General features: G+C 38.0%; 1 protein-coding gene across 3 annotated transcripts; it reads left to right on the forward strand.

Annotated features, from left to right (window-relative positions):
- Positions 1-40,614: 40,614 nt before the first annotated feature.
- Positions 40,615-60,094, forward strand: DEPDC1 (DEP domain containing 1). 3 transcript variants are annotated; one of them, XM_023641873.2, is made up of 12 exons: positions 40,615-40,796; positions 42,573-42,838; positions 45,720-45,876; positions 46,311-46,429; positions 46,830-46,960; positions 48,377-48,424; positions 51,472-51,612; positions 52,920-53,771; positions 54,210-54,382; positions 56,120-56,296; positions 57,420-57,605; positions 58,297-60,094. In XM_023641873.2, the coding sequence occupies exons 1-12, from the start codon at positions 40,749-40,751 to the stop codon at positions 58,435-58,437; spliced, it is 2,439 nt and encodes an 812-aa protein (XP_023497641.2). In that variant the 5' UTR covers positions 40,615-40,748; the 3' UTR covers positions 58,438-60,094. The 3 variants fall into 3 exon arrangements, 2 of the variants coding, with proteins under 2 accessions (XP_023497641.2, XP_023497643.2); XR_011439366.1 differs by having other exon boundaries at positions 40,623-40,796; positions 57,194-57,605; XM_023641875.2 differs by lacking the exon at positions 52,920-53,771 and having other exon boundaries at positions 40,623-40,796.
- The last annotated feature ends 7,492 nt before the right edge of the window (positions 60,095-67,586 follow it).

Below are 67,586 nucleotides of genomic sequence, written 5' to 3' on the forward strand. Positions count from 1 at the left end.
CACAACATGAATGTTTTAAGTTTCTGTCATTTGGTTTTAATTTTTGAAACTTTGTGTCTTTTTCAAAATGGAGTGTTTTTTTAATTTTGTATAGCTGATAGTCCCCAGCTCATAAGTTTTATTATGATAGAGCAATACAAAATACATTTTGTATTTTTTAATACCTGCATTTGCTGTGAGTGTTTTATTATAATTACCAGAGAAATTTAGAGGTTTCCTTTTACAGGACATAAGCAATTCAGTCTGTAGTTAGCTCTCCTAGCCAGGACACTTGACTAACTTTTGTCATTTTGGAACATCAAATTGAACTTTATAATAGTGTCCTCAACCCATGAACATGGTATATCTTTTTATATATTTAGGTCTTAATTAATAATGTCTTTCAATAAGGTGTCCTGTTTTTCTCCAGAGTAATCCTAAACTTCTTTGTTACATTCAAAAACCATTGTGTTGCTATTGCAAATGACATCTTCTTAAATTGCATTTTCTAATTCGTTGTGATATGAAAAGAAAATGACTTAAATATCAATATTATATATTACAACCTTGAAAATTTCTCATTAATTTTAATAATTTCTCTGTAGATTCCTTTTGGTTTGTCAAGTAGACAATTATATTGGCTGAAAATTATAATTGAGTTTTTTCTATGTATTCCAAATGTTATTCTTTTAATTGACTTATTGAAAAAGCTGGTAACTAGAAAATGTCGAATTAAAGTAGCGATATCCAGCATCCAAGTCTTGTTTCTGATTTTTACGGAAATTTTCTTGAGAGTGATCGTCTTGGAGTGAATTTTTGTGCATACTTTTATAGGCTAAGAAAGTTCTCTTCTATAATTTGCCTTCTAAGAGGCTTCTTTTTTAATATTAAATTAATGTTACATGTTTTCAATTATATTTTATTGAGATTATTTCATTCTTGTCCTTCAAATTGTTATGAGAGTGAAATACATTGATTTTCTAATCCTGAACCAGTGCTATATTCCTAGAATAAATCCAATTTCATAATCATGCATTGGCCTTTAATGAATTCTATTCACTAATATTTTCTTATTTGTGGTTTGTGCATTTCTATGTGAAATAGGCCTATAATTTTTTCTCTTATCTTTTTCTCATTTGGTTTTGGAGTCAAAGCCTTACTAGCCCAATAAAATGAATTAGGAAGTATTAAAATTTCCCAGTAGGATGGTATATTTGTCAGTTCTCCTGTAGATGTGCCAATCATTTTAAAACATATTTAAAACTAGATATTAGGTACATGCAAGTTTAGAATTTTATATTTTCACAGTGATGAGAAATTTTTATCAAGCTGTACTGACTATTTTTCCCTAGTGGTGCTTTGTCTTAAATTTTATCTTGTCTGATATTTGAGGAACAGGCAGTTTATATGAAAGCTTTTTGGTGTGGCACTAACATACAATAGATGTGAAATTCCAAAATAAATGACATACTAAGACAGGATTTTTCAAATGATAGGTCTGAGAACTGGTTTCACATATTTAAAAATTATTTGCTCACAAGGAAGATCAAAACAGATCAAAAGCACAAATAGGAAGGATTTAGTAAGGATGGTTTTGAAGTTATTCACTGTACTGACAGGAGTCAACTCTCCACTATCACCAGAGGCAGAAAAGGATATGTTAGAAACCATTCTCTATGTATCTTTCATGTTTCTACATGTCTAAACATTAACAGCCCATTTGCTCCATGACTATTTTTTCACAAATGTTTGCAGAGGGTCCTGGCAGGATAGAAACAGAAACTCACTCTGAAGCAAATTTATTTATATTCATGTATCATAAAGGTGAGACATCTCTCCTGGAGACATTACAAGGTAATAAAGATAGAGAGGTCTCCCTCTTCTCCCTGGAGAGATTTATTTACAGTCCAGGTAATAAAGATAAGGTCTCTCTCCAGAGGGGAGGATGGGTGGCTTTGCCAGCAATCCCTTATAAGATGGGAGGTTTCCTAAGATCGGTGCCTCTCAGCTTTGACATAGACCCACTGTGGGTGCAGAATCCAGCTGGATCCACTTCCAGATCACTTCCTGGGCTCTCGGAGGAAAAGGGAAACTGATGTGAACATGGAGCTCATGGCTGCCTGCTGTGCCGTAAATAATAAATTCTGAATCTTATTTGGGCTCATTGCCTCCTGATCAGCCAAAAAGAGAGAAAACAAGCTAGCATCTATCACCGTGCTACTGTTCAGAACTGCTTGTGAAGAACTTCGTTTGATAAAGCTAAAGGAATTTGCAGAAGCTATAGTAACTTGTCTCATCCAAAGGTACTTCAATTCCAAGGATCAGGTGTGAAATTCATGGTTGGGATGTCAGTATGGGATGATTTTTAAAGGTCCCTAGTCAAAAGAGCTTATTGCTGCAATAAGATGACCCCGACAGAAAGATGGTTAGGGGCACAGGTGAAAGGGCACCATCTGAAGAAGAACCACTGTCTGCTGAGAATGCTGTATTTCGATGGACAAAGCAAGCAAGTTTCCAGAAAAGCCAGGAGAGGGCGGGATGGGAGAAATACTCTGGTCTGAATATTAATCAGGACTTAAGAACCAATTTATGAGAAAAGCAGTCAAACAAAAACGTGGATATCCCCTTTACTTCTTTTCCCACTCCAATACCGCTTCTTTCCCAAAGACTATCCAATTACAGTGAAATCATTAAATGAATGTGGAAGTGCTCATTAATGTTTGGAAGGGAATCTGCTTTGCAGCTTAATGTAACTTTGGAATTATTTCCTAAGAGTAAACATACAAGTCAAAGGGCCTAGAATTTTCATCGAATAGCAGGAAAATGACCAACCCACTTTAAATCACTGAGCACATTTAAAAAAATAGAGGGTGACAAAAGAAAAGTTGGTGTCATGATTATACTCCATAAATTATTATACTCCATAAATCCTGATTGTTCAACATAGCCATTATGTTGAGTGAAAAGAACTTTCTTTCAGTTTGCATTTGCCCACTATAACTTTTCTAATCTTCTTTTTACTCTAATTTGAAAATTTTTGTCTTTTAGCAAGATAATTGAGTCCATTTACATTTACTGTTTTATAATTTTTTTTCACTTTTTACATGTGATTTTTTTCTTCTTTCTTGCCTTTCTTTGGATTGATTGAATTAATTTCTTTAATTTTTGTTTTCTTACTCATTTCATTTTTCCCCTGTACTAGTTTTGAAGTTAATAATTCTACTTTATTTACTTTAATCGTAACATTAAAAATTTTAACATCCAAATCTAGAATTTAAGGGAGATAAAGCATAGAAAACCTAAAATACTTTAACTAAAATCATTATCTTTTACAAGAAACAACAAGTGTTGTAAAGGATATGGAGAAAAGGGAACCCTCATACACTGCTGGTGGGAATGCAAACTAGTGCAGACACTATGGAAAACAGTATAGACATTTCTCAAAAAATTAAAAATAGAAATACCATATTATCCAGCTGCTTCCACTTCTGGATATTTATCTAAAGAACATGAAAACACTAATTCAAAAAGATATCTGTACCCTACGTGCATTGCAGCATTATTCACAACAGCCAAGACTTGGAAGCAACACAACTGCCAATCAATGGATGAATGGATAGAGAAGATGTGGAATATGTATACAATGGAATACTGCTCAGCCATAAAAAAAGACACAATCATGTAATTTGCAACATGGACAATGCGAATTGCAACAATGGATGGACCTTAGGGGTATTATGCTAAGTGAGATAAGACAGAAAAAGACAAATGCTGTAAGATTTCACCCAAATGTGGAAGGTAAACAAACACAGAGAACTGACTGGTGGTTACCAGAGTGGAAGGAGGTGGGGGGAGGGTGAAAGGGCTAAAGGGGCACATGTGTATGGTGATGGATGAAAACTAGACTATTAGTGAACACGATGCAATGTATACAGAAACTGAAACATAATAATGTACACCTGAAATTTACACAATGTTATAAACCAGTATGACTGCAATAAAATAATTTTTAAAAAATCATCTTTTGACTTCCATTCTATTGTCCAGAAGTTAAATCCTTTTCTTTAAACTTTCTAGTAGTTTCATCTTTTTATAACCTCACAAGTTAGACATGAATATATTTACTCACGTTTACCATTTTCTTCTCTCACAATTTCAGACCTTCTGTCATTATTTTTCTTATCACTAAAACATATCTTTTAAAAGTTCTTTAGTGAGAGCTTGATAACAGTAAGTTTTCTCTTTTTTTGTATACCTGAAAATTCCATGAGGACAATTATGATCTCTCCAGTCTTGGAAGATTTTACTCCACTGCCTTACGGCTTCCCTTGCTGCAATTCGAAAGTCAGCTGTCAGGCCAGTTATAGTTTCTTGGTACCTAATCATTCTTTCTCTCTCTGGCGACTTTAAAGCTTTCTCTTTTGTTTTAAAAAATTCGAATTCTGATTAGATATAGCTAGACCTTTTCATTTTATTCACCATATCTCTTAAATTCTCTTTACTATTTTCTGTTCCTTAGTCTTTTTTTTATTTTACAATGTTTGATTTCCTCAGATTTATCTTCCAGTCCTCTAAGCTGTGTAACTCATCCACTTTATTTCTAATATCAAATATCCAATTCTGCATCTAAAAAAGTTTCTCTAGCTTTTTTCCAATATGACATAATTTTTGTAGTTTGTCGTTTTTGTAAGTTCAAAAATATTTGTTCCATTTATATTTGAAGAATAGTTGGGCTGATGTATAAATCTAGGATCACAATCTTCCAGTATTGTATGTTACTCTTAAGTCTGTGTCCAGTTTGATATATTTGTCCTTGGATAACAATCTCTTTGCTTGTATGCACAAAATATTTTGTCTTCATAACATACAGTAAATGTGAGAGAAAATATAAAAGACTTTTTTCTTCATTAAAAAATTGTAAGATAATTGAATATTGTAAGCAAAAACTATATCAAAATATTGTGGAGATTATGACCTATAAAAAAGCAAAATATATGACAAAAATTGCACAAAGGATGAAAGAGGGGAATGGAAGTATACTGTCGTAAAGTTTTTACACTATTTATTAAGCGGTCTAATATTACTTGAAGATGAACTGTAATAAATTAAAGATGCATATTTTAAACTCTAGAGCAGCTACAAAAAAAAGTATAGCCAATAAGGCAATAATGGAGATAAAATGAACTATTAAAATGAACAATCTAAATAAAGGCATAAAATGAGGGAAAATAACAAAGAGCAGATGCCATAGATATGAAATAAACAGCAGATAGTAGACTAAATCCAAATATATTGAAAATTACATTAACTATAAGGAGCCTAAACATGTGAGTTAAAATGCAGAGACTGTCAGAATGCTTAAAATCCTGTTACGGATTTTTCTGTGACAATTTCTCTTAGGATATAGTATGACTTTTTAATTTATTGATTCAAATCTTCTAGTTCTAAAAACATTTCTTGAACTATATTTTTCAATCTTTTCAGTTCTGTTCTTCAGCCAAAATAATTGTGGGTAATTGAAATCTCCTTTGTCTCTCTTCCATACTTATAAATTTCTCTCCAATCCTGTGTTATTTTCCTATGGCTATTGTAATAAATCACCACAAACTTAGTGGCTTAAAACATTAAACACTTATTCTTTTATTGTCCTAGAGGTCAGATGTTTGAAGTGGGTTTCACTGGGCAAAACCAAAGTGTGGGGGGTACAATGTCCCTTCTGGAAGATCTAAGGGACAACTTGTTTTCTTGCCTTTCCAGCTTCTAGACCTGCATTCCTTACATTCTTTGGGCCATGGCCCTCTCCTCCATCTTCAAAGTCATGATATATCATCTTTAAATCTATTTCTGTTTTGTTATTACATCATCTTCTCTTTTTCTGTCTCTATAGTCAAATCTCCTTCTGCCTTCCTCCCCTAAGGACAATTGTGATTTCATTTAGGAACCACCAGGATAGTCTCTGCATCTCAAGATATTTAATCACATCTGCAAAGTCATCTTTGCCATAAAGGTAAAATTCAGTTTCCAGAGATCAGGATCTGGATATCTTTGGGGCTGTTATTCAATTTACCACAAATCTTTTTTAATTACCCATTCATTTCACTGACCTCTCCTACTTTTACCATGTTTTCAACAATTTTTATTCTTTTTTGTTATTATTCACATGATCTTCATTTCAGGGATCATTTTATTTTTCTCATTAATTTCTTCCTAAAATCCGAGCTCATGGATTTTTCTTTTTTAAAGACTGACATCTGCACTAACATCTGTTGCCAATCTTTTTTTCCTTCTTCTCCCCAAAGCCCCCCAGTATATAGCTGTATATTCTAGTTGTGAGTGCCTCTGGTTGTGCCACATGGAATGCCACCTCTACATGGCCTGATAAGCGATGCCATGTCTGCACCTAGGATCCAAACCAGCGAAACCCTGGGCTGCCAAAGAGGAGTAGGCAAACATAGCCACTTGGCCACAGAGCCGGCCCCAGATTTTTAAATTTTCAAAATATTTAAAACCTTCAAAAAACATTATGATGATTTTAAAATACGTTTGAAAATTCTTTGGTCATCCCACCAAAAGTTAGAGCCTAATTTCCCTTTTTTGAATGTGGATTGGACCTGTTGACTCACTCCTAACAAATAGATTACAGCAGAAGTGATAATATGTGGCTTTTGAGCCTAGGTCATAAAAGGAAGGGCATTGTTGCTTTTGTCTGTGGTCTTTGAACCACTCACCACGGGTGAAGCCAACCACCATCTTGTGAGGACACTCAAGCAGTCTGTGAGGGGGTTCACAAGGGGAGAAACTGAGAACTCCCACCAACAACCAGTTTTCCAGACATTTGAGTGGGTTACCTTGAAAACAGATTTTCCAGCTCCATCTAAGCCTTAAGATGACGACAACCCTGGCCAAAATCTTGACTGCAACTTCATAAAAGGCTTCAAGCTAGCTAAACTGTTCATGAATTCCTGAGCCACAGAAACTGTGAGGATAATAAATATTTATTGTTTGGAAATAATTTGTTATGCAGTAATAGATACCTAATACATACATGTAACATTTTATAAATTAAGAAATATAACAATAAAATGAACAGCCATGAAGTAAACCACCAACTTAAAATCAGAATATTGCCAATACCATTGCACCAGAGGTATTGATGATCCGTCTCTTTCACTGTGCTTATCTATTGATTGTTTTCTTAAAATATGGCACATCTACGATTCCTCTTTCATCTCTACCTCATGTGCCTAAATCCATCAGCTCAACCATCCCACTCCTCTCATTTAAAACAAGGGGTTCTTGATATTTCCCTTCAGGTTATGGCACCAGTTTTGGAAAACAGTATTCTATTGATTTATTTTTCTCATTTTTTTCCCTTGCCCTTCAAAAGTGCAGCTTTCAGAGCTATTACATAAGAGAGATGCTCTAAGGAATATGTTAGTTTCTCATTTTTTTAAGATTCCTAAAATTTTCTCCATATATTAAAGCAAAGCATTAAAACAGCATTCCTGAGCCACTACACTCTCTAGTTTCCCTTTGCCCCATGCATTCACCAGCTACTAGCCATTTCTTCACAGACCTGTGCTTTCTCATTATTTCATTGACTTTCACTGAAGGCGATTATAAGGAGTAATAAGCAGAGAAATACCATTGAACTTCTTTTAAAGTTGCTGTCAATTTCATTTTGTACTAAGCCACTAATGCTTCTTATCATCAAAGACTTTTAATGATAAATTTATCTTAGGATTCAAGGCCATGGAGGAAAATAATGGTTTTACAATGAAGTAGCATACAATTTCTTACTGGTCAATGAGAATTATATAGTTCAGAGTTTCTAACAATGGGACCCATGTGCATAAATTTAGAGTCAGCATTACCTTAGTGCCAAGTAGAAAGGAAGGTCTAATGGTAGGTGTCATAGAAAAAAAATGATGGATGAATTGAGTCTTCACGGGAAAGAAATTAGTAAAATATTCCTTCTGTTAACTAAAATTTTGTTTCCAGAATAGCCCTTTTCTCCCTTAACATTTTTTGTAATAAGGACAATATGCAACTATTTTTGTAATAAGGACGATATGAAACACATATATGTATCATACTTCTTGCTTCTCCTATCCATTTTGAGATTCTCAGACAGGAAAGCACAACAGTAGTCCTAGCTTTAGGCATCAACTATATAACACTTGAGTAAGTCATTTCATTTAATATCTTTCCATCTCACACCCTATTTTGGATAAGGCGGGGGATGAAAGGAGAAAAAGCATAGATCTTACAAAGACGCATACTCAGAAGAACCAGTACATTAGTGGTCAGTAACATTTCCATGTAGTAAACAGCCATTTTATGTCAGGAAATATCCAAATAAGCTTTTTTATTGTTTGCATTGTATTTAACTTATACATTTATTTTCCTGGTTTTATAGAAGTTCTGCAAACACAAAGATTACATACTTTGTACGTTTTATTTCAGTTCCGTTTAAGTAACATTACAAAGCGTATAATTTAAATCTACCTTATGAATCTATGAAAATGTTTTTCCTTTCCTCTAAAATGTTGATATTGTTCATTGGTTTTCCCTCTCTGCCCTGGCTGCTAAGATACCCAGAGCTAAGTTTTGTGATCAATTGCTCCTCCATCATCAATAATTCTGTGTGCAGTTTTCTTCCTCTTTCCTTATTTGTGTCTCCATTTCTTTGTCTTTGGTAAATTGTTTTGACCTTAAGCATATTTGTTTTTTTATAAGATTCCGAAAATGAATTTTTACATACACAAAGTAAAAGTAATCAATAAAATACATACCAAAATTGCTACCTTTTATTTCTATAACAGTACCATCAAATAAAGCTTTCTGCAATGATGGAAATGTTCTATATCTGCACTGTCCAGTATGGTAGCTACTAGCCACAAATGACTACTGAGTACTTGAAATGTGGCTAGTGTGACTCAAGAACTGAATTTTTTATTGCATTTTATTTTAATTAACTTAAATAGCCTTACATACCCAGTGGCTACAATATTGGACTGCACAGCTATAACTTATATTTATGTGTTCTCCCCTTAAAATGTAAACTTCTTGTGGAATTTTATATATTTTACACAATGCCTCAAGTACTCCAAGGCAATTTCATAAAAATTGAAATAAAAAGTAAGATAATATCTTTTCGGCAATGGGCTGAATGTTTATGTCCCCCGGAAAATTCATATCTTGAAATCCTAACCCCCAATGTGATGATATTAGTAGGAGGAGCCTTTGAGAGGTGATTAGGTCATGAAGGCAGAGCCCTCATGAATGGGATTAGCGACCTTATAAGAGACCCTAGAGAGCTCCTTTGTCCCTTCTGCCATATGAGGACACAGTGAAAAGAAGGCTGTCTGTGAGCCAGGAAGCAGGCTCTACCAGACGTCGAATCTGCCAGCACCTTGATCTTGGATTCCCATTCTCCAGAACCATGAGACCCACATGCTTATTGTCTCAGCCGCCTAGGTTATGGTATTCTGTCACAGCAGCCCAAACAGACTCAGACATTCTTGTTCTGTGAAAGGCCATTGAACCATGAAATACTTTTGAGTTATTTTTGTACTTAATGCAAACCAATATACCATTATGAGTTCGGATATAATGTGGTAGCTACTACATCTCACACAGGTATGTTAAAAGTTGATACAACTTTCTATTACTCTGTTGGAGACTTAGGAGGAGAACAGATGGATTCAGATGCTAACATTATTATTGTGTTATGACCTCCCTTAATGATTTGAGTAATGAGTTATTTAACTCCCATAATATTAAACAATTTAAATAAAACTTTTGGAGATGGCTAAATTAAACGGTTTGACGGTATAATGTTTAGAGTTAAGCAATTGAATAAAACTGTAGGGAGCATCTGTAATCAAGCTAGATTTAAGTAACATCTGATGCACATTTATGGAATAATAGTCTTGATGATAAGCTAATTTGAGAAAAGTAGGTCCAGCTGTATACTCATTGGGAAAAAGGAAAATGTTCTCCCTAAAACATAAAGCAACACACAAGAGGCAATCTAGTAAAATACCCATTAGCTTAAGGGTATGTATAATTCCAACAGCAGTCTTAACTCCATTATTGACTAAGCAAGTTCATTTCAGTTCCTTCCTTTATGTTTTAGTGCCTCAGAAAAATAGAGGGGAACAATAGCCCCACATTTGTCTTGCATATTTCATGAATATGTTGTGATTACAAGTGTACTGATACGGAGACAGGGAAGAAGTTGTATTGAACACTTTAGGCAATGCACTACCTTCAATTCATAGGACAAGAAATTTGGAACTTTTCAAACCATATGTATTGTAAAAGGACAATACGTTATCACTAAAGATAATGCTATTTCTAAGCAATTCAAATTTATTTGCACTTATTGATTTTAATAAGTATGTGTAAAATCCTTTTAATACCTTAACAATTTCATAAGATGCTTTCAGAATTTTTTTTAAGTTTTTTAAATGTTTACAAATCCATGTTGAGGTGTGTGGTATTCTTCACTATTCTACGAAAGGTGACAGTGTGGTATATCACAAAGAAGATGGGCTTTATGCACCATACAGACTTGAGATTGAAACTCAGCAAACACTTTAAGCTAATTAGTAATGTTACCTCTTCATGTCTGTTTTCTCATCTATAAAGCGGGCATCATAAAACCTACCAATATGGTTTGAAGGATTACATGGAAAACATACTTAGTACCAGATTTAGTATCTGGCATGACATAGATGCTCATAAATATCTTCTTTATTACTAATTCTGAAGTCATTTATCAATTTGTTCTCCCTTACTTCCCTGATCTGCATGGTTCACCTTCTTTCTACACCACAATCTGATCATATGATTCAATCACAAAAGGATGTTTGAAAATTCACAAAGAGTTTGAGGAGAAAAAATTCAACCACTTTCAAGGTTTTTTTTGGATTATAATCACGGGTTGGAAAACTACAGCTCATGAACCAAACTCAGCTTACAGCCTGTTTTTGTATGGCCCATGAGCTAAGAATAGGTTACAAGGAAGAAGGAGGAAGACAACAAGGAGCAAAAGAAGGAGGAAAAGGAAGAGGAGGAGGAAATTGGGGAGGAGGAGGAGGAGAGTAAGCGACTGACTATACGTGGCCCGTAATGCCTACAATATATGCTGGCCCTTAAATGCAAACGTTTGCCAACTTCTGGACTATCTCATGAAGTCTTTACAGTTGAAGGCCTCCTCTTATTGTATGACATTGAGAATTCATCATAATTAGCCGTAAGGAAATAATAAATAAAAACCTAGACTTGGAAATAACCATGTTTGTTAACAATAAGGAAACCAAAGGAAGATTAAAGGTGCAACAAATCTGTGATTATTTTTAGATATTAGTAAAAATAATTCTTAGTTACCTAGAGTCTAAGTTAAAATTAAATTCATTTGAAATTTTCCTTAAATTACTGGAAGGCTTCCAGTTTTGCAACCAAAAAGGCTGATTGCATCATACATTATTTGAATATTACAGTAGTGAAAGTTAAAGATGTTTAATTAAAATGCCTGAACTGCAATTTTAGTAGTTATTTATTGAGCCATTATTCAGAGCTTTGGAGGTAACACAATTTATATCTTAAGCAGGCAATAAAAACCCAGGCATGAAAGTCAAACTTCCATCTACCTCTTACTCCAGCAGAAATTTAACTTCCTTGCCAAATCCAATTTATTTTCATATATCCAGGCATACAGAAATGAGGACAGGACTTAGTCAAAGTACAAAAGAATCAAACTGTGGGCAAGAAATTTAATAAAAATTAGAAATGTAACCCATAATACTGAACTCTATCCTGAAGTGGTCGTCAGCCTTCTGAGTGCTGATGTTCACTGTGTAGACAGATACGTGAGCCCCTTTTCTGGGAAGTGACTCACCACACACCAGCATGAGGCCCCTGCAGCCTTTTTGTCCTATATGAGCCTGTCAGCCTGGCTGTACCTCATCCAAATTGAGTCAATCAAATCCTTCTCCTAAAATTGGGTTTCAGATTCATTAATCAACCTCTATTAACTGCTTGAGCTCTTGAGAAGCTAAGGGAGGGTCACTTTTCAGCCATATGTATAAAGAAGCAGAAAAAAAATCTTTAAACAAGGAATCATCCGGAAGATTCATGGAGCAAAGCCAGGACAGACCATGCCATCCTGTATCTAGAAAGGGTCTGTGTCATTGCCTTGTCTCCTGATGGCTTTTCTGTTTCTGCTTCCCATCCCTCAACAGGCCCAGCTGATCTTCTTGTTCCCCACTTGTGTGAAATACTGAGGATTAATACATAGCACACATGAATTTGCTTCATGGCACTACTCCTTAGAGTTTCTGACTAGTAGGCCTGAGAATTGTATTTCTAAAATGCTGACAGGTGATTCTGATACGTGGAAAGTGGATTGCGCTTTGAGAATTACTGCCCTAAGCTCATACACACACGAGTCTTGGGGTGGAGTGATGGGATGGTTACATAGTTCAGACTATGGTCTTCAGTTCTAGATGATTCCCCCGTGATAGGAATGGTCCAATCATCCCAGCACCCCTTTATAGACTAGTGTTTCTACTCACCCTACGATAACTTGGGACTCCAGGAACTATTAACACGTGTCTCAAGACATGACTTCTACTGCCAAAATCCATCAGCCTTATGGAAGAACCATTGCTTCCAAGAACTATGGGTACGGGGGAAACAAGATCCCTGTCACTCCCTATCACCTGTGACAACCAGACTCAAGGACTCTAACATTGTATATCCCAGGGTGCACCACTTCTATTGGAATCCTTCTCAGTCCAAAACAATCAATTTCCATCACCTTGATGAGCCTAGGTTTTCAAAAACAAAGGTTCTTTTTTTTTATTAGTCTCTAATTTTATTTTTTTAATTTTTTTATTGAGGTAATGTTGGTTTATAACATTATATAAATTTCAGGTCTACTTCATTATATTTTGATTTCTGTGTAGATTACATCATGTTCACCACCCAAAGACTAATTACTATCCATCACCATACACATGTGACTAATCACCTCTTTTGCCCTCCTCCCTCCCCATTTCCAGCCTGGTAACCAGCAATCCAATCTCTGTCTCTATGTGTTTGTTTCTCATTGTTTTTATCTTCTATTTATGAGTATTTGACTTTCTCCCTCTGACTTATTCCACTTAAGTATAATATCCTCAAGGTCCACCCATCTTGTCACAAATGGCAAGATTTCGTCTTTTTAATGGCTAAGTAGTATTCCATTGTATATATATGTTACATCTTCTTTATCCATTCATCCCTTGATGGGCACCTAGGTTGCTTCCACATCTTGGCTATTGTGAATAATGCTACAATGAACATAGTGGTGGATATGTCTTTATGCATCCATGTTTTCATGTTCTTTGGATAAATGCCTAGCAGTGAAACAGCTGGATTGTATGGTAGTTCCACTCTTAATTTTTTGAAGAATCTCAATACTGTTTTCCATAGTGGCTGCACCCAGTTTGCACACCCACCAGCAGTGTATGAGAGTTCCCTTCTCTCCACATCCTCTCCAAGACTTGTTATTTCTTGTCTTGTTAATTATAGCCATTCTGATGGGCATGAGTTGATATCTCATTGCAGTTTTGATTTGCATTTCCCTAATAATTCATGATGTTGAACATCTTTTCATGTGCCTGTTGGCCATCGGTATATCTTCTTTGGAAAAACGTCTGTTCAGATCTTTTGCCCATTTTTTAACTGGGTGGTTAGTTTTTTTGTTGTTGAGATGGACGAATTCCTTATAGATTTTGGATGTTAACCCCTTATCAGATGCATGGTTTGCAAATATCTTCTCCCAATCAAAAACGAGGGTTTTCCTGATACCTTGTGAAAGCAAGAGGCTAAGCTGCTGGAGAAGAAGGGAAACTCTTTGAATGCAGAATTCAGGTAGTTAGGTTTGGGCAAACAATGGAGTGGAAATATAATAAATCCATACAGAGCACAAGCCTCATGAAGTACAGGGTCTATCTCCCCGTCTTGGAGAGAAAATCTACCCACAATTCCTTAAGGTCAGAACTTCATGGTATCAAGTTACTGTGGCATCAAAACCAATTAGTGAAGATGCTTATTCATTCAACAAATATTTGTTAGACATCCAGACTTTAGCAGAGGATCCAGGGTTTATGAGGTCTTACTCTTACACAATTTGGGAGAAAAGAGGCCTCTTTAAGAAAAATAATATAAAATTATAAATACAAAATCATGTAGGAAAGTATTTATTTGAAATGAGAACATAAACCACAGCAAATCACAAATTTTATTCAGTTGCAATACCAAAAACATAAAGTCAGAAAGTGGCATATATCTATTAATTAACTTCCTTTACTAAATTAACTTTCAGCTTCACAATTTGTCATCTGTAACAATATGCAAAATTTTAGGATTATTGTCATATTTGAGAAAACCTCTAACAAGAAGAGGACTGTTTTGACTAGGTGTTGATGAGCATCCATTTCTCTCCCTACTTTTTACTCATCTGATATTTGGAAGAACTTTCCACAAATTAACTACTGGCTCTGAACATTTCTAACATTGTTCTCCTCTTCCAGCATATGTTAGGTGCTGAGGCTGTAGGATGAATTGATATTATAAACAACTGCTTATGATGGCCTTTTATGGTTCAACTTTGATTGAATCAACATAGTGGGCTATGATAATATTCCTAGAAAACATCTCTACATCATCATGGATAGTGATGACTTAACTACATGGGAGAGCAACTGCAAATCACATAAATAAATCTCATTAAATCAAGTGCATTGCCAAAGTAATTTCCTCTAAGCCAGATCCCCAACTGCCCATAGCGCCTTGAATGCAAAGTCAATACCAAAGGAAATAAGACAGAGGTGAAGACGAAGTGGGAAGAGTGATTTTAGGTTGCAAAAAATCTTACTTTTAAAAACTAGTGCAAAATTTTACAGAAATTATACAAACATTGTTAGGGCCTCTCCCAAGTCTTTGAAATGGGCCTATGCATCAAGGAGCCCTGAAACTATGCTTCCTTCAATTCATGCAAAACCTATCTCTGCAACCTCTCACAAGCAAGAGCAGGAGTTAGCTTTATTTTAGAAAAATAAGTTATGTATAAAGGGTAAATGCTCTGGAATCAAAGAGGCTGGGTATAAATTGGACACTCCTACTTAATTTCTAGTGGCCATGGCCATGCCTTTGACTTTAGTTTCCTCATATCTAAGACGAGGCTGATGACAGTAATGTCTCCCAAAGGACATAATTTGAGTGAGCGCAGTTTTTAAACTATAGAGTGCTTTACGAATGCATACAATTATTTTTATTAATAGTATCAGTACTGGGGCCGTCCCGGTGGCACAGCAGTTAAGTTTGCCTGTTCCGCTTCTCGGCGGCCCAGGGTTCACCAGTTCGGATCCCAGGTGTGGACACGGTGCCGCTTGGCACTCCATGCTGTGGTAGGTGTCCCACATATAAAATAGAGGAAGATGGGCACAGATGTTAGCTCAGGGCCAGGCTTCCTCAGCAAAAAGAGGAGGATTGGCAGTAGTTAGCTCAGGGCTAATGTTCCTCAAAAAAAAAAATATAGTATCAGTACTACTAATAGCAGTATTGTTAGTCTGAATAATAAACTTAAGGTTATAAAAATTGCTCTTGCCCTTCTGCATTCTTAGCATCTAGTCTCTACAATGTTTGGCCCTCTGTGGCTAACCTAGATGAAAAGATTACAGCCTTGCCATGCATGAAATTCTAATACACAATTATCCTTTTCCTATGAGGAAAGGTTTCCCTGGTAATTTGCCTTACTAAGCTCACTCCCGATAGATACCTAAAATAGCCAAGCAATTGTTGAGTATGCAAGTTATTTCTTTAGCAAACTCTGTAAATTCCTAGCAATTTACAAAATCTTCCTCTTTTGGCGTGAGAAAGATTGTTGCTGAGCTAACACCTGTGGCAGTCTTCCTCTATTTTGTATATGGGACGCCGTCGCAGCATGACTTGATGAGCCGTGTGTAGGTCTGTGCCAAGGATCCAAACCAGTGAACCCCAGGCCGCCAAAGCAGAGTGTGCAAACTTAACCACTACACCACTGGGCCGGCCCCAATTCCCAGCAATTTTTTGAACAGGACTTCCTAAAAAGGTTATGTCTTTTTACCTCTTCTAAACGTTGTTGCAATGTATTGAAATAGAATATTATGATTGTTTTTATTTGTGTTTTTAACAATATATGTAGGGATTTGCTCATATCAAGTGATCAAGCTAAGGTAACTCAAGATGGCTTATGGCTGATCTCTCAGGTAAATCTACTTGGGAATCCAATAATATTCCCAAAACTTCTAAGGAATTATAAAACGCTTTATTCAGTACTTTTTGTCCAATTTTATTGCTATTTATCTGACAGACTGAATTTGGATTTAAACTTTCTCTTGAATACTTTGCTTGGAAATAAAATTTTCAGAAAAGAAATCTTAAAGCTACGAAAAGAATCTTGCATTTTAAAGTGAGTATAAAACTCTTTAAAAATCACTTAAGGGCAAAGGGGACCATTTTAATGTAATTTGGAAAAGAATAAACAAAAATAAAAATATGTCTTGGACCTGCCTTTTAATAATCCTGAGCAGGTTTGAGATCATTTCATAGTCATTATATTACAGAAGAACTCTCTGTAGGAACACAGTAAAGTTTTTCCTTCATTCCCACAATCCTCACAAAGTAATTATTTGACTAATAAGTAGAAAGCGAAACCAAAGCATAAAAATATAGAACCCACACAATAAACACAAAGGTATCAAAGGGACTAATTTCAGAACTTTAGGTGTTATAAAGTATTCAGATGGTGACAGCAGTTTCTCTGGGTGCCTATCTGCAGGATTGTGTCTGCTCCATCTATTGTATGCCATAGAGTTTAGGATCAGCTTTTCTAGGTATTATGTTTGGCTTTTCATTCATTCAATAAATATTCATTGAATACCCACTATTTTGCGGATATTATGTTAGACACTGGAAATATAAAATGAAAATGGAATAATGGTCCCAGATCTCCGGTACTGACAATTTTTAGTGGAGTGTAATAGAGGTCCATATAAGATTTTGTCCTGTTTTCCAGGAACTGCTGCAGAAGTTCAAAATGATACACAAAATGTGCAAAGTTCTTGCATTCTAAGCTCAGAGATTCATCAGCAATTGGGATCAGACACTTACCCTCAAGGCCTAAGGAAAGGTGAGAATCCAAAGATCTTCTCCACCACGCCCAATGCCCGTCATCTCTGACAGTCAAAATACACAGAAGACTGGAGGGAGGAGAGTGAACTGCCTTTTCAGAAGCCCGGTGTCCGAGCAGAAAGGCTATTTTCTTCCTTTCCCAGCACAAGTCTACAGCAATGCCTCTCCTTCCAAAATCCACTGGGAATGGGTAGCTTCATTATAATCACCTATATAATAGCAGGATTTCTACAAGCAAAGGAGAAGAGCGTTTTGTTCCTGGCTGCCCAGTTATGTAACCAGCACACTCACTAATCTGCCCCTAGGTCACCATGGGCTGAGAAGAGAGGGAAGACAGGACCAAAGAGAGGAGAGCAGTGAAAATGCACTTGCACAGTTAGAGGCCAGCAAGGGAACACCCCAGAAGGTGGCTGAGCTATCTGGGGTTTGAGCTATCCTGCAGGAATTTCTCCCAAGAGAAACCTCAGCAGCAAGATGCTGTACGATAAGCTAAGGGTACAGGGGTGGAAAACAGCAAGCCAGGGCTAGATCTCCCACATCAGGGAGGCAGCAGGAAATCTGAAAGGCCCTCCTGTGTCCCACGACAGAAATGACCAAGGTGAGCCAGAGACCTCTCATCAGTTAATAAGTAACTGCTCCCACTTCCAGTTCACTAAAGAGAGGTTTGCCTTTCTTCTTCTCCTTCCTCTCCACCAGAACCCCAGAGTGAAGCTAGCACCTAGAAGAAGAAGGCAGATGGGGAAACTGTCCAAGCTGCTGAAGACACAGATAGTCCCAGCTATGCTTTGAAGAGGAGAGAAAGCTTTGAATAGAGTTTGAGATAGAAGTCTTAAAATAGATAAGACTGGATTTCAAATGCTGAAATAGGACTGTTCTAATAACTGAAAGTGCCTGGAATATTAGAGAGTCTATTCACAATTCTATTAGACAAAGTGAATGGCCTTGCTCTCGCCAGAGTTTGGCCCAAGTCATGAGCAAAGCTATCAGCAATAGGAATGGAATTAAGTAGATGGGTCATTGAAAGCTAGATGTGGGGTTTAGGCAGGTCTGAATCCCAGCAAAGATATCTGAACCAAAGGTACAGATTTGGAAGCTCTTAGCACTTAAAAATGATAGCACCAATAAATATTAACAAAAATATAATATTATTAACAATAATAATATTAACAATAACAATTAATATTTGTTGACCTCTTACTACTTGCTAGGCTCTATACTGAGAGTTTTATATAGGTTATATAATTTAAACCTTAGGACATCCTAATGTACCTAAAGGGGGCCACTTTTGTGCCCATTTTACATAGAAGGAAAATAAAAATGTAGAGAATTTAAGGAACTTGCCCTGATTTCCCAGCTGGTAAACAACAGAACAGTTATCTAAACTGAAGTGGTTCTGACTCCAGTGGCCACTTGCTTAACTGAATTCATTAAACTGCCTTCTGAACATTTTCAACAGTATGAAAGTAGATGTCATCATTTAGAAATACACAAAGTAAGAAGGAAGGAGGACTCTGAAAAACACTAAAGCAGAGAGGCTGGAAAGATGGACAAAAAAATAGCCGAGGTTAATTTATTTTGTAAGATGAGGACAGTGAGATGATTACAGAAATACAAAAGATTTGGGTTTTATTTTCCCCAACCGGTGTTGGAAAGCCAATTTAGGATGGAGAACATGAATTTATAATAGCATCTACTTTGCTGGTGGTGGATATGTCTTCACAGGTAAAATGCATGTTTTCTCTAAGGAAATAACACATGATCTACCAGTTCCATTCTCTATTCCTTGATAACAGCAGCACAGAATAAAGTACCTGATTAACAACTTTGTTACATGTATATACCTATATGGCAAAGGTACAACTAGTGGATGCGTACATAGAACAGATCTTTTTAAAAATAGAAGTCTATTTTGTGGATCACATTCTTTTAATGTGATTCATTTCATGGGTTACAGAACATTCTCTACTTCCAGGAAGACGCAGGAAACTGAGCTAAGATTGCTGAGGTTCATTCTGTAGCTAAATATCCAAAGCTGTTGCATTCACGGTCCCTCGTATTTCATAGAGCCACACCTCATTTCACTGACCCAGCTCAGGAATGAGGGGTGCAACACAAATCAATTTTCCAGGTAGCTGATGCTTACCCACTGCAGTATCAAATTGATTCTATTTTAATAAATTTGATAAAAACCTTCTAAAATACATTATATGTTTCCAGTCATTCTTACAGAAGGTACATTATATAAAATTTACCCTTTTCTTGATGGTCTAGAATCATCCCTATAACATCAGTGTTTGCGCTGCACTGTAATGTGGCAACATCCTGAAGAGCTAGCGATTCAGGTAGTTTTCCTCCAGCCTCAGATCACTTCAGAGCTAGCATAATCGTTTTGAATAAAAGCACAACAAAGAACACCATGTGTCTTATTTCCAGCCATTAAAATTATCCAAGGTTAAAATCTTGGCTCTCCCATTTAAGAGTTGCGTTACTCTTTAGGTAAGTTATTAACCTCTTACGAGTCTGTTTTCCCACTAGCAAAATGGAGGTAAAATAAGAGCTATATCGAGTATGTACTAAGTTCTGGCCACCGTGCTATGGTCTTGACTCCAGAATGAGCAGCAAAAAAGGACAGACATTAAAAAACACAGACTCTAGAACCAGACCATTCCTAGCTCTGTCACCTTAGGGAAATTACTTGGCTTCTCTATGCCTTAGTTTCCTCATTGGCGAAAATGAAATCACAAAAAATACCTTCTTCATGGAGTTATTGTGAAAGTGAATATATTCAAAACACTTAGAGAAGTGCCTGGACCCTGGTAAGCTTTGAGTAAGTGAAGATGATAGCGATGATCTCATTTAATCCTCACAGCAATCCTGAGAGTTACTTAATATTATGATTCCTTATTTTGGAGATAAGGAAACTAAGGTTAGAGACCTTAAATAACTTGTGAAGGTCACACCCCTAGTAGGGAAGAGCTGACTCCAGACACAAGGATCTAACCACATAACACAGCCACTCTGTGCACACTCCAACATGTGCTGCTCACACTGTTGGTGATGACCCCCGGGCTATGCAAGGCACAGCCTGCAGAGCTCTGTGAAGCAGCCCTGCCCCTAAGGCTGCCTCCCTATTTCCGGCAACATTTTCTGAAGGTTAAGCAAAAGTATGGAGACAACCAACACAGTTTCTTGCAAATAGCCTTTCAGTAAATAAGTGCTTGTCACCTCTCCATGCTTCAGTTTCTTTTAGTCCTGTCAGCTGCATTCCAGCTAGTACACTCTGAACCTAAAAAGAAGTGAGATAACTTGTCAATTCAACAAGTAACTCTCAGTCACTTTCTGGCCTGAAGGATATAGGCTTATCTCCTACTAGGAAAAGTACCTGGACTTTTTGACAGATATTTTATTCTGGGTGTGGTAGGCAGTTTCTAAAGTGACCCCCAACAATCCCCACCTCCTGCTATTTATGCATTTGGGTAATCTCTTTCCCCTGAGTGTGAGCTGAACCTAGTGACTCGTTTCTAACAAACAGAATAAGGCAAAAGTGATGGGGATCACTTCCGAGATGAGGTTATAAAAGACTCTGACTCCCATCTTGCTGGCACGCCCTCTCACTTGCTCACTCTGATGAAGCCAGCTGCTGTTCTATGGGCTGTCCTATGGAGAGGTGCATCTGGTGAGAAACTGAAGGTGGCCTCCAGGCAACCGCAGCAAGGAACTGAGCCCTCAGCCCAAAAACCACAGGGAACTGAATCCTGACAACAACCACTTGAGTGCATGGAAGCAGATCCACCCAGACAAACTTGTAACGACTAAAGCCTAACCTTCCCTGCAGCCTTGTGAGAGCCCCTGAGTCAGAGGACCCACTAAGCCAGGCCAGGCTTCTGACCTACAGAAACTTCCAGATAATAAATGTTGTCTTAAGCCATTAAATTCTGGGGTAGTTTGTTACATAGCAATAGAAAAGCAATACACTGGGCCTTTGACTACTTAGTCTCAAGTCCCTGCCCGTGTCTCCTATGGTTGACCAAGACCACACTACTGAACATAGACAATCTCGGACAAAACTTTTGCTGCAAAGTATTACCATTTTCTGATTCCTTTTTTGCCTATCATACTATACTGTGAGCTCCTTGAGAGCTAAAACTGTATCTTTTGCTTTATTTTCCAAAAGAAGGAGCCTTGTTATCTAGTAATTTAAACATCTGGAGCACAGTCAAAAGCCAAAGATGGAGTGGAAGCTCAGGAGAAGGCAAGACATTGGAGGGTGTGGGAAGGAGGCAAGGAGGCCGTGGTCAGAGAAGGGACTTCCTAGTTGGAAATCCTACAGCAAAAAAATTGGAATGATGACAATGCATGAAATGTGAGAGTACTCTGCTGGGCACTCAAGCCATTTTTAATTAGGCCATGAGTAGTAGCTTATGAAAGGCAACAACCACAGGAGGAAAAATTAGTGGTGGGTAAAGCTCCCTCCTTGCTTTTGAGAAAGCAATCTAGAGCCAATGCTGACAACCCAAGCCTCTCGAACATTTCTTGGCCTCAGCGATGAGAGCCCAGGACCAGAACATCACACCCACTTCCGGTTCCAGACACAGCATGGCAAAAGGATTGGGGGATAAAAACTTTGACACGTCACTTAGAGCAGGCTGCTAATCAAAAAAGAAAAAATTATTTATATGAACTCTTATGAGCAGAACTTTGAAAGGTTAATATTATATTGCATTAAGAAAAATCAATTGTTTAGTGCACTTTATCTGCCCAAATTGAACTGATCTTCAACGAGAATTCATTTTCCCTAACTTTTTGGGAAAGGGAATATTTCAGAAATGTCCGAGTTGGTTTTTGTTTAATAACTACTCTACTTTTAACAGTGTAACTACTTCCTTAGTTATTTTGTCCTTGTATTTTTGTACTCTTAATAGTCAGCAAAAATATTAGAATATCCATGTCTTTCTATTCTATTATTTGTTATTTTTATAAATGGATAAAGTAGGAAAGAGACTATATCCTGTGGAAATAACACAGATCAGAACACAGGGGATTTGGGTTCAAGTCTCAGATATTCAGCTAACAAAATATGTCCTTAGATAATACTTGACTTCTTCATGGTTTAGTTTCCTCCTTAATCCAATTGGTACGACAACCGCTACAGACTTTTTGTCTAGATAAAGTGAGATAATAATGTGAAAAGCCTCTGATAAGGTTAAATGAGCTGTTCAATGCAAATTATAACATACATGCCAATCCACATCTATGACCTCCAAAGAACTAACTTACCTTCTCTAAGAAACTTTCTCTGACTCTACCTTCATCAGCAATCTCCTTGCCCCTGGAGTTCTCCTGTCCTTCTTGTGTGGTTTATGTTAGCATGTGCTTATTTATAATTACATAATTTTCGCTCAAGTTAAAAATACAAAAGTAGAAAAGGTTTTAAAGTAAACATCAAAATGAACTTTTTCACCTTCACATTAGCACCAAACCAAACTAAATGTTTGCCCCTATGTAATTTGTTAACCTCTCCAATAACTTGATTGAATGTTATACATCTAGGATATTCCACAACATCATCTCTCACCATCAGCAAGAATAGGCCAACACTTTCAGAACCATATTTTCCATGATGCAAAACAGCATTACTTCCAGGAAGTTGGAATTTGTTTTGGGGGAATCAAAACCTCCTGGTTTCAGGAAAACCCCTGCAAGAGACAAGACCTCATGAAAAGAAGAAATAGAAAGAAATGTCTCCACTCTCGTCCTAAGAAGCCCAGATCCCTCTCTCCAACTTTGCCTGACATCTGATTGGAGCCGGCCTGTGTTACAGTCTTCCAACACACAAGTCCATCCTGCGTAAAACTCCAGCTATGAGTACATCATGCTGGATGCTTTGAGCGCCATCCCCAGACATCCCAGTGAGGTAGACTTTGCAAATTCGAGCGCCCAACATCAGCAGGTCTTGTTCCTCTGCTTCTGTGGCAGGAGCTCCTTTCACTACTATTTTCTGCAAAATTCTTCTCCCTTGTATCTAGGTCATTTCCCTACATCAGGGACAGGTAAAACTGATTACAAACATCTCATAGCTTAAGCGAAACTTAGTTGATTGAAATAGCATCTCTACTCTTTCTTAGAGTTTCTACTCCTACCACTTCATTGCTCCAGATTCACTTTCTCTTGTCTTTCAGTGACTGGCGTGGTGGCAGGGAAGGTGAAGAGGAGAAATTGATATATAGCCCACCATATCCACAAGGATACCTATCTGAGGATTCTATCTCCACAGGAACATCACAGAGATGCTAAATCACTTGCGTATTAGCACTGCAGCCCCTCAGTTGTAATCATGGTGCCCTACCCTTGAGTCACTTCTCTAACATGAAGCCATCCGCTGGGGCAGGCCCTCTTCTCCTAGGGTACACCATTCATCCCTCAGTGTTATCCCAGCTTCTAGACAATATATGGACCCCAAAACCTGTGCTCTCTTTCACAAGGCAGGAAGCTAGTTCTAGAAAAAATAGCACATTCCAGCTAAGGTTAAGGCTTTCTCATATGCACCTACAGCACACTGTGCATGCCCTTCCTTATTAAAGCACCAATCACAGCATTGAACTGAAATTATCCGAGTTTTCCCAGTTAGAGTGTAAACCCTTTGAAGACGAGTACCAGATCTCAGCATTTTTTTTTCCAGAGCTATCTATCTGTTCTGTCCTTTGAATTGAATTGAACTAAGTGAGAACAATGTTCTGGGAAGCTGTAACTCTCTTGGTTATCTTTGCTATATTTCATATGATTGAAATAAAAAAATGCTCTTGAAAGCTTTGCAATGAAAAATTTAAGCAATTTTCCAACATGAATGTTCCAGGATATTAAATTTATAAAAGTAAAAATCATTTCTTATTCTTTAGTATTGCTGTCATTAAAATTTTCAGAAATACGTACATCTTAATATTGATGTGTATTTAGATTCTAATTCTTTGAGTTAACTCAAAGTTGCTTTATTCAATTGCCATAATAAGATTCTCTCACTAAAACAGAAAATCTAATACTTCTCATTTATCAAGTAAATATGATGGTAGTACAAAATAGGATTATAAAAGATCGTGGGTGCTTGGATAAGCAATGATTAGGAAGCAGAAATGCATCATATTTTCTACATTAATTATGATTTAAAAAGATAATAAAGTCTCAAAACTAAGCAACTGAGTAATTGAATAACAGAGTCGAAATTGCTTTAAGTGAAAAGCTCGTTATCTAATTTTTGTTTTACACCATTAATCATAGGGTATGCTTACTTATTGCTTTATATTAATAACAGGTCTCATAGTAATAAAAGCAACATAAATTCAGCTCTGTGTAGTGATTCCTGATGGCTCTTTGATTCAGAGTAGGCAAATCTCCTTAGATTATAAAGGTCTATAAAATTAGCCATGATCATACAGACCAAATGCTATCCAAGTGTATTTCTCTCTCCATCATTTCTCCAAAGGACCCACCCAAACACAAATACACAGAAGAACCTCCAGAGGTACAACTTTTAATTCACATGAGAGTACAACCGAGCTCTCTCTAAAGAGAGACAAGGTGGCCTTTCGGGAAGAGCTCAGTATTAAAGTTCATGCCATGATCCTTGACTCAGTCTACAGCATTTACTGAACAGCCACAATATGTCAGCCAGCTCCTTTAGGGAATCTGCAGTCCAATAAGCACAGGCCAACACTTGAGCTCTTTGCATCCTCGAGAGTGTAGCCATCCAAACACAAGTCAAGCAACCTGTTTGTCTTCAAGCACTCATCTTCATAGAAGCCCATCTACTCATACATTTTGTAACACTCAGGTTCTCCGCCAGAGCATCTAGTCCCCATATGCTGTCACTCTCCCAGAGGTCTGGAGTTCACCTGCCAATAACCTGGAAATAAATTGTCTAGACCTCTCAAAGCCCTCTCGTCCACAAAGACAGAAATATTAACTTCCAACATCACCTTTCAGTCATGCTCTTTCTCTCCTGAAGGCTTTGGACTCTACAGCCTATTCTCTCCGTTCATTCATTCATCCATGTCATCCAGCCAAACAAGATTGTTCGTTTTTCTCTCACTATGCTATTGGAAAACACTGAGAAACTAGCTTGAAGGAATAAACTCAGAAATGTGTCTTCCCGTGACAAGAGGAGAAAAGAAAGCAAAAAGGATCTGAGAACAAGCTAGTAGAGACATTAAATTAATATGTATTATATGTATATATGTATATACTTGATAGTATATTAATATACTGAAAACAATATACTTGAAAGCCATGGTGATTTGTCTGGAAAACTGAGGATAAAATGGGTAATGAACCTAACAAAAATGGGATTGACATTTCACAAGTGACATTTCTTATCCCTTATTCACAAGGGATAAGAAAATTGGAAGGGATCTGGAAATAAAACTTCAAGACAAGCAAATATATACATGGATCCACTGTCATATTAGAGAAGAGTGAAGGAAATCTGCTGACAGATGCCATCGAGAATCATTATAATGAGCTTGGTCTATGAGGCTGTATACATATAAAATTATTAGTAATTGGTAATGATGCACGATAACAATTCTTTATTATCAATCATTGTTTTTACTGATTTGTATCTGATCAGAATCCTATATTAATTAGGTCCTTGGCATCATTCAGAATCGAGAAAAAGTGTAAACTTTTCTGGGTACTCACTCTTTAAAAGATATAAAATAACATTGCTGTGGAACAAAAAAGCATCAGCATCTACAGATACAGGTCTCAGGAGATCTGTGCAGAGTTACTCACAAGTCAAACAGGACTTCTATCATCTCTTCATTTGGATGACTGGCTCTTGGATTGAGCATTATCCTACTCCTTCTTTGAGTTAGATGTCCTTCTTATGTACCCCATAAGATCTCATACTTCTCCTATGACAACACCAATTAAATCTTATTTCATGGGCTTGTATTTCCTGCCAGACTGTAAGTAACTTTGAGTGAAACTATGTTTTACTGACTAATATAGCCCCAGATCTAACAAAGTCCCCAGAACATGGTAAGCAGTCAGTAAACATTTAGTGAAGAAATGAACGAAGGCTTAGGCAGGAGTGATGACTTACCAAAAAGTCAAGAATATGTAGTCTAAAAAAAGCTTGTCACTGCCTGATAGGCACTCCTGGAGTATCTCAGAAAGGATTAATGTTAACATTAAGGCTATGACTAAAAGATCATGGTCCCCAGGAAATGTATGCCTAGTAGAAGCTTAGGCTTCTAGGAAGTAAGCACCCAGCCTAATTACGCTCTCATGATGGTGACAAGAGAAGGCAGGTAAGCTAGACTCATCCTGCCCTAGCCTGATTCTCTGAGTCCAGCAGTTCATTTTACAGTGCTCATGACACCATATTCCCATATTTAGAATTCTTTCTAATGACTGAAGCCCAATAACACTAAAATCTCTTATGTGCAGTTAAGATGGAATAACATTAAATGTTCATGAGCTTTACCAGCTACAATACAATCACCTTAAAATTGCTTATAGTTGCACCATGCCTATGTTTTATAAAGGGACAAACTCAGAAATAAATTAGAGTCTTGGTCATTTTTAATACACACAAACACTTTATTTTTTCCTTCTCTATTCCTTAATAGTTAACATGCATTCCGGGTAGTGGTTTTCTATTTATAACTCCTTTCATTTAAGATAAGATGAAAGGATAGTCTTTACTCCTTAAGTCTAATTATACAAGACTTTTATTTTAAATTTCAAGTCATAAGAATGAACCTATCAATTTTAAGGAAAAAGGAAGAAAGCATAGTAACAAACAAAATGTTATTTATTGCATTTTAAATTTTTAAAGAGAAATGCTGCTGAAATGGTTGGGAATACTTGAATGATAGGATTTTTGAAACTAGGGTGGTTGGTTTTACATAACTTAATATTTTAATTATTTCTTCAAAATATTGAAGCTTTTGTTTCATTTTGAATTATTAGAACACATAGAGATCTACAAACAAGAAGGCGTACTTTAAAATAGTATTCAGACTGATAATACACATAAAACAGATATTTTTTAAAAAATCAATGACATACCAAACCTGTAGCAAATACTTAAAATAGTAAACAATAATGTGAAGAACATTATTTCTTTCAAAATAATACAGGATAACTAGTTTAATATCTAAAAGAGGATTTTATGGGACAGAAATTAAATTTCCTCTCATAAAAGAAAATTAATTATTTCCAAAGAATATTTCATTCAGAAATTCCTAAATAGAGAAGCTATGATAACCTCTCACCCATAATGAATCAACCAATTATTTATGAATAATTCACTACTGCACCATATATAGCTATATAACCTGACCAGAATGCATGGGACAGCTACTCGAGCAATCTGAAAAGTAAACAGTAGCCAGCAGATTGAGAAAGAAAACCAGAAATCAAAGTACCCCTGAACTGGCAGAGAGTTTTAACTTTTATTTCACATTTTTACTTTTATTTCCTTTATTTTTACTTTTATTTATTTCACATTATTATTCACATTTCTGGCCAGAGGACCAAAAAGGGGAGCCCCAGGAATAGGAAAGTATGGGAAAGATTGCAGAGTGAGGAGTGTGGGAAAGTGACACCACAAATTGTTTATCAACTGTGCTCACCCCCTAGCTGTATACTTGTACGTTTACCCTAAACAGCATAGCAAGAACTCTAAGAAGTGAACCATGATGTAGACCACTGACCACTGAGAGTGGTGCACATGCAAACAGGATCCTTTGCACTATGAAAACTGTGAAAACAGAACTGACATCGAAACCACAACGTGCTGAAGGCTGGTTGCAGTTTGTGGCCTGGACCCAACTTGGCCGATTGCCAACTAACACAAACATATCAATATATCTTTCATAGAATTTAAACAAGACTCAGAATCTCATAATTTTCAAAATGTCCAGGATATAATCCAAAATGTCTTAGCATATGATGAACCAGAAAACTTTCAGCTCACCTTGGCAAAGACAACCAACAGATGCCAATGGTAAAATAACACAGAATTTACAACTATATAAGGTAGAAAATCTTGAAGGAAAATAAAATATATAAAGAAGAATCCAATGGAAATTTTAGAACTGAAATATACAATAACAAATTCAGGAACTTAGTGGATGGGCCCCAGAGCAGAATGGAGGTGACAAAGGAAATTAGCGAATTTGAAGATAGAGCAATAGAGATTATGCAATCTGAAAAACAGAAAAATAACTGAAACCATTAAAGAACCTCAGGAACCTGTGGCACAATCACAAAAGGTCTAATATTTGTGTCATCTGAGTCCCAGACAGAGTCAAGAGTATATTGACCAAAAAAAAAAAAAATTAAGAAATAACTGAAAACTGCCCAAATTGGAGGAAAGACATGAACCTACAGGTTCAAGAAATTCAGTGAACTCAGAATAAACCCAAAGAAATATGTGCCCAGACCCATCATAATCGAACTGTTGAAAACTACAAAGAAAATACCATGAAAACAGCCAGAGAAAAATAAAGCATTACTTACAGAGAAACATTTATTCAAATGTCTATAGCTGTCTCATGGAGGCCAGAGGAAATGGAACAACATTTACAAAATGCTGAAAGAAAATAATTATCAATCCAAAATTCCATATCCAAAGAAAATATGTTTTAGGAATGAAGGTGAAATAGAGATATCCTCAGATGAAGCTAAGGAAACTAAGAGAATTTCTTGCCAGCAGATCTGTCCCAAAAGAATTGTTAAAGAAATTTCTTCAGCAGGGAAACAATACCCAAAAGATGCCTGCAGCACTGAGAATTAAGGAAGAGCTACAGAAATGATAAATATCTGGGTAAATAAAATAGACTATTCTTATTCTCTACAGCTCATTAAAATATGTTTGATAATTTGAGAGCAAAAATTATAACATCGTCTGATGGGGTTTTCAATGTATGTAGGTATAGTACATAGGATGATTACAACGTAAGGGGGATAACAAAGGGAACTCTATGAAGGAAAGGTAACTGAGTGCTTTACGGACGATTACGAGTCCAATTGCAATGTGACTGCTTACAGTAAAATGACTTCCAAAATCAGAAACAGGATTATCAGGAATAGACTGGGGAGTGGTGTAACATGAAATCTTTACATAGCATATGAGCATCCTCATTGTCTGACTCACGCTTACCTCTCCAGCTTCATCTCACTCTTCCTTTCCTTGCACTATACACTCTAGTCACATAAAAATTACTTCCTGTTCCCCAAATATTCCATATTTACATGCCTTCATGACTTTGTATAAACTACTCCTTCTCATGAGACTCCTGTCCTTCCTTTCTTCATCTGGCTAACTCCAATTTATTTGTCAAGATTAGCTGGGGCAGGGGGCAGGCCCTGTGGCCTAGTGGTTAAGTTTGGCATGCTTCACTTTGGCAGCCCAGGTTCAGTTCCTGGGCACTGACCTACACCACTGGTAGGCAACCATGCAGTGGTAGCAACCCACATACAAAATAGAGGAAGACTGGCACAGATGTTAGCTCAAGGTGAATCTTTCTCAGCAACAACAGCAAAAAAATTAGCTTTGGCATTTCTTTCTCACCTGAGCCCTCTCAAAGTTAGGTTTCATGACTTTCCTATCTGTGCATTCCACATGGTTTACTACGATTGTCATGGTGCTTAAGAAAATATATTATCTCTTTATTTAGGTAGGTATTTAAACAATACATTAATATATGACCAATATAAAAATTTCAAAAAAAATCTCTTATAGACACAAAGAATAAAAATTTTACATGGAGTAAACATTTACACATTCCTTCATTTCTCCCAGATTGATGTGTGTTCTTCTACTTTTTTAATATAAATTTACATACACACACATATGTGTGTGCATTTACAATCACATATGCACAAATAGGGTAATATTAAATGCATTGTTTTGCAACTTCTTTTTTTTTTTTTTTTTTTTTAAGATTTTATTTTTTCCTTTTTCTCCCCAAAGCCCCCCCGGTACATAGTTGTATATTCTTCGTTGTGGGTCCTTCTAGTTGTGGTATGTGGGACGCTGCCTCAGCGTGGTTTGATGAGCAGTATCATGTCCGCGCCCAGGATTCGAACCAACGAAACACTGGGCCGCCTGCAGCGGACCGCGCGAACTTAACCACTCGGCCACGGGGCCAGCCCCTTGCAACTTCTTTTTCACTTAAAAACATGCCCTGGCAATCTGTCCATGTCAGCACGCAGGCATCTACTCCAACGCATGGACGTGGTATACTTTATGCAACCTAGTCCCCTTCTGATAAATATTTGGTTTACTTTCAATTGTTTCACTATTTAAAGGAAGCCCAAGTGAACATCCTTGTGCCTAATAAAAAATCTCATACACTTCTAAGACACGTTACTAAAAGTGGAATTTCTAAGTCATAACACAGGCAATTTCAATTTTGCTAGAATTCTGCTACAGTGTGTCAAAAATCCACGCCACTCATTTATTCAATAAGTATCGATTGAACATGCACCATATGCTAGGCACTACTATACACACCAAGAATTTAGCAGTAGATAAAAACATTCAAAATACCTTCTTTCATGGAGTTCACATTCCAGTAGATAAAAGAAGCATTTGGTGGTTAAACATATACTATGTTCATGCTGATCAGATCTAAGAAGAAAAAGAAATCAGGACATTGGGACAAAGAGGGGGAGGATTTATAATCACTCCAAAACAGCCTCCCTTTCGCCATACTCTGCTTTACAAGTGACATTATCAATCATCGAATGCACAAAAACTGGAATGTATTATTTAATTATCATTTCTCTGATTACTAGTGAATGTATATCTTTTCGTATGTTAACTGATCATGCAACTGTCATTTTACCTGATTATTTCACTCAACAGACCATAAACTCCTTGCAACCAATAGCCGTATATTTTATACCCCTGGTTTCTACCATAGCATCTGGCATAAAGTAAGCTTAATGAATGACAGTGCAAGCAGCATCTGATATATATATGTTAATCTATGTTATTATACACATCTAATGTCGATTATGCACTTATATAATATGTATATAATATATAAATATATAATATTAATTATTTGATTTAAAATTTCTAACAAATGCTATTAAATCAGTAATATAATAAATTATAAAGCAGTAAAACTTTTTTGGGAAATTAAAGTCTTCTTAAATAAATACATCATGAGAATAATTGAAAAATAAGTGAACAAACAAAATCATTTAGAATCAATTAAAAACTGGATTGAAAATCATCTCCAATATATTATCTTATTTAGTTGTATCTTGGCGCCATTATTAGAGTGATCATGACCAATGAATTAAATGCCCAAAGGTAAAATTACTTTTATGAATAATATTTAATGATCCACCAGAACAAAATTAAACCCAGAAAAATGTTTTTCGAAACACATTTTTAAAACTTGGTATTAAAGTCACTGTTAAACAAATGTGTGTTCTGGCATTTGATGAATTTATTAAAAATTAGTGAACTGGAAGAATCTTAGAAATCTACTTCAATTCCTTCATTTTACAGATGAGCAAATAAAGACCCAGGGAGGCGACTCTCGAAGGTCTCACAGCTACTTAATGACAGAATGAGGTTAGAATCAATATTCTTTGACTCCTTCCTAGAGCAGTGCTCTTTCTAATACGCTACTATGGCACTCATAGATACAATAAATTCTAAGCTGATGAATGGATTATATTTTAAAACTCATTTATGAATTACTTGTGGTTAGAACTGGAACTAATTTTTCCCATAGAAATAATTTTTAAAATTGGGGTGAATTCTTAAATTAGTCCCCAAATATAGGTACTCTGAGGAACTAATAGTCCTTTAGCTCAACTATTGGCACACTGGGGAATAATTAAAGTTACAGGAAGGGCTATTTTTGTGTGGAGATGCTTGAACCTCGCAGGTTAAGCTCCTTGAACACGTCACTAATGATTCTTGTTATACTTGAAAACGCAGGATGATTTTCTAGTCAGATGTTACTGTGATCCTAGCACGTCTTCCTGACTGTCATATTTCAGCTGCATAAGAATTACATTTGGGGATTTTTTTCCCCTTACTTATGGTATCTACCAGATGTTTCATACTTGCTAGCCATCTTCAGCTGTGTGTTTGCCTGACTCCAAAACCTTCCGATAGGAACTGGAAGGACTTGTACTAAATATGGCAGATTCAATATACTCATTGGCTTAAGGCCAACCAACACTAACTGCATCCAGAGGCACTGAATGTTCCTACCAGCGTAAGACAATCCACGTGTACCCCAGCGCTGGCGGTAGCATATCTCCCTGAACTTAGGGCCATGTATAAAAAGGGTGGAAGGCCCAAGAACAGTCTGGGTATTATAAGGAGGGTGGATAAGGGAAAGCAATGCTGTGTAATCAATCGATCAAAATCCACTACACCAGGAGAGAGTGTTCTTTGTTCTACAAATTTCCTGCAAGGCAAAGAGTCATTTACAGACTTCATGGCACTCTTTTCTCACCAAAAAATTCACAAACTACTACCTCCTCTATAAATCCCCTTCTACCAACACTACTGTCACAGCGACTTTATCAGATTTCCCATGTACAAACAGCTACAGAGCAGTTCACCAAAGGATTTTTTTCCTGATTTTGGAATTAACACATACATATATAAATACATAGATATGTCTTAGACATATTATAATTGTACAGCTAAACACCAAGTGATTTTTAATGAATCACTTCTATTGAAAAGCATAACAATCACATTAAACAAGGGTGAACCGAGATATCTGATGGTTGTATATTACATTAGCATTTTCCATGTACACTGACTGAAACTCACTAATGAATTTCCCTCACTGCAGGATAGAATAAGCCCTGACTATGCAGAGTTAACAGAGAATAAAGAATTGGCATTAAAGTTCAAAGAAAAGTAGAAGTCTACAAAATGACATCTGGTATGAAGACTAGAATTCCCTACAGCCTCTTGCCTTACTGCTACCTCTCCACCAGAAGAGAAAAAAGATTTAAAAAAAGCAGATAGGGAGATATAAGAGGAAACTACTTCATGTGAACGGCTATAAGGATAAAACTAAAGTTCTGCATTAATGGTGGAATATAATTTATCAAATTGCATTACTTTTATTATCATGCACTAAACACACACACACAAATTAGAATTACTCAGAGAGAAGAAATCCAAGGGTAGAGACCCAAACATAGTAATATTCAAGTATAGTAAAACCCTAACCAAAACTAAATTGGATCATTCTTAATTACAAATTTTTCCACATAATTTTTAATATACATTTTTGAGCATTAATAAGACATCAAAAGAAAGTGATTTATTTTAGCAAGATTTTCACCAATAATATTGAAACCAGTAGTATTCTGGCTAAAAAGAAAATTCTGATTAGCAAGTATATCCCATATGCACCCCAAGTATTTTTTAATCTGAGTATCAATTGGATACAGAGACACAATACTTAGTCTGTTTTCACAGAGATTAGTTTAAACTCTAAAATGCAGTATCCACATTTGAAAAGCTACTAGATATTGGTATTAGTTTTTGAAGAAATGTTCAACTCCCTATCTCTCGAGATTTCTAAACCTGGTATGGTTTAGGAGCAACCAAGCCTAAATCAGAACACTGACGTGCCACTAACCAGAGAGCTCCAGGGACGGTCCACTGAAGACGGAATGTGCCATTGTGTGAAGGCGTTCACATTAAACCACAGGGAGAAAGGTGAAAAAGATTCACCATCACCTTTTTATTGTATTTTCCCCACACATGAATGAGATATCTCAGAATCATCATTGCTATTTTTATTATCATGGTTACTGCTAACCAGCTCAACTGTAAATTCCTTCTTCTTCTAGTTTCCGTTAAGCCTCTGCTACAAAGCATTCCCTGTCTCCCCTGAACAGGCACGGGTCCTTCTTTGGCCTACGCTCCACAGCACTCTGAACACACCTCCATTATTGCCATTAAATTCTTCTATTTTCATTGCTTATTTGCATGACCATTTCCAAAGGAGATTTTAAATCTCCTAGGGAAACACATTCTATCATTTTGCCAAAGTAACTTCCACTTTGTGGGAGTTCAGTATATACTTGTCAAATGGATGAAAAATCTATCAGAACTCCGTATCAGAGGGGCCTGCCCAGGGGCATAATGGTTAGCTTCACATGCTCCACTTCAGTGGTCCGGGGTTTGTGGGTTTGGATCCCAGGTGTGGACCCACACACCACTCATCAAGCCATGCTGTGATGCGTCCCACATACAAAAAAATAGAGAAAGATTGACACAGATGTTAGATCAGTGACAATCTTCATCACCAAAAATTTTTTTTAAAACTCTGTATCTGAGATTAATTCCTTCAGTTAATTACATACAGTAGGAGTTAAGATGGTAAGACAGTTTTTCTGACATGTTTCCCATGCCCATACTCCCTGCATTTCTAAAGAAGGCCTATAATTGTCTTCTTAATACAAAGGAGGAAGCATTTCCTGCTCCCATCAAAGGCCAACCTCTCCACTTCCACTCCATTCCTTCTCACTTTCTCATGGGGTTTGCTCCCACAATTATCCTCTCTCCTGCATCACCAATTTTTCTCTTGAGCTTAACTATTCCCATCAGCTTATAAACATGGTCTGGTATCCTGTATCTTAAAATTTTTAAATATGAATAAAATAAATACATATAACTCCTCTCTGGTGCTCATATCGCCTTCCACCTGCATTCACATTTCGCACCTCCTCTTCACAGAAAAACTTCTTGAATGTGTTAGGGTGGCTCTCTTAACTTTCTCATTCCCACTTTCTTGTCAAGTTGCTTGAATTGGGCTTCAGTTTTTTCCCCACACCACTAAGCCTGTGCTTGTGAAGGTGCTGCTCACCCCCATGTTGCCGACTCCCTCAGATGCCCCTCTGCTACGGTCCTGCTCAACCTTCAAGTCGTTTGACAGGAAGATCACTCCCTTCTTCTCATGACATTTTATTCTCCGGCTGCCTTAACACACAGGCTAGTTTCTTTTCTCAATGACTATTCCTTCTCAGACTTCTGTGCTGGCTCTTCCTCTCTTCAACCTCAGGAGTGACCCAGTCAGTGATGAGCTCTGTTCTCTTCTCTATCTACATCTCTTCTGAGAGTTGTAAATAAAATCTATAAACAGACACCTCTCAAATTTCGGTCTCTAACTCTGGCATCTCTCTAAAACTCAAGAATCTTATGTCCAACTGCATGCTTGACATCTGTGGTTGAATTTCTACGAGGCATCTCATAATTAACAAGTCCAAAGCAGAAATCTTGATTCCTATTTGTTCTTCCCTTAATCTTCCCCATCAAACTCTACTGCCATTTATCCAGGGGCTTTCTTAAGAAAAATGAAGATCTTTATATTAGTTATGTATTACTGTGTAACATTTCTCCCAAAACTTAACTGCTTAAGACAATAAACATTTATGGTGTTAGTTTCTGCAGGTTGAGAATCCAGATATGGCTTGGTGGTTCTGGCTCAGGGACTCTTATAAGATTGCAGTCAAGATGTCATCCAGGGGCCGGCCCCGTGGCCGAGTGGTTACGTTCGTGCACTCCGCTTTGGCGGCCCAGGGTTTCGCCAGTTCGTATCCTCAGTGCAGATATGGCGCCGCTCATCAGGCCATGCTGAGGCGGCGTCCCACACAGCACAACCAGAGGGACCTACAACTAGAATACACAACTATGTACTAGGGGGGCTTTGGGGAGAAGAAAAAGAAGGGGAAAAAAGAAGACTGGCAACAGATGTTAGCTCAGGGGCCAATCTTTAAGGAAAAAAAAAAGAAAAATATTGTCCAAGGCTGGTCATCCAAAGCCTTGACTGGGGCTGGAGGATCCACACCAAGGTGGCTCATTCCGCCAGTGCTGGTTGTTAACAGAGGCTCCAGGTCCTCACCACAAGGACCTCCCCAAAAGACTGCCCGAACGGCCTCACGATATGGCAGCTACTCCCCCCAGAGCACAAGACCCAAGAGATAGCAAAGGAAGAGCAGGAATTTCTTCTATGATCTGGTGTCAAGACGCACGCTATCATTTACGCAATATCCTACCAGTTACACGTCAGCCCCACTTGGTTTGTGATGGGACAACACAAAGACACGAATACTAGGAAGCATGAATCACTGGGGGTTATCTTGAAGCCTGGCTAATTCTTGCATGGGGGAAAAGAAATCACATAATTGCATTCTTCATAGTTGTTTCAATCCCAAATGTTTCTTTCTTTCCTATAAGTTATTCCGTTACACACAAACACAGCACACAAAAATGCTGGAATATGCCAGCCTGACTACAGGTCCTGTCACCCTCCTCTTCCCAAGGCTCAGGGGACCTGGATAGCACATTCGAGACTGCGGGCTTTACTAGAAGTTTTGGAGAAGTAATTTAGGGACTTCCATCTGTTGTGTACTAGGTAGGAGATTAGAGGTCTCAGGCGGTAAAAGTCCCCACAAAAGACAAAAAATTACAGGTCCCCAAAATAGCTTGGCTGTCCACCATCTGAGAAGCTCCTCAGGAAAGCCAGCGCCCGACTGCGGGCAGTCTTGGTAATCTCCCCAATGTAGTTATACGGCTTCTCTGTTAGCTACACAGAGCTCTGTAACATAACAGAAGATATAAAACCAAGGAGTTAAATGGCATCCTCCTAAGAAATATCACTGTCAGTAGCATTCTTGAAAAATTCTCCTCCACTGGGGATATTTGGATGGTGAGAAAAATCTAAACAAACTAAAAAAAAAAAAATTATTAAATCATGAAATCAAATTCTAGGGATGTAAGGCAGCCCCAGAAAGACTAAAACTGGCACTCTCTAGCTCCCATTTTGTTTCTAGGTGTCACTGCATTTTGCCAGACTAGAAGTCTCCATTCAGCTGTAACCGTAGCCACCAGTGGCTCCTGGCTCACATCTTCCAGGTTAGTCACCAGAAAGAAAAGGCTCTTCCGTCTTGACCTGTTTGAAAAAAAATCTTGGAGGGCTCTGCTTGACTCAGCTTGGTCACGTGACCGCCTCACTGAATGAGGGGAGCAGAATGCTGTGACTCAGTCGGATACAGTGTTCCTTCCTGAGAGCAAGGAAGATGGAAGAGTCCGTTCAGAATACATGTCACAGTGAGACAAGCGGTTCTCCACATGATGAGGCACGCTATTCCCCGAAGAAATGAGAGCCAACTGCCATACAAAACAATTAATGTTAACTATACTTTCAACCCTAAACTATAGCAGCTGTCTGCACACTTGAGGATGCAGGATCTGGGAAATGAACAGTTGAGAAGCAAAAAGAAGTTATTTTAAAACATGTACATGGACTTATCCAGCCTTTACTGGGACTCCTCTCAGTTACTGACGGTAAATTTTAAAACATCCCTTATAAGAATACACAAATTAAAGAAAATCAACACTCACAATGAAGAAAATCAGGAGTTCAAAGAAGAGCATCATTTTCGAGCATTTTATGGTGAGTTACTATAAAACAGAAGGGTGTGAAGGAAATGGGACCAGGGAATTTGAAGCTCAACTGGAAGAATTCTCTCAGAACTTAAAGGAAAAAAATGATAAAATGGAAATTACAGAAGGAAGGACATTAGACAATAAGATAGATCCAGGAGATCAAATCATCAACGATATTTTCAGAAGCAGGGAGGAAAACAGACTGGAGCAATCTTAAAGAAAAAGAGAAAACTTTCTCAGACCAGATCAAATATTAATCAAGATTCATGAACTCAGACTCATAACCAGACATAGCATGGTGGAATGGCTGAACTTCAAGGACAAGTAAATCATAAAAACACGCAGAAAGATTTTATAAAAAGCTTCCTAGGAAGGGAAGATAATCGGATTGTATCACCCATATACAAGCTTTCTTTTTAGTGACAAGAAAAAAAACTCATCCATTCACCCAGTATTTATTAACTTCCTACTATGTGCTGTTTAGCAGCTGGAGGCACAGTGGTGAACAGACTAGGCAGTCTCTGCCTTGGAACTTATATTCTAGTGGCAATAAATGGAGCTGCACAGGCAGAGGGGAGAAAGCTTGATGAGACAGAGAATCTCTGTCAGGGTGGAAGGATTTTGGGTTTCATCACATTTAAAACGTGATACATTGATTCCATTTTGTTTTGTAATATTCTTTCCACCAATCAGGAACAGGTTCAGCTGTAAGAGTGAATTAACAGAGGCTCCTGTTTCTCTCCTGTATTGTGTCCTATAGTCCAAGGCAGGCTGTGGGCATTCTAGCAACTCAACTCCATGAAGGCTTCAGGGACCCAACTCCTCCAGCCCTAAGAAGGTACATGTACCCACGCTGCCACACCACACACACACACACACACACACACACTCCCCCAAAATTGTTTGGAGAATCCAAGAAATCATCATTTTAACAGGTATCCAAGTGATCCTAACCCAAGTGGTTTGTAACCCACTTAGAAATCCTAACATACGGGAATGAGGAAAACGATGATAAAGTGACTCCCAAAAACGTGGTAATGAGAGAAACAAAATTATTTCCAAGAATTAAACTACAAAATCAATAAATAGTTGCTAGGAGCAGAGATACAAAGTTACCTTAAAGAAACCCAAACCACCAACATTTAACAAAAACCTGACTTTTAGATATTTTCTTATTTAAAGAAACAGGCAATAGGGCCAGCACCAGTGTCCTAGTGGTTAAGTTTAGTGTACTCCACCTCAGTGGCCTGGATTCGGTTCCCAGGCACAGACCTACACCACTTGTCTGCGAGTGGCCAGGCTGTGGTGGCAGCTCATACACATAAAAAAAGGAAGATTGGCAGCAGATGTTAGCTCAGGGAGAATCTTCCTCAGCAAAAAAAGAAAAGAAGCAGTCAACATAAAGGTGGACGCAACAGACCAAATCCATGAACACAATTGGAAGCACCTAAAAAAGAGTCTCAGAGGCTTTCTCAAGATGTGACACTTACATTTTGCTGCATGCCTTCTTAGAACTTCTCCAACCATTCTCTTATGAAAAGTTTAGATTTTCTTTTCCTGGTAACCTCTAAAATGTTTCCATGATACTTTATCATTTCCAATTAATTTTGTGCCATTAATAATATCCCTGCAGCTTATGTCTTAGAAACATAGGTAATATGCTCTGGCCACTCATATCAAAGGCCACATATGAGATCATTTTCAACTAGGGAGCTGGGCAAAAATGCAAAATAAATTTTGCCTTCAACAGTCTCATCTCCGTTTCATTCTGAAGGGAAACAGGTAAAAGAAAAGAGAAAAGAACTCTAAGACAATGTGTCATAAACAGCCAGATAAAAACGGTTCACACTATTTTGTAGCATCTCTCTCTCTACTCTTCCTTAACACAAACGCACAACTGAGTTGATTATTCCCATTTACCAAGTGCTTTTTGAAAATTCCTATCCACTGGTCCTATTCGGAAAACTGACGTATTTCCATCTAAATTATCTGAAGTTCTGCTAAGGTGAACTCTGGAGACCATGATACTACTACCTAAACGTTTTTCCCTTACCTCTCCTGTCTACTAAGTCCTATCCTTTCAAATTGCTTTTTAATTTCCAAATCAATTCTTTCACAGCTTTAAATCACTCAGGTAACTCTCAGTCTGCTATACAAGGGATGCCCAGTATCAAATTATTTCAGACTGGTGATAGAGCGTCTATTAAAAGTACGAAGTCTGAGTTCTGCCAACCGGATCTGACACTTTAGGGGTAGCTCTTCAACTCTCAGAACTTAGTCTTTTGTCATCTGAAAAGCGACGTGTCTTGCAGACTTTCTAAAATCTCCTCGAATTTTCAAGTGAATGATCATGATTCAAATATATTTAACAGGACTCATAAAGATACGGTATTAGAATTTAAGGGAAGCAATTGGGCAGGTTTTACAGAACCTTTCCCAAGCTCCTCATTGTGTGTACTTACGGAAGTCCCCTTATGCTCCTTCTTACTGCCGAATTGAGGGTTTAACCTTCATTTTTGCACTGGGAAGCACGGAATCATGGCACCTGCTCAGGTGCACGCGGGTGACAGCCCTGCCACGTAGCCCCAGGAAGCTTCGGGGAAGCAAAAGCAAGTAGTTTGTCAGGCGAAAGCTACCCTCTAGGGATGCTTTGCTTTATAAGCTAAGCAGTGCTGGAGATGCTGCAGCGCCAGGCAGGACAAGCGTGGGGCTTGGGGGTTTTTTCTTTTCAAATTTCACATTCCCAAATTTCACCAAAGGCTGAACTCCCAACAGCCCTGCCTGGGCCTTAACCTCTCTCACCGGTTCCCACGACCCCGGAAGCGTGGAAGCAGCTTGGAGAAACCCGCCGGAGCCCACGCCCACCAGCGGGGCCCGCCCCCTGCGCCCCACGCCCCGCCCCGCCGGCGGGCGTCACGTGGCCCGGCGGGCGGCCAATCAGCGCGGCGCTCTGGGTTTTCGAATCGGCGGCGGGGCCGACGGTTGTGCCGAGCCGGCTGCCGCGGGTCGCCCGGCCCTGGACCGCCGTCCGCCGCCATGCTCGGCGCCGGGCGCTGACGGACCTCCGGCCCGGGGCGGGATGGAGAGTCGGAGCGTGCCCCCCGGCCCTTACCGGGCCACCAAGCTGGTAAGACGGCCGGCCGGCTCCCCGTGAGGACGTGGTGGCTTCCCTTGACGGAGGGCCGGGCGCGGAGCCCTCGTCCGCCCAGGAGGCCGGTGCGGGGACCCCTGGGCGCGCGGAGCCCTCGCCGCACGCGCCGCTCCGCCTCGGGGGTCCGGGCCTGGGCTCCGCGCCCTGCGGGCCGTGCTCCTGCGGGGCCTGCCCTGGTCAGGCGAGCCCGGGCCCCGGCGGCGGCGTCCCCGGGTCGTCAGAATCCTCGCACGGTGGCCGCCCCCACGCCCGATTCTCTGCCCTCATCAGGATTCGAGACGAACCGAGACCGAGTCCTAGTGCTCGATGGGGTCAGATCGGGGGCAGCCCGATGTGACAGCTTCGTTTTGCTGGGTCGGTAGAGTTGCATGCGGGATGTACCGACCCAGTAGCCCTGGGTACTGCTGCCTATTTCAAAACCGAACCCAGCATGTTGAGATACCCATCAGGGATCACGTGCAGTCCCTGGACGTGTCCTTGTGCGCAGTGTCCTGCGCATTTGGATCTTCATGCCAAGAGGATTCAGTGCCGCTGGTTTCGTGACATTAGGAGAGTCACTTAACTTCCGTGAGCCTCAGTTTCCACATTGGTAGAGTGGGGCTAATAATGCATGCCCGCCTTAAGGGATTTCCCGGGGGGATCTGCATGTGAAAGGGTACTGTGATTCATAGAATAATAAACAGCCCATCCTGTGGATACGTTGCAGCTCAGTATAAGTTTATTGAATAAATAAAAGTGTCAAGTGGGGAGGTGTGGGAAGAAAAGATTACAGTTATAGTGTTTTCAGCCCTTAAGGTCTGAGTTGTGATATTGGGGCCACCTAGGTTGGAGAAGTGATTATAGAGCTAGTATGGCATAGCTGGGCTTACAAGTCAGATAGCTCCACCTCATGCAGGATTTTTCCATTTAAAAATGATGTCTTCTACACCACCACCACCTTTGTGCTCCACTGTTAGAGCTGGCAAAACCTTAAAGTTTGGATGAATTGAGGACCATTTGGAAAATATGAGTGTCTTTTTTAAATGTAGTTATAACACGGGGTCATTAAACACACAATAGAGTTAAACCTCACTTAATTTACCCCATGTGTTCTGTGTTCACTGTTGGAATCTTCACAGTACTGATACTACAGTAAATAGATAAGCAATTTTCACATTAAAGGTCTTTCACCAGTAAAACCACTGTGAGCTGTGAGTTTTGTTTGGCCAGCCTGGCGGTTAGCAGTTCCAAAGTCAGCCGGCTGGGTTTGAAGGCCTGGGTTCATCTCTCAGCTGTGTGGCCTTGGTCAAAGCATTAAACCTGTCTGTGCTTCACTCATGTTCCTTATCTGAGAATGGGATAATCAGAGTAACTATTCATACAATGGTGAGAAAGCGACATAATGAATGTAAAGCACTGCGTCTGACACGAGTGCTACCAGCATGTTATTAATATTAGTTAAGGGAAAAGAGAAGACACGAATAAATGCTTTCTCTGTCGAGGACTAGGAGGCAGGTTCGTGTTCATGGCAGTTCTTCAGTGTTCCTCAGTTTCCTAAATGAGCCAACCAGACAATGAAGTGCTTTTAGCCAAAAACTGTTACATAAAAATATTACATAGAATTAAAAAGAAATCAGTATGAGATATAAAATTCATGATGTAGTCAGACGTGAATGAAAGAATTCTCTTTGTCTAATTTGTTTCAAATCAGTAAGAGGTTTCATTTTTGTTTCATTTTTTTTTTTTTTTTTACTATTTTCCTTCTTTTTGCAGTGGAATGAAGTTACCACATCTTTTCGAGCAGGGATGCCTCTAAGAAAACACAGGCAGCACTTTAAAAAATATGGCAATTGTTTTACAGCAGGAGAAGCGGTGGATTGGCTTTATGACCTGTTAAGAAATAATAACAATTTTGGTCCTGAAGTTACAAGACAACAGACTCTCCAACTGTTGAGGAAATTTCTTAAGAATCATGTAATTGAAGACATCAAAGGCAGATGGGGATCAGAAAATCTTGATGACAACAGTCAGCTATTCAGGTACTGAACCGATAAATAACTGCAAAACTGACACTTAACAAGAAAGTTTAACTCCACGTCTGTTATACTTTTACTAAATAAAATAGCGGCTCCTTCAGGAGAAACAATGTTTTCTTTAGAAAACTTATTGCTCTTAGTCCAATTAAAACCATTTAGAAGTTAAAGTTAATTGCACAATTCAAACTTTTAAATGTTAGATAGTATGTATAATAAAATAAAGAATTGGGAGAAAAGAGTGAGGTATTATCACTTCTGTATATTCTGAGAGCTCTAAAGTGTTGCGAGGACAGATCATTATTAACCTTTAGTTTCATAGACTCAAGATTTACAAGATAAATTTTCACAGGTCCTTGCCTTCAAGTAACATATAATCTTATATATTCTAAGAATATATGGGATGAGATCAATAATAGTAACTTTATGTAATAAGTAACAGAAGAAATATACCAGAGATTAAAGAGAATATTTATTAATCCCTAAAATAGCTAAGCAGGGTAGGGATTACTTCCTTTTTACAGATGAGAAAGCTGAGCCCATGCTTCAGTAAATCTTGTTACCTCTGCCAGAGATACGTTCTTCCACCTTGAAACACTGGGCACGTTTGTCAGACTGGTAAATACATTGCTTCTCATGTCAGCTCTGTTGTGGCTCCTCCCTGGAGCCTCTGACTCCCTCAGGCCAGCACAGTTGCTTTTTCTCTCATGGTCTCAGGGTTCTTTGTTATACGTCCATTAAACTAGGTCTTTGAATTCTCATATCCATGCTTTTCTTTCTCTACAAAATTAGTACTTTTCAAATGCAATGTCTTAGAAGTTGATTCTTGCCTTTGTATCAAAGATGATTTATGTCATACACGTAAACTGCAATAAGCAGCATATGAATACTTAATTTATGTAACACTCTGCAGATGTTTCCTCTCAGTCACTTCTCAGTCACCTTTGTGAGCCCCTTTGCTGCTGCTCCTACGTTTTCTGTTGCTGGTCCTCAAGGTCCTAAACTTGTCTTCCCTCCACCTCTCTCCCTGGGTCTCTCAAGCCAGGTCTTTACCTGCTTTTCTTATGACTTACAAACCTCCAACCCAAATCTCTCTCCTGAGCTTTAGAACCGTATTTTACCTATTAAAGAGGCATTTCAAATATAACACGGAAAATCACTATCACCTGTTCAACCAAGATTTTGTCTTCTTGTGTCCATATCTGAACAAACGGTACTGTCTTCCCTGGAGTTGCGTCAGTCCCCTCCCCTTGTTCTCCCCATAGTTATGCTGTAATCATCAAACTGTCTCTCTCCTGCCTCAGTAGCTCTCTGATCTGTCCACTTCTCCCTCCACTATGAATGTTCTTTTTGTTGGGCTCTTATTCTCTTACCTGGAATTCTGCACAGCTCTTCTGCCTCTAGTCTTTCACAGCGGTAACAAAACTATAAAGTACTGAAAAATAAAGCTTACCAAAACGTGTAAGACTTTACTGGAGAAAACTATAAAATTGTATTGAAGGTAGTAAGTGGAGAAGGATATCCTGTTGATGAATGAGAAGACTTGGTATCGTGAATAAGTCTCTTCTCCCCAAATTAATGTATAAACTCAGTGCATTTTCATTTAAAACCCCTATAAATTTTGGTAGAATCTGACAAACAGATTCTAAAGTTCATTTGGTAATGTAAAGGTCCAAGGCGGTTTTGAAGAACAAGGAAGGGAGAATTGCCTTACCTGATATCTGGGCTTAAATTAAAACAATTAAGTACTGAGAAAACAAGCTCATACCTATATGGGAACTTGGTATAAGTTATACATGGATTAAATACCTAAATATGAAAATAAAACCCTTACAAGTGAATATAAGAAAATATTTTAGGATAGTGGAATAAGAAAGAACTTCTGAGGTAACTCAAAAACTTCGCATAAATTTAATGTATGATAAAAGATACCATAGAGTGAAAAAACAGCAAACCATATATTGTTTATGTATATTTATTAAAAGTATAAGGACATGAACAAGTGGGAAATACACTACCTATAGGTTAATGATTTCCCTTAGGAAGAGAGAAAGAAAGAGAATAAGCAAAGAATTTCTTTCATTTTTAAAAAAAAGGGAGGGGGCTGGCCCAGTTGCGTAGTGGTTAAGTTCGCACACTCTGCTTCAGCCACTTGGGGTTCGCAGGTTTGGATCCAGGGTGTGGACCTACACACTACTCACCAAGCCATGCTATGGTCACATCCCACATTATTAAATAGAGGAAGTTTGGCACGGGTGTTAGCTCAGTGACAAGCTTCCTCAAGCAAAAAGAGGAAGATTGGCAACAGATGTTAGCTCAGGGCCACTCTTCCTCACCAAATAAATTTTAAAAAGATAATGAAGTCTTTGGTAAAGTATTAACAATTGCATTGGTTGATGGTTACATACATGAATGTTGTTTTATATTATTTTCTGTACTTTTTTTGTTTCTTTGATTTATATTAAAATGAAGGGAGGAAAAAGCATTATAATCAAAAGGAGCAACAGAGACCAAGTTCTGGAAATTAGAACAAGCACAGTCAAACAAAGGGCAGAAAACATATACAAATTAGATAATGTATCAAACAAATTTAGAAAATGTAACATTCTAGAACCATTTTGTATGTAAGCATAGCTCTCCGACAGAGTTTATCCTAATAATAACCCTGATTTATCCAGAAATACAGTTAAAATATGCACAGTATACTAAAAAAAGCAGGAAATTATTAAAATGTTTTTTAAAGATTTAATGAGAAAATCAATATATAGAGAATTTTCATAAAATAATGTAAATAAATCTGGGGTTTTGTGTGATTTTTAAGATAAATAGGCACTAAAAGTTTGTTTCTGATCTCACATTATTTAATTGCATATTATTCTTAAACCAGATTTCCAGCAAATTCTCCGCTTAAAACTCTTCCACGAAGGCATCCAGAATTGAGAAAAAACAGCATAGAGAACTTTTCCAAAGATAAAGATAGTATTTTTAAATTACGAAACTTGTCTCGTAGAACTCCTAAGAAGCATGGATTATATTTCTCTCAGGTAAAACGTCCTTTTTACTAATCCCTAGCTTAAGTATAGTTATCACATGATTAATAATAGAATCATTAAAAGTAAGTGATTCTTTAATATTTGAGACCGGTACTGAAATATCTTAACCTACATTATATTCTAAAAATATATGTGTATATTTGTTTGGAACTCAGAGAAACAGTAATAAAAATGGTAGTGAAACGTACTTGAAACGGTCTTTGTATAATTTTAGCATGTTTTGTTTTAAATTGATTTGAGGGTGAGGAGGGCAGCCACAAACCGAAGCTTTATTACCATGTGTTCCAGTGTTTCTTCAGGCGGCGCTCACCTTACCGCCCCACGATGGACTGATACCGTAGAGTTACCAAATATGAGGAGTGGTGTCAGTTCAGTATTTCCCTAATTTGAGTGGAACGTATTAAACCAAAGTAATTCTTTTTCAGGAAAATACAGAGAAAATGAACTGTGAAATAGTCAATGAAGATCAAGAAAACTCATTTGGTAATAGAGAAATAAGCCAGGAAGATGTTGAAGAAGTTTGGAGATATATTTTTCTGAGCCAGTAAGCTAAAACCAAGTTCTGAGTTGTTGGGAATGTTAATTTTGACGTTTTCGTCAAGAAATGGAAGGGAACTGCTCAGTTCTCAAGGCTTAGACTTGAACCTGTATGTCTGAGTAAATGCTCTTGCTACAGTTCTAGTACAGTAGGAATGGAAGGCCTGCAGGATGATTGCCTTTTCTTGGAATCAAAGTTGCAGCTATAGTTGAGTGAATATTAGAATCCTTTGAAGGTTGTTAAGATAAGTATATTTGAAAGTGGACACTGAATATAAGCCTTAGAAGTCTGGCTTAAGAAAAACAAATATTCTGACAACTTTGTTTGCCAGTCATATTCTTTTATATTCATATTCTATTCCACTTATTTTATGGAGAAAAAATGTTTTATTCTTTCTTCTATTTAGCCTGCAAACCATTCTAGGTGTGTCATCCCTAGAAGAAGTCATAAATCCAGAACAAGTGGTTCCCCAATATGTGATGCACAACATGACCAGCACCAGTAAACATGGGATAGTTCTGCTGCAGGACAAGTCAGGTTGGTATCCATAAAAAGTTAGAATCTTTTTAAACTTGCTAACAGAGGTTGCAGCTATAGTGGCGATGCAGAGAGGCAAAATGTAGAAAGTAGAATAATGGAACGAGCATCAGGGAGACTATTGCGATATCCTAGGTGCTTTAGTAATCACAGTGGAATAATTTTTAAGTGAATATTATTCCTATTATTTTAGCTCCTAAGGTTAATTCATATGTGATTTTTTAAAAATGTCAGGGTTAAACATCCAAAAAGTATGCAAATATAATTGATTAACCAGATTTTGTTGAGGCCTACAATGTGCCAGGCCTTATACTAAAGATTAGTGAGGAGCAAGAGGGGGACGGGCCAGGGAGCCTAGCTGAGTAGTTACATCCAAATTTAGAGGTCAAGACATATGCAGAACTGAAGTCACACACAAGAAATTAAGCCCAGACTTTCAAGACCAGTATTCTAAAGATCACTGGCTTTGTGTTAAATGTGTTTCTATAATGTATTGATTTCAGATAATATAAGATAGGGAAATCAGGGAAATAATTCAAGACAGATGCGTTAGAGAACCTAGATTACAAGAAATGTTTCAATAAACCTACTCAAAATGTTTACTCATTTTTTTTTATCATCAGTAGGTGTCTATAGGATTAACTGCCATGTGTTACTTTGAGTTTCTTTCTGTCAGCAAGAACTTTGAGATTTAAATTGTAGGAATAAAAAGTAAATGTCAAAACTTAAGAGTTATGTCATACATGCGTGTGGCTTTGGACCAGTCCCATCTTTCATTACCTAAAATGATGTACTTAACAGTATAGGCTCTCATCCAAGCTTCCTGTTTTTTATACCCGTAACGTTTTCAAGTCAACTGTATGTGTGGTTTTTGCGTTTGTGTCAAAAAACTACTAGATTTTATGCAGCATACTTCAGTGGCACGTGAAAGATTTTAAGCAAACCTTGCTGTGAAATCGCCCTAATATTGGGAGGTAGCTTGCTTCAGTCGTAGGTCTCACTGCAATCAGTAATATTCACATAGCGTGGCTGTGGTTAGATCAGAAATGAGGTAAAGGAAAGATGGTGGTGCTGGATAAAGATGAATGTTAATTTATTTCCGAACCTCTCCCAAAATGATTAATTCTTGATTTGGGGTAGCTCATTGTTTTATGTATCGTGGAAGGAGTCAAACTCAAGATCTCTATAACTTTTTAAACTTGTGTTTAAGATATTTTCTTGGCCCTATGTCTTATTAAACATAGAATAACTTTTAATCCTGGTAATACATATATATATACATCTATAATTATATGTACACACACATCCATGAATATATGTATGTGTATATATAATTATATATGTGTGAAGTTTTAAAAATACTATCATAAAAATTGTGTGATCTGTTAAACAATGTAAACATGTTTTTTTGTACAGATGACCTTCCTCACTGGGTGTTATCTGCCATGAAGTGCCTAGCAAATTGTAAGTTAAACAAACAAAAATGTACGTATGTTTTATATTGATAGTATTTAACAAGAACCAAGGGAATTTTTTAAATAGTTTATAAAGGCCCTGATGAAGTGTTTCATTGCTCTTGATGTTTACAGGACAATCTAGTGGAACTGATCGCATTCCTTTGCGTGTGGAGTGTGTTAGAGAGCCCTTAACCTTTCCAGTGCAGACGGTGATTTTACAAGTCAAGCCCATCTTTTATGGCTCAGTTCTCATAAATCATAAAACCATAGGCTAGAGGGTCTCAAGGAGGTTTTAGGTATGATCTACGTCAGTTGCCTCGTGAGGCCCGGAGAGTTCAAATAGCAGCTTGTCAGTAAAGTAGCTTGTACGCGGGAGGCTTCAATGAGAAACAAAGCCTCCCAAAGCCCGCTTCGGCCGCTTGCCCCTTGCACGGCCTCAGTGTTCAGGAGCTTCATGACGTGCTCCTACTACGTAAGATGGTTAATGGGACTTTATGAAAAAAGCGTTCTGTCACCAGTCAGCACATCATTGTTTTTAGCATTTCATTCTTCAAGGTTTTTCCATAGTGTTCAGTGACGATGATTTTCGTAAATTAAGACCCTGATTCAAGTACAAAACCCTAATTGCTTTCAAAATCAATTTTAAAAATGTGCAGAATTGTGCTTCTAAATCATCAAAAGTTAAAATATATTTTAATAATTTTGTTACAAAAGTTTTTTTTTAGTTTTTATAAATTTAGTATTTTATTAATGTTTAGGATAAGTATATATTCCCTTGTTGTCCACTGGGTGTCAATATGACAAAATAACAGAATAAATAGCAATAAAGTAAATAAGTTGCAGAAAGATTTTATTTATCAAATGGAGGTAAAGATCTTGATCATAACTTAAGATTTTTGAGTTTCTCTTCCTACCCTCCCCTGACCTGACTGCCCTTCTCTCATACCTTGGCTCATGGTTAGCAACTCACATTAGCATACTTCCAGGCGCTTCACTGGCGCCCTGTCTTTAGGGACTTTTTTCTTCCCAGTCCATGTCATATCTAAATGATACCAAAGATATAACTTACTGGATTCCATTTTAACAGCAATGTATCTAGCCAGTCAGTATGAAGACTTTTACTTAACTTATTTAATCCCCCGCAGTAATCCTGTGACATAGGAATCAGTGATCAGTATACTATTCCCAGTTTTCTTCTGGAAGAGAAAACTAAGGCTTAGAAAGTCTTCTGCTAGTACATAAGGAGCTGTGTATTCAAACCTAGGTTCTCTAAGGTCTGTGCTTCTCATCTCAGTAAAGTACTTTCTGTCTTAGAAAACTTTCTAATGATTCTCAAATCTTTTATTCTACCTGTTGAAAGTATTTTTTACGTCCTCCTTAGAAAAGTGTCTATTTTGCTCTGCATAAAACCCATATTAGCCTTCAAGGTATTAAATATTGTGTGATTTGTTTTCTTTAATCCTTTTTCGGTGTATGTGCTCATGCTTGTGTGGCCATACAGAAGTTTGAGGTTTGGGAAGAGAAAGATTTTAACTTGAAAGATAGCATAGTGACTCAAATGTGAATGCCTGTGACTGTCACTAGGGAGACTTGCAAAAGATTCTGATTCGGTTGATTCAATGGATCGGGAATCTTTTTTTTTCCCTTTTAATCATGCCTCAGAAGATTCTTATAGCAAAGATTCCCAGAGCAGAGTTGGGAAACTCTAAATTAGTGAGACAGAAGCAAACATTTCGAGGTCATTAGTTCCTAGCTCCACCCCCAAAGATTCTGCTCCATATAGAGGAACTTACATTTTGAGTAGTCACATTGGGTGATTCTCGTTATGTAGTCCATGAGTCACAGTTTAAATGGTGTTGGACCTTAAGGTCCTGGGTCTGGCTCTCACTTTCCGCTGCTCTAAATTCTAATTCTAGCTTTGCCACCGGTGACTCTTTCATCTTGAACAAGTTACTCTGGACTTCAGTTTCCTCATCTGTAATGGGAGTTCAGATCTTATTTCTGAGGAAAACACTAATGAGTGGGTGTGATTATTTCAATAATGTTAAGCTAATGAAACAGCAATGTAGAGATATTATTTAAAGTCATTAAGGATATACTTCATGTCAGGCCAAATTTATTCATAAAGATGGAAATTTACAAGAGGCCAGCCCAGTGGCGCAGCCGTTAAATTCACACATTCCGCTTTAGCGGCCTGGGGTTCACTGGTTCAGGATCCCAGGTGCGGACATGTCTCCGCTTATCAAGCCATGCTGTGGCAGGCGTCCCACATGTAAAGTAGAGGAAGATGGCACAGATGTTAGCTCAAGGCCAGTCTTCCTCAGCAAAAAGAGGAGGATTGGCAGCAGATGTTAACTCAGGGCTAATCTTCCTCAAAAAAAAAAAAAAGAAAAGAAAAGAAAATGTAAATTTACAAAAGACAATTTGGAAGAATTATTTGCATTATCCAAACAGTCTTCACTTTATAAAATGAATTGTGATCAAATCCCATTAAAGTAAACTTCCCTGATGCTTTTAAAATATATTTCAAAGTTTGCTTTAGATACAATTTTTCAGAGATATAAATATTAAAATACTAGCAGTTGCTTACAGTGATTTTGAAAAGATAATGAGAGGAAATGAAATGTACATAATACTTTAAATTTAAATTTTGAATTGTGACAAAATTTGTCATTAAACATAGCTCCTTTTTGAAATACAGGTTTTATACTTTTTTTATTTTGGGGAACGTGAGGAAGATTAGCCCTGAGTTAATGTCTGTTGCCAGTCTTCCTCTTTTTGCTTGAGAAAGATTGTCCCTGAGCTAACATCTGTACTAATCTTCCTCTATTTCGTATGTGGGTTGCTGCCACAGTGTGGCTTGATGGGCAGTGTGTGGGTTTGCACCTGGGATCTGAACCCGCAAACCCTGGGCTGCCAAAGCAGAACGTGCACGAACTTAACCAGCATGCCACTAGGCCAGCTCCTAGGTTTTACACTTTTTATAAGTATATTTAAAATAAAATATATTTTGCCTGTTTTAATTTTTTTCTTTTTTTGCCTTCTACTTCTTAGGGCCAAGAAGTAATGATATGAATAATCCAACTTATGTTGGATTTGAACGAGATGTATTCAGGACAATTGCAGATTATTTTCTCGATCTCCCTGAACCTCTGCTCACCTTTGAATATTATGAATTATTTGTGAATATTTTGGGTATGTATGGATTTTTACTTATTATTTAAATTCATTTTATTAAAGTTTGCAAGTCTCCCACAATTTAAAAGATCTGAAAGTATAGGTAAATATGAAGGGCGCAGGCTATAAATTATTTTAAAATTGGGACTACTCCAGTTGCTGTTGTGTTGCTTTCCAGTAATTCAAATAGATCATTCCAACACCAGTTCTCTACACCAATTGTGTGTCCTACAGTCCGTTTCTGACACTACCCAAAGTTAGCTCAGACCCCACAGGTTAAGGACAGAGTCCTTTGATTCGAATACTGACTACCCGGAGTTAGTGCAGACTCCACAGCTTTAGGGCCCAGTTCCTAAGACGGCCTCACTGCAGACCCCAGCTGCAGCTGACAGCCCCAGGCTCACTCGCTCACACTTCTGCCCGGCTATCTACCAGTTCAGGGCTTCCCATGACCCCCTCAGGTTTCATAATTCACTACAACGACTCACAGAACTCTGGAAAAGTGCTTTCCATAGTGATTACCAGTTTGTTATAAAGGATACAAGTCAGGAATAGACAGATGGAAGAGGTATGTAGGGTGAGGTATGGGGTCAGAGTTGTTCAGAGCTCGCAAGCCCTCTCCAGGAGTGCCGCCCCCCAAGCGCATCCGTGTGTTCACCAGCCCGGAGGTCCCTTAGCTTTGTTGTTTCAGAGTATTAGCTGAGGTCTCATTACACAGGTGTGATTGATTAAATCATTGGTAATCGAACTCAATCTCCAGTCCCCCTCCCCTGCAGGGAGGTCCGAGGTAGGGCCGAAAGTTCCAACCTTCTGTTCCAGGCGGGGCCAGCCCTAAGTCACCTCACTAGCATAAACTCAGATGTGCTCAGCTGGGCTCTTTATGAATAAGGAAAGAGACTCCTGTCACTCTGGAAATTCTGAGGGTCTTGGGAGCTCTGTACCAGGTACCAGAGACAAAAAACAAATACATGTTTTCTTATTCTACAGTTGTCTAATAATTAAGAGCTTTCTAATACTTGTAGACTGAGAGCAGAGATTTTTTAAGGTATTTGACGCAATCCATTTAAGTAGATTGGTGAAATAAATTGTAAAGTTATTTATATCACAGGTTGGAAAAGCTCTAGTCAGTCTTGCACTTTGTAACCGAATGTCGCATGTGTCCTATTTAAGTGGCTTCTGAATTAAGCAACTCCTATTTGTTGCTATACTAACAATATATACTATATTGATGCTTTATTTTTTTAACTTTACCGTTTGTTGTTTTTGTTTTATTTTTGTCCACCGTCATACAGTTGCATCTTAATTTTTGTTTCATTTCCTGGTAGTTGTTTGTGGCTACGTCACAGTTTCAGATAGACCCAGTGGGATACATAAAATCCAAGATGATCCACAGTCTGCAAAAATCCTTCACTTAAACAGTTTGAATTCCTTCAAATCAACTGAGTGTCTTCTTCTCAGTCTGCTTCATAAAGACAAAAACAAAGAAGAATCAGATACCACTGAGAGACTGCGGATAAGTGATCAAGGATTTCACGAAAAATGTGCTAAGAAAATGCAGCTAATTAATTTAAAAAACAGAAGAGCCAGTGCTAATGACATAGTGGGAGGAAGTTGTCGTAATTTAATAGGCTTAAGTAGTATGCATGTTCTGTCCTCTAGCATCAAACCGAGGTGCTGTTCTTTAGAAGGAATAGTAGATTTACCAGGGAGTTCAAGTAGAGAGGTCTCCAGTATCTTGCATCAGTCTGTTCTGAACGTAGAAGGACAAAATAGTAAACAGTTTTTAGTGTCTAAGACAAAACAGGAATCCTTAATGAATCTTCACTCAGAGGAAAGTAGTCAGAAGCCACTCTCTGTTGGTTTTAAGAGAACCTCTACTTTGACTGTTCAAGACCAAGAGGAGTTATATAATGGGAAATGCAAGTCAAAACAGCTTTGTAGATCTCAGAGTTTGCTTTTAAGAAGTAGTACAAGAAGGAATTGTTATATTAATATGCCAGTGGCTGAAATTGTCGTGAAACCAAATCTTGGACAAGGCAGCACAAGTGTGCACACAGCTGTGGAAGGTGAACTCGGAGAGTCTAGAGCCACAATCAATAAAAGACTCTGCAAAAGTACAGTAGAACTCTCAGCCAATTCTTTACCTCCAGCTTCTTCTCTGTTGACTGGCACACAAAGTAAGGTTGATGCTTGGAATGCATGAATATTAACTTTTAGTGTTTACTAACTGTGTTTGGCTTACCTGTCTATTCTTCTCTGAAATTGCTTTATTTTTCCCTCCAAAAGGAAAGTTTCTTATTGTAAAAGACTCTTGTCATGTCATAACCAAGATTTATTCTACTTACCTAAATCACTTATTTTCTTTCCCTTCAATTTCACTTATTCTGAGTCACTTTATTTGTAATAAGTGAGGGATTTTAATATTCTAATAGGTTATGGAGAAAATAATGAAAATCTTTCCATGCTTTTGAGGAATGTGGAAATTTCTAGGAATAGTTAAAAGAAATTAAATACTAAAATATTATTTTGCCTTCTTTATGTAACTATATATGCTGGTAGTATGAAAGCAACTAGTGTCATTGATGACTTTTTCGGGGGGTGCCTTTGCCTTCTAGGTCTGCTGCAGCCTCATTTAGAGCGGGTTGCCATCGACGCACTACAGTTATGTTGTCTGTTACTTCCCCCACCAAACCGTAGAAAGCTTCAACTGTTAATGCGCATGATTTCTCGAATGAGTCAAAATGTCGATATGCCCCAACTTCATGATGCAATGGGTACAAGATCCCTGGTAAGTTGATTTCTTAAGGAAAGAATAAGCCCTGGTTCGTAAACCAAACAAAGAAAACCACTTTCTAAAAGTACTAGTCTTGATGTTGTAGTCTTGAAATCATAGATTCTTACGTTAGAAAGGCTCTTAAAAGTCTGATCTTCCCTAGCATCGGAATGCTGGTGTGTCAATCCTCTGTGCTCAGTCTGTTATACTTTCACATTCTGATCTTTATCTCGTCTGAGGACTTTGCCTTTTGGCTCATCCTATATCACTTCGCAATGATTGACCCAGACCGTCGGACCACGTTATATTGCCTTGTGCCCATTCTGTCTGCTGGGGAAGGAAAAGGAGATGGAGGCCCTGGTGAAAGCTGAAGGGCACTATAACTCTGTGAAGCACAGAATAGACACCCATGTACAGTGAGGCAAAGTGTTTCAGAGATTGTGTTAGCGGGAAAGTTGCATTTGATGAGGTATGTGAATTAGGATAGCACGTCGTCGTGGGCAGGAAGTTGGAGAAACTGCTGTGGGCGGTCTCGGACTCCCTTAGAGGGTGAGGGTGGAGACATTTATGTGCAGACATGGATTGGAAGTGAACTCTCGAAATAGTAACTCTGATCTCACTCCCTTTGTTGTTGAGCTGCCCTTCCTCAGGGTGCAGCTCCAGTTTACAGGAGGTTCCATGGCGAGGAACCTGGAGCTAAGCTCTGTTCTTCCACTCATCAGGACAGTCTTGAGCAATGACAGACCTAACACAAAGAGGAAGGATTGTCCTCGAGTACTTGTGGCATCTTTCAAAAGCATGGAGGAGTTTTTAGGGGAAGATATTTTGAGAGACGTGAGTGAGAAGGAGATAATTTTGGTTTTATACTTTTGAGTTTAAGGTTATAGGACATCCAAATGAAATTTATCCAACAGAATGTAGGAAATGTGAGCCCAGTGAGGAAAGTTCAGGGCAGGAGGCAAGCTGTTTAGAGAGGTGGGAGTTGAAGCTGTGAGTAAATGAGCTCTACAAAGCTGAGAAAGAATCAAACAGCTGAGGGCTGAGCCTTGGAACAAGATAGGAAAACCTGCCTGACACGTAGAAATAAAACCAAAAATATTTCAATTCAATAAATATGCTCATCATCTATTATGTGCAAAATACTTAAAATAGAATTCCGATATTTTAATTGCTTTAGAATGAGGTGTGTGGGTCTTATACTGAGTGGGTTATATGGATATGAACGAGAGGCCCAGGATTTGAAGACTCCTCATGAGGGAATTGAAAAACAGATGTGTTAATTGCTTTTAAAAATTGATGAGGTAAGCATTAAAAACTATTTTGCAGAGTTTCCAAAGATAAATGGTGCCAACCTTGTAACCACTAATGCTTAGATTATATATTCTGGTGTTTTTGTGGGATTAATTTAATGTAGTAAGTCATTGTTCTATGGCATTCTTTAAGCAACATATCTATATAGTATTAATGGAACTTATGGTGTTTACTGATAAAATTGTGGCAAAATTAAGGAAGAAGCTAAACCTTTTATAATCCTTTGCATTTATATTAAGGAAATACTTAATAAGTACTTTTAAAACAATAATAGACATTCTCACCTTTCTAATGTAATAAATTATTGTCCTCATTTTTAAGATGAAGTCTGCTAATCACTTTATCTGAATACTTCAGCATAGTTCTACCCAGAAATTACTGATAGTCTAATTTATATAAAACTTTAGGTTTTTAAAGTCATATCTTTTAATATATTTCTAGATGATACACACTTTTTCTCGGTGTGTGCTGTGCTGTGCTGAAGAAGTGGATCTTGATGAGCTTCTTGCTGCAAGATTGGTTTCTTTCTTAATGGATCATCATCAGGAAATTCTTCAAGTACCCTCTTACTTACAGACTGCAGTGGAGAAACATCTTGACTACTTAAAAAAGGGCCATGTATGTATTGCAAGTCTTAAAATTCTCTGCATTAGTAAATTGCAAGTAGCAAATTCATCTCAAACTAGCCTAATCAACGAGGGAGACTTTATCAGCTCACATAAATAACCTCTAAAAGTCAGGAGTGTAGACAGAATCTGGGGACACAAATAGCAATGGGACTGTTTCCATCCACCTGTCTCTTATTTTCATTTTGGTCCTGTATTTGACAAATGACTCCTTCACAGGATGGGGAACATGACTGATTAAAGCCCTTGAGTCACAGACTTAGAATCCAAAGGGAAAAAGAGCCATCCCTCCACCACCAATCTGGAATGTTCTTGGTATGGACGCTGATTGGCCGAATCTAGGCTAAATACACATTCTTTGTGGGTTTGAGGGTGAGTGGGTTGGAGAGAGGGCCATACTCTGATTGGCTTTACATAGATTAGAGGAGAATCTATTCTTCAGAAAAGGTGAGGAGAATGGAGGTAGAATGGAAAGGAACTGTTACAAGAAGGAGAGAAGGAGTACTGAGCAGCGAAAACTAACAGTTGTCTTTTATATTTAGTCTTTGGCTGCCCAGCACAATATTCATGTTTCTTCCTATGCAGGCCGTTCTAATATTTCCCTGACTTATAACTATCCCCTACAATTTCTTTTTCTTATCAACAGACGTTATGGGCTCTGCCCATGCCCCTACTTCTCACAAACAGTAGATGAATACTTTAACTATTACTATGTCAGAACATTGATGTTTTAAGATGAATTAAAATATCGCTTCAATTGTTACTGTTTTGTAGTTAAAAGAATAAAACCCATGGTTAATGGTAACAATGATGAAAGCTAACTTTATTAAATACTTATTGAGTGCTAATCACTTTATATACATTATCTCATGTAATCCCCATTTTACAGATGAGGAAACAGACCAAGAGAAGTTCAGTAACTTGCTGAGGGTTACAAAGCCAGCGGGTTGTGGAGCTGAGACTTACATCCTACTGACTTATCACCACTCTACTGCATGATATAGTTTTCTTAAAGTGTTGAATAATAGGTACTAACTCACATCAAACAACGCTTTACCAAATAGGAACGTGACCAGAATTAATAGACTCGGACTGTATCATTTCGTTCACTGCAGATTAAAAACCCCGGAGAGGGACTGATGGTTCCTTTGCCAACATACTCATACTGTAAGCAGATTAGTGCTCAGGAGTTTGATGAACAGAAAGTTTCTACCTCTCAAGCTGCACTTGCAGAACTTTTAGAGAATATTATTAAAAACAAGAGTTTGCCTCTAAAGGAGAAAAGGAAAAAACTAAAACAGGTAAGGGAACGAGCAAGTTCTCAATTGTGTAAATATTTTCTAATATGCTGTTGCTGATCGTTGCTTCATAGCACTTGGAATTTAATTTCCCATTTTAATATTTTGGATTTTAAATATTGGATACATGGGCTATGTATGACTACCTTACCTGCCTGGCTTTACTCTTTATCCTGAAATTTAGATAATAATAATAGGTACTCTCCTTTACATCTGGTGGTTTGTATTTACACCTTGGATTAGCCTGGGAAAACAATTGCAAAACTTGGATTATAACACATGACTGTAGTGACTCATTGATACCATTGAGGATTTTAGCTCTACATCAAAATCCAGTAGAACATGATTCTGACGAGTCCAATTCCAGATCTGAGACACTCAAAAAGAATACGAAATATACTAGATCCCTGTGACCGTCATTGGCTTTACCAATGGGAAGGAAGAAGATCTGGAATTTAGGGGGAGAGTTAGCATCAGAAGAGAATCCTAGAATGTTAGTGCTAACTGGGATCTAAGAAATCTCACCTTTTACAAATGAGAGCAGAAGGAGGAGCAAGGGTAAAGTGAAAGGACATGCATTTCTGTAATACCTCTTTGAGAAAGGCAGGCACTGAATTCCTATATAATGTTGAACATTGGTTTCCACTAGGATAGTAATGTTAAATACCTTCTAACTGCTCACCTCGTTTTTAAGTTTCAGAAGGAATATCCCTTGATATATCAGAAGAGATTTCCAACCACGGAGAGTGAAGCAGCACTTTTTGGTGACAAACCTACAATCAAGCAACCAATGCTAATTTTAAGAAAACCAAAGTTTCGTAGTCTAAGATACTAACTGAATTAAAAATTATATAATACTTGTGGAACTTTGGTGAATGAAGCCATATCTAAGAATCCAGCCACTAAGAAGGAAGTCTATTTATTAATAAGGTTTTTCTAAATAAAACACATGCAAGGAGGTGCCAAAATAGTTTTTAATCAACATGAGACTAAGAAACTAGTGGATCTCAGCTGAGAGCAAATAACAATAGATGATATCAGATATTTTAACCAGAAACAATCTTGTTTCACAACATCTGGAAAAGCTATCATGGTGTGTGCTAAAATTTTATTTACTTGAATTTTGAAAACTGACATAAATATTCATCAAGATTAAGCTGTAATTCTGTCTTTACAAGAAGACAACTTATCTGCACGTGTGCTTATGAATATTAGCTAAAGAAATAGTTGTTTAGGGTTACTTTTGTTTCTAAATTTAAGAATGTGAAGAATATTTGAAGACTCAGTGAGTTACTTCTCTACTGCTAAATGTTGCACTCTTGTATATTCTCTTTCTACTTTTGATATTTATATATGTATGTGTTTTTGAAATATGTATATATAAGACTTTGGTTTGCCTTAAAACTTTATCCCAATTACTTCAGTTATTCTTTTTTAAAATAGATCTTTTACATTCTTATGTTCATGAATCTACTAGAAGATAGAGATACAAAAGACGTGTAAGGCAATCATGTACTCTTTCAAAAGATATTTATTTAGCAACTACTGTGTGTCTTTCATTATTCCAGATGGGGAGAAACAATGATGAATAAAACAGAAAATCTCTTCCCTTAAAGTATTTATTTTCCAGGCAAGGGAGGTATACCTATCAGATACTTAAAATAACCATATACCCCCTAAATCAAGTCATGGGGATTCCTTCAGCTGAAGACTGACCTCTGATGATGGAACAGTTCTCTAAGCTGGTGTTTTCCAAACTGCTGCATATTGGAAACACCTGGAGAGTCTTAAAACAATACATGCTCAGGCACTACCGTAGACCGATTAAATCCAAATTGTAAGGGATGATATATAGGCGTCAGTATTTTTGAAACTCTCTAGGTGACTCCAGTATTCAGCCAGCTTTGAGAATCAGTGCCCTAAACACTTTTTATAAACATTTACTACATTTAAGTACCTGGTGGCACACTGGCTTTATTCTTTCATTGTATGAAAATGCCAAGTGTAAATGCCTCTCATCTTAATACAAGGTTATCCAAATTTCTGCTTGATTGAGTACAAACTTGACACAGTTTTTCTTGCATATTTTACTCCAAGATTGTTTAATATTCATTCCTTAAGTGTAAAGATACACATAATGCCTAGGATGTAATAGACATTTATTCTTCAGTGACTGTTCTGATTTCTCAATGTAATGTCCTACTATAAAATGACAGCATTCCATTTGAAATTACTATTTTTTATTAAAAATTTGGAGAGAAAACGATAACTGTATCTTTTGCCCAGAAACCTTAGCTATAAAATTATTGGACCAAATTAGAATTCTTTCCAAGGTATTTGTATGCTAAAACTTTTCCTGTTTAACAGTGTGTAATAATGTGAATTCTGTTGCATATTGAGATAAAAATTATGTGGGTTTTGTAACAATTTAATTTTGTTTTCGTATTTATTGAAATTAAATATATAAATATTATAAAGACATTGTAAACTTTCATCTGCATTAGTGTGCATGTGATTGAGATTACAAAATACATGGTGTAACGCTTTAATAATGTGAACTCTGAAGTCAGATTTGAATCCTCCTGTGCTTTTTACTATGTAACCACAGACAAATTACTTAACTTCTCCAAGTCCCAGTTTCCTTATCTGTAAGATGAAGGTTATAATAGTACCTCTCTTTTAGGATTGTTGTGAGAATCAAATAGAGTAATGCATGTGAAGTGTCTAGCCTAGAATAAGCACTCTATAAGTATTTGCAGTTATTACTAAAATTCAACGAGGATTATAGCACTAGAAAAGATCTGAGCAAAAAAAGTAGTCCTCTCAATTGCTTTGGGCAGACATGAACCAAAACAAAATTGTGAACAATTGATGAGTCTTATTAAGCTATTTTTTAGTTTTGAGACGAAGGTTCTGATTGAATATTTTTTATCTAGTATAAAGGAAAAATTTGATGAGGAAGGAAAGCATGAATTTCTTCAGAAGCAATATCCTTGAGTGTGTGAAAGCTTATGGGATGCAGGACACAAGTAGATGGCTTGGCCTTCGGCTAGAACGTAGATTCCATTCTATCAGGAAAAAAGGCAGGGTGTTTAAGTTCAAATATAGGTAGGTTGATTGGTTGACTTGATGTTGATTGCTTATAGAAATTCTCTTCTAATTGCTTTTGCTGTTTGGGGAAATAAGAATCAAATTCAATGGCTGAGAGTAAATCCGGGTGGAGGGGAGGTTGTGCAGTTGAAGAAAGAGAAGGTGTAAAATGTCTAGCTAACTTGTGGGGATGCGCAGGGTACACCGGATCAGATGCTGTCTGGTTGTTTTATAGTTATAGTTCTGGTCCCAGTAGTTATTGCCGCCAACCATTCCCAATGGCTTCTCCTAATGGTTGTCATAATGATCCACTCTCCCCACATACTGTCCAGACAGTTATGTAGCATTCACTAGTGGAAAGTATATAGGATTTCCTACTGACTACCTTTTTTCTGTCCTTGGGAAGCTTAAACTCTGAGTTTCTTCATCTGTAAAATATGAATAATAACATCTACCTAACCAACTTGCTGTGGTAATCAAAAAAGGCAATATATTTAAATCTTGAACTTGCAAGACCCTGCTCAATTTCTAAATCCTTTCCTCTTGCCTTATATTTAGCTTAACAAGATCTCTGCTAATTAAAACTCCTTTCCTACCAAGTAACCCCCAGCAAAAAACCATAAAACTGCAGCAAGGCAAATATAATCAAGTTGGTAAAAACTGGTGATAAAGAGAAGAACCTTAAAAGCATCCAGAGAAAAAATATACTTTATATAGAGGAACAAAAATAAGAATGACACTAGACTTCTTTTAAAAAACTGCCATCCTAGCCAGCCCTGGTGGCCTAGTGGTTAAGTTCTGCACACTCCACTTGGGGGGCCTAGGTTCAGTTCCCAGGCGTGGACCTACACCACTCATTTGTCAGTGGCCATGCTGTGGTGGTGGCTCACATACAAAAAGGGAGATTGGCAGTGGATGTTAGCTCAGGGTGAATCTTCCTGAGCAAAAAAAACTGCCATCCAGAAAACAAGTCATATTGTTTTGGATTTGCTGTCTTGGCTGGGAGTTGGTGCCAGTTCACACCAAGAAAATTTTCGGCAGAGACCAGCAGTGCTGTGCCAGCCACCAGCGACAACCCCCTCACTACGAGCCAGCCATGGGTTGGTCCAGCTCCAAAATTCTGTTTTCATCAGCTTCCTAGGACCAGTTTCAGTTCTGTCTTAGGTCACGTTCCTCATAATATCAGGACAAATACTTGTGTAGGAGGTGACTGGGAAGTACACTTGGGAACAACACGTAAGAAAGGGATGGAGTTGGGATGGAGCAAAAGAAAAAGTTGAACTGCAGTGAATTTGTGACAGAGACTGATCCCATGGGCCTCTGGAGCTGGGACAGCCCTTCAGAATTGTCCCAGATTGAGGGAAGGGACTGGGCCTTTGTGCTTTCCTATCAACCAGTCGCTGAACACGGGCCGATTCTGGAGAGATGTGACCTTGGCTGAGGCCACTGCCTTCAACCAAACGCTGTCCTAGAGAAGACTGCAGCCGGCATTCCCGGCAGCTGGGGGAATGAAGGGCTCGGCCGAACGGGGGTCTGTGCAGCAAACCTCATAGGCACTGCAGGGATCCCTAGCACTAAACGAACAAGCCAGACAAAGGATCTGTGTGCATGAGAGAGAGGAATAGAGAGGTTATGAGAATCAATGTTTTCCGTTATTTTTTACTTTAGTATTTATTGATTTCTCTTATTGAAAAGCAATGTCTATTTATTACAGATGATTTGGAAATGAAAGTTTAAATCACCTATAATCTTATCAACCAGATAAACCCTATGAAAATGTTGGAGTTCTGCCTCTGGAACTCTGTGTCTCTTAATGACTCAAGAGAAAGGAGCTCTCTTTTTGTCTTCTAAAGCTTACACGATTGGCTAGAATTAGAGATTAACAATAATTTTTCTTAAAAATTCATGATGAAGCTAAAAATTCAGTGTTCAAAGACCTGCCATTCTTACTGTGTACAATGTCTCAGACCTTTGTGTTTGTGGGTTTTCATCAGCTTTCTGATTTATAACTTGGAAATGCTGAAGACTGCATTCATCTTTAGATCTTAGCCATCTCAGTCTGTCTCCTCACTCTTAAGTGACCTGCTTTGTCAGGCAGCACCTATGCTCAAGCAGAGTCCAGATTTCCTTTTCTTCTCCAGCGTAATTGATATTCGTGTCCCCTCCACTAAGACTTGTATTCCACCAGTTGCTAGGCTAGAATGCTGCTAAGCATTACACTCATTGTTCATTAAACTGAAAATTAAATTTCAACATCAGACCATAAATCGGAAGGAATTACACAATTTATAAATCACCCAAATGCTGGTTGAAATTTAACTTTGGGAATCAGTGTTGGATAATTCATAAAGCGACTATGTATTTTTTAAGAAAACTATTAGTAAGTTAATTTGGGCGACTCGTGGGCAGCAGTGCCATCTGCAGGCCTCCTCTGATGCAGCTCTTTTTAGTCTCGGGTTCTCTTCTTAAAAGAGATTTGACTACTGAATATTTATGGATTTATAATGTCAAATTCAAAGCGGTATTAATCACAGAGTTAAGAAGCATGAATTTACAGGTACAGATCCTTGTTAGGGATTTTTAAACCACTGAGCCAATAATCGACTGTCATATCCATATTTATACTAAAATATTAAACAATGTATAAAATCTAGAATACATATGCAATGGGCCTAGAGATTGGAATCATGCAGGACTGGGTTCTAGTTGTGGCTCCATTACTTACCAGCCATGTGACATTAAAAATTTTACTTAACCTCTCTGAGATCCAGTTTCCTTATTTATAAAATGGGGATAACACTTCCTTCATGACATCTTCAAGAGCTCAAATGAAATAACAAGTATAAAGTGCCTAGCACAGAATGTGCGTACAATATGCCCCCAATTAATAATAGTCCCCTTTCCCTTAAAACAAAAATTCTCAAGGTCATTCATGGCCTTTGTGCCCAGGGAGTTTAAGAGTTGTAAAATCTATCATTACCTTTTTGGGGAAAATGGAGTTTGAAGGAACCGTCTTCCTAGGATACTGATTATCCACCTGTCCTCCATCTCTTTTCATTTTGATGTCTTTTAAAATTTAGATATAGATGTATATGTTGGTAACTGCATAGACTATTCAAGATATTTACAAGAAATTGATAAAGTGATTGCTGAATTTTGGGGCTATGAAGGAGGCTTGTTTTTTTTCGTGTGTATATCCTTGGAACTGTCCTAACTTCTATCATGTACATTACTTTTTTCCGATAAAAATACCAGTAAACAAATATAAACATCTGGAAAAGGAATATATGTGAGATTATCTTTATATGAAAAATGAATGATAATTCCCTCTCCTCACCCCCAAATCTTTACTTCTAAATGAAACAGGGCAGAAAGAAGGGAGCTTAACAGCAATTCAGATTTGGGATAAGCTTTCTCTGAAATCATAATATGTACTCTCAAGGGAGCATGTATTATGTAGTAGACAGTGATTTCTATTTGCAGACTTTTATACAAAGAACTCAGAAAAATCTTTGCCTCAGGGGATTTTACTGTCTGTGTGGAAAGCTGATGTACAAACAGTTCCCCTGATCCATACCACACCAAGACAAGATCCTTTACCTATCCAGTGTAACACTTAGGACCTATTGTAGGCTAGAATTATACTCTGGATGATCCGGCAAGTCCAGGTTGAGCTAGGAAAGATAGAGTAGAATCTGTGCTATCTGGAAGATGTAGCCTAGAATAATTGGCAATCATTTTATTTCTTGTTTCCAAAGACTTCGGAAGCAAATTAATTAGCCTTTGTTAACATCTACGAGGTTGTTGTGTGTTATTCACAGCAAGAGTCACTGCTCCCTCCCACCCTTCACCTGACTGAATCGGACCATTTCCTTAGTACTTAGCTGTGGCATCCACTCCCCTCCTCTACTGAGTGGTTCACCTCCTGTGTGTGCTCCCGAAAGACCCTGTGCCTGTGTCCAAGACTGAGCTTACCACATTTTGTTAAAGTAATTCGTGTATATGTCTGTCTCCTTCCATTAAACCATGAGCTTCTAGAGGCTAGAACTGTCTTGTTCATGTTTATTACCTCTAATATCTATCACACTAGCATATACTTAGGAGATACTCAAGAAATGGTAAATGAAATGCACGGCTGGCTGTCTGGATCTGTTTCAGGCCTGGGTCACCAGTCTCTCCGTGAGACTTTGTAGAGACAATGTTTCTGAAAAGCCCTCTTCTACAATGTCTGTGATTTTCATGAAACCAATCAGTGTTTTGATCCTTTGGAGGAAATAGGGTTGACCCTCATTATTCACAACCCCATATTTGCAAACTCATCTACTTGCTAACGTTTATTCGGAAACCTCAAATGAATACTTGCAGCATCTTCAGTCATGGTGGACGTGCCCAGAGGGGCGGAACATTTGACCCACACGGCGCTCACGTTTCCAGCTGAAGTTGAACGAGGTGATGCTCTGCCTTCTCGTTTGACGCTAACACAGTAAACAAGTGTCCTTTTTGCAGTCTGTGCAGTGCCATGCTTTTCACATCTTTGTGCTTTTTGTCTGTGATTTCACTGTTTAAAATGAACTGCAAGCACAGAGCTGAAGTGCTGTGTAGTGTTCCCAAGCATGGGAAAGCTGTGATGTGCCTTACAGAGACAATGCGCGCGTTAGGTAAGCTTCATTCAGGCATGAGTTATAGTGCTGTTGGCTGAGTTAAATTTAATCAATCAACAATATGCACTAAATACTGTGTCTTTAAACACACATAAAATAAAGTTATCGATTGATGAACTGATAAAAATGTTGTGACTAGAAGCTCATAGGAACTTAACCCTGCCCTGTTTTCACCCTAGCAGCAAAGTTCAGAATCTGCTAATTCAGTGTCCATGGAGATTGTATAGAACATCACTGCAAATAATGAGAATCAATTGTATTGCCATATGTTAACAAAACAGTGGAGGTATCATGACTGATTTTTCCCCCTATACATTTCTATATTTCCCAAATTCAAAATACATACATTGTTGGAGATAGTGTGTTATCAGTAAAGAACATTGATTTAGCAGTCAGATCTGTTTGAGTTACTGCTCTGCCATTTACTAGCTATGTAACTTTGGGAAAGTTATTTAACCTTTCACAGCCTATTTCCCCATCTGTAAAACGGATAATACTATATACCTTGAGGAGTTATTCTGAGGATTAGAAACAATGTATCTAACGTATCATTATTTGGTACACAATGGACACTCAATAAAAATATAGCAATTAATGCTATTAACTTTCTCCTAGATTAGACTAAGCTGCGGGAGCCCAAGCCCCAGAGGCTCACAGGTCTTTGGAAAATCATGAGTTTCATCCCCGTTGTTACCCCACTCGAAAGCACAAATTTTATAGACTCAACGCCTCAGCTTCTCTCCATTTGTGTTCGTTCTATCAACTATTTTTTGTGTCCATGATATACAGGAACTTTTCTAGAGGTGATTAAAAGAGACAAGGTCTCTGCCTTCTGGTGTGTTAAATCATGTGATTTAGGCCTTTGTAGTAGGACTATAGTAACTTTAACCTCCACTCATGTATCCCGTCAAATGCTGGGATGTGGGGCTGGGACAATTAATCCTAAAAAACAGCGTATTCTAGAAAGTGCTTCCTTCTTGAAAAAAGTCCCATCAGCTATTTGCTCAGATACAGCCCTGGCTGTTTGCCCTTACACTCTTTAATGAGCATTGCATCATAAAGCTTGATTTTCCTTCTAACAATAACTCTCCAAAGCTTGTTCCACACGCTCCTTCTTTTAAGATTTCATAACATTCTCCTCTCTCTCTGCCGACCTGCGGAGCTTAAAGCAGCCGTGCATTTACACCAGCTCAGTCTGGTCAATAGGATCTGACTATCGTACAAATTTAGCAAATTTCTAAAATGGAAGCTCTCTTTCAAAAAGAAGTTTTTGAGAATAACTGAATCCACATCTCAGATAAATTTAATAAGGATGCTTTAACTTGGACAAAATTCATGGCACAATTTATGCTTCTAAAAATAAACTACACAAATGGGAGTTCCATTCGGCCTCCCATACAGGGAGGGGAGGGAGTGTGTTTTCCCCGAGTCATGATCTGTCAACTGTGCTGTCCTGTTCCTTAGTGTAAGGGCGCTGGAAGTGTCACTACCTATGTTCCCACATGGTGTCCAGGAGGCTGACAAAATTCCTCCCTGTATGGCTCAGTCCCCTTGCTGCCATCACTGGGACAGCGTGCTGGCCTCATCCGTGTGCGCCTCCCGTCTGCATCTTTCTATTTTATCTTGCCTCTGCTTTTGTGTTGCATTCTGCTTTTCCCTCCTGCACACTGCAGCGTCCTCTCTGCATCCTCTTTCCTTCGGCAGCAGCTCTCAGCCATACTGGAGAGACTGGTTACGTTTGGGAAATGATTTTCTTTTGCCCCCAGAAAAACCAACCCCCTCTCCTCGTGCTTCTCTCACACACCCTGGATCTCCACGCAGGAAACAGTCAGTAGTTTTCCTTCAATCCAGAGCATCCTGGGCCACAGCTGCACAGCAGGGATCAAAGCAGGCGCACATCAAAAGCACCCCTACCGGGAGGAGTGGCCCTGAAGCTTCAGTGCCTCGGGCTCTTGTTATCCTTGCTGCCTGTGAGTCCCTGTATCTCATCTCTTCTTTCGCGTCTGCTGTGCCTTCTCCAGGCTATCAAGGAAATCTGCCTTGTACCAAACTTTCTTAATAATTCCGGACAAAAACTCCTTCAACTTCTCCTCCCTCCATTCTTCCTCTTATAATTAACTAATGGATAAATAATTTCAGTGACAATCACTGCTTCATTTGACAGTTCCTAAGCCCCTATTGTGTGCCAGGTACTACACCAGATGATGAGGCTAGAGAAATGACTGCTGCACTC

This window comes from Equus caballus, chromosome 5 (assembly GCF_041296265.1).
Source record: "Equus caballus isolate H_3958 breed thoroughbred chromosome 5, TB-T2T, whole genome shotgun sequence".
In the NCBI taxonomy this organism is placed as follows: domain Eukaryota; kingdom Metazoa; phylum Chordata; class Mammalia; order Perissodactyla; family Equidae; genus Equus; species Equus caballus.

Bases quoted from the DNA above. Each gene is read 5' to 3' on its own strand.
- DEPDC1 (XM_023641873.2), top strand. From the start codon at position 40,749: ATGGAGAGTCGGAGCGTGCCCCCCGGCCCTTACCGGGCCACCAAGCTG. The intron at 40,797-42,572 runs GTAAGACGGCCG...TTCTTTTTGCAG, and splicing joins CTTACCGGGCCACCAAGCTG to TGGAATGAAGTTACCACATC. The intron at 54,383-56,119 runs GTAAGTTGATTT...ATATATTTCTAG, and splicing joins CAATGGGTACAAGATCCCTG to ATGATACACACTTTTTCTCG.